The sequence below is a fragment of the Aquarana catesbeiana genome, linkage group LG08 (genome assembly GCF_042186555.1).
Source record: "Aquarana catesbeiana isolate 2022-GZ linkage group LG08, ASM4218655v1, whole genome shotgun sequence".
Taxonomy (NCBI): Eukaryota; Metazoa; Chordata; class Amphibia; order Anura; family Ranidae; genus Aquarana; species Aquarana catesbeiana.
In genome coordinates, this window is record NC_133331.1 from 54,734,761 (window position 1) to 54,806,849 (window position 72,089).

The 72,089-nt window shown below is 45.8% G+C and overlaps 2 protein-coding genes across 2 annotated transcripts in view; one reads left to right on the forward strand and one right to left on the reverse strand.

The window, feature by feature from the left end:
* The window catches only part of NRAP (nebulin related anchoring protein), a 140,772-nt gene extending 124,091 nt beyond the window's left edge, over positions 1-16,681 (forward strand). Inside the window, exons 40-42 of the mRNA XM_073595871.1 lie at positions 2,217-2,528; positions 13,494-13,628; positions 15,486-16,681. Of these exons, the coding sequence (XP_073451972.1) occupies positions 2,217-2,528; positions 13,494-13,628; positions 15,486-15,587 (549 nt within the window). The 3' untranslated portion in view covers positions 15,588-16,681. The remainder of the gene's footprint in view (positions 1-2,216; positions 2,529-13,493; positions 13,629-15,485) is intronic.
* Positions 16,682-19,941: 3,260 nt separating this feature from the next.
* On the reverse strand, positions 19,942-56,675 carry HABP2 (hyaluronan binding protein 2). The gene is made up of 13 exons (XM_073595872.1): positions 56,619-56,675; positions 53,359-53,392; positions 52,657-52,734; positions 49,405-49,512; positions 48,401-48,517; positions 46,785-46,901; positions 44,318-44,489; positions 42,354-42,448; positions 34,369-34,672; positions 31,732-31,874; positions 26,390-26,524; positions 25,125-25,264; positions 19,942-20,279 (listed from the first exon to the last, which is right to left on the reverse strand). Exons 1-13 carry the CDS (start codon positions 56,673-56,675, stop codon positions 20,115-20,117), a joined length of 1,665 nt encoding a protein of 554 aa, XP_073451973.1. The 3' UTR covers positions 19,942-20,114.
* Between the last annotated feature and the right edge of the window lie 15,414 nt (positions 56,676-72,089).

Genomic DNA, 72,089 nt, shown 5'->3' on the forward strand with positions numbered 1-72,089 from the left:
ACATGACCTTTTGGACAGATTTGTGGTCACCGAGCTTCACACAGTAGCAGAGTTAATTAACACAAACAACAATGGGTGAAAAGACTCTTAAAGTGGGAGTCCGGCGACCAATCTTTTTTTTTTTTTTTTTTTAGGTCATTGAGACACTTTGCTAACCTCAAAATAATACTCACAGTTTGGGTGTAATATTTCCGCCTCTGTCTGTTTTTGTACTAAAGAATAACTTAAAAAATGTGATGCTGGCTGTTTCCATCTTGCTTGTGGGCATGTGAAGCCCACAAGCATTGATTTCCGGTAAATGCTGTTCATTCACAGCTTGTTCACACACATGATCATTGTTTCTGCACTGAATCTTGGGAAGCCTGACACTAAGCTCCCAGGAGACAGTGCTGCGCCGGGGAAAGGCAATAAACACGCCTACTCCCATGGGAGGAGAGACAGGAAGTGCCACAATAAAGTACAATATAAAGGTAATTACTGCGATAAAAAAATTTTTGTGCGGCATTTGAACATCTATGCAATTAACTGAAGGGGGTAAGATTAAGTTAAGAATTTGAGTGGAACCACACTTTAAGAGCGCACATTAGACTTATTTACAATAAACACATTATAGAAGACAACAGACAGATAGCTGGAGTTGATGACATTAGCATCTAACAGTATGAGTCTTAACGGTATGAATTAGTCACTATTTATAATATGGTATATAAAGGGTTCCCAGAGTCTGTGTCTCTTGGGGGGATATGGACCTGAATCCAAAGTAACACCACCTCCAGGGTCTCCAGGCATACAGCTCACAGAGAGCACCATTCCCCCAAATGCCAGGGCCCATAATCGGTGGGCAGGAGGCTTGCATTCAGTCTCCTCCAAAAGCATCTGTCCTGGCTAGGTCTGTCACAAGTAGGATATGCTTTGTTCCTTTTAAGTATGTAAACAGTAAAAAAGGGAGGACAGACCATAGAATTAGAATTAGACTTAGGAAACTTAACATTAATAAATCACCGGGACCAGATGACTTGCATCCGAGGGTACTTTGGGAACTCAGTCAAGTAATTGCCAGACCATTGTTCCTAATTTTTACTGACAGTCTACTGACTGGAATGGTACTAGGTGATTGGAGAAAAGCCACTGTAGCACCAGTATTAAAAAAGGGCTCAAAATACATCCCTGGGAATTACAGACCAGTTAGCCTAACATCAATAGTATGCTCTTGGAGGGGATGATAAGGGACTATATACAATATTTTAGTAATAAGAATGCTATCATTAGCAGTAATCAGCATGGATTCATGAAGAATCTTTCTTGCCAAACCAATCTATTAACCTTCTATGAGGAGGTGAGTTGCCATCTAGATAAAGGAAGGCCCGTAGACGTGATGTATCTGGATTTTGCAAAGGCATTTCACACAGTTCCCCATAAACGTTTACTGTACAAAATAAGGTCCGTTGGCATGGACCATAGGGTGAGTACATGGATTGAAAACTGGCTACAAGGGCGAGTTAAGAGGGTGGTGATAAATGGGGAGTACTCGGAATGGTCAGGGGTGTGTAATAGGGTCCCCCAGGTTTCTGTGCTGGGACCAATCCTATTTATTTTGTTCATAAACGACCTGGAGGATGGGGTAAAAAGTTCAATCTCTGTATTTGCAGACGATACTAAGCTAAGCAGGGCAATAACTTCTCAGCAGGATGTGGAAACCTTGCAAAAAGATCTGAACAAATGAATGGGGTGGGCAACTACATGGCAAATGAGGTTTAATGTAGAAAAATGTAAAATAATGCATTTGGGTGGCAAAAATATGAATGCAATCTACTCACTGGTGGGGAGAACCTCTGAATATGAATTCAATTTATAAATACCGTACTGGTGACCCCCACAATAGGGATAAAACTTTTCTGCGGAAGGGAGTTTAACAAGACTCGTGGCCACTTATTAAAATTAGAAGAAAAGAGGTTAACCTTAAACTACGTAGAGAGCGGCCAGGATGAGGAATTCCCTTCCACAGGCGGTGGTCTCAGCAGGGGGGCATTGATAGTTTCAAGAAACTATTAGATATTATAGATAAGCACCTGAACGACCGCAACATAGAGGGATATACAATGTAATACTGACACATAATCACACACATAGGTTGGACTTGATGGACTTGTGTCTTTTTTCAACTTCACCTACTATGTAATACTATGTCTGACTTGAAATTGTTGTGTTCTCTGCAGTTCCGTTACAAAGAAGCCTTTGTCAAGGAGAGGGGACATCAAATCGGTTTCCGCAGCATTACTGACGACCCCAAGACGCAGCATGTGATGAAGGTCAGCAAACTTCAGAGCGACCGCGAGTACAAGAAGCACTCAGAGGAAACCAGGTCGCAGGTCCACACACACCTGAACCAACCAGGATTCATCCAAGCCAAAAGGAGCCAGCAGCAAGCCAGCAACGTCAACTACCGCCAGCACCTTCACCAGTACACGAGTGATCCGCAGCAGCTCGCGTTAAAACACGCCAGGCAAGCGCACAGTCTGCAGAGCGACGTACGTACCATCAACTGCCATTTATTATGAGGGGTCTATTTAATGTCACAATTGTCCTTTGGGTTTTTTTTTTTTTTTTTTTGGCAACAAATTTCGATTTAGTTTTAGTCTTAGTCTTTTGATTAAAATGCCGTTTCTTTCTCGAACATCACGGGACACAGAGCCACAGTAATTACTGATGGGTTATATAGGTATCACTGGTGATTGGACACTGGCACACCCTATCAGGAAGTTCAACCCCCTATATAATCCCTCCCCCTTGCAGGGATACCTCAGTTTTTACGCCAGTGTCTTAGGTGATGGACGTGTAAAGATGTCCTGTGCTGAGCTCCAAAGGGAATATCCTAAGATCCTATACTGGGGCAAGCCAGGCGAACCGGATCCATTCAAGGTGTCTTTTCATGGCCGAATTGAATGGTACCCGGGCCTCGTGTCCGAAGAAACGAGGTTTTACCCGTAATGCTTCTCTTTTTAGAGAGCTGGACCCCGCAGATCAGAAAATGGCTTTAAACTTCCTAATTTCTGGCGAGGTGCTTTACGGTCCCAGAACTGTTGGATCCCCCTACTGATGGGGGCCCCAGTCTCTGACGGTTTTTTCAAACGGAGCCCACCGTGAGAGGTGAAGATTGGGTCTGTGTAAACAGTACCCTGCGGCTGGATAAGGTAAGAGGAGATTCCACAGAATTTTTGAGTTCTAGTGGCTTTTCTCCTTTAAGGTAAATGCATGCTATGCCTATTGTGACCACCGGGGGCTGCCAAGAGCACAAACCTGCACATGCTGACTCTGTCTCAGGTGTTGTAATCGCTGTTTATGTCCCAGCGTCTCAAGCAGGCTGCAAACAGGTAAGGTGTAAAGGGGGATTTCTCATGTTTGAATGTTCCCCCCCAGGCTAGAGAGGGGCCACAGGGGTCTAGAAAGTGGTTATACCACCCGGGCTCTGCAGCCTAATGGCCACCATCTCTCAAGATAGCCGTTCAGGCAGATCTTGTTACCAGCCTCCCTCCCTCCCCCCCCCCCCATCCCCAGCCTTTCTCCGGAAGCATGACAGGAGAGTCGGCAGCGCGGGAAGCGCTCGTTTTTTTCAAAACTCGAGGGGGGGGGGCGGTAGAGGAGGGGGCGGGACGTCAGCACAGGTGCTTAGACTCCCACTCAGGCCAGCTGCAGGCTATTAAAGGCACTCTGTACAGGTGCACACAGCCTTCTGAGAGACACAGAGCTGACGGTGGCATGTAAGGTGGGACACAGGCATTCTCCTAGGCAGCATTTACTGAAGTAACACCAGACTGAGCATTGGGTAGCAAGGCTTTTAGCCAGACTACATCGCTCAGCGGGCAGTGTTCATTTGTATACCTCACACCTTGTTGCTTTGCACTATGGGTAGAAGAGGTTCAAGCACCCCAGGAACCAGAGACACTAGGGGATCTCGTTCAGGTTCTGAGGGCCCCCTGTCGGCAGCATCCTCCCCCCCTAAAGATGGGCCAGGGACGGCTAGCCAGGGAGAGCCATCGGGGTCAGGGGCTACACCTGCCTCTGGCACTTCAGCCCCTGTATATATTACACAAGAGGTTTTTTCCTCAACCATTAATGGTCTAGAGGAAAGATTAATGGCCGTGATTACGTCTTCACTCAGTGGAAGAAAACGCACTAGGCTTTCCTCTGTTCCCCAAGACCCTCAGACAGAGGAGCTCTGGGATAAAGGAGATGAATCCCTTTCAGAGGATCGGGATGGGATGGATGATTCCTCTTCGGAGGATTCAGGTGGAGAGGGACCCTCTGCGACTTCCCAAGAGGAGAAAGTCTTAGTGCAGATCCTCACTGGATTGGTCCGCTCCACATTTAAGTTGCCCATACCTGAAACTGCTAAAGAATCCTCTTCTGCTTTGGGGTCACTGAAACCTTTCCAAGCAGCACATGATTTTCCTGTTCATACTTTACTTGAAAAGCTTATTTATTCTGAGTGGGATCACCCAGACAAACGTTTTTTTCCGCCGAGAAAGTTTTCAACACTTTATCCGATGGAAGAAAAGTTTATTAAAATGTGGGGAATACCGGCTATTGATGCCGCCATTTCCTCCGTAAATAATAGCCTGACTTGTCCTGTAGACAATGCTCAGATGCTCAGGGATCCTGTAGATAAAAGGATGGAATCCCTATTGAAGGATGTTTTCTCCTTAGCAGGATCAGTGGCCCAACCTGCAGTAGCAGCAATTGGAGTCTGTCAATACTTAGGAGACCATGTTAAGCAGGTCATCAAAGTATTACCTGAACAGCAGGCCCAGGGGTTTGCTAACCTTCCAGCGGCCTTATGCTTTGTGGTTGACGCCATTAGAGATTCTATCGTGCAAACCTCCCGTCTTTCACTGGGGTTGGTGCATATACGTAGAATCCTATGGTTGAAAAATTGGTCAGCCGAAGCACCATGTAAGAAGCTACTGGCTGGGTTTCCATTTCGTGGTGCAAGGTTGTTTGGAGAGGACTTGGATAACTATATCAAGAGAATCTCTTGTGGGAAAAGCACTCTCTTACCTGTCAAGAAGAAGAGTAAGCGTCCCTCTTTCAAACGGACTCTTTCCCCAGCGCCGGGGGCTTCAGCCTCCAGGCAGTCTCGACGGCCGCCTCCATCGGGGTCCAGAGACAAGAGTCAACCCCAGGGACAAAAGAAGTCCTGGGGAAAGAAGCCTACTAGGCAAAACACTAAGACCTCTGCATGAGGGGGCGCCCCCGCTCACTCGAGTGGGGGGAAGACTGCGACAGTTCTCAGAGCTCTGGCAGGAGGACTTCCAGGACAGATGGGTAGTCTCCACGGTAACCTTAGGGTACAAGCTGGAGTTTCAGGAATTCCCTTCTCCTCGGTTCCTCAGATCAAAGGTTCCCAGAGACCCAGAGAAGAAGCAGTCGCTCCTTCTAGCGTTAGAGCGACTTTTGTCGCAGGAGGTCATTATGATAGTTCCCGCAAAGGACCAGGGATTGGGCTTCTATTCCAACCTTTTTAGGGTCCAAAAGCCAAATGGGGATGTCAGGCCCATTTTGGACTTAAGGGATCTGAACCGATTCCTAAGGATTCAATCCTTCCGCATGGAATCAATTCGAACAGTAGTTCCCACCCTGCAGGGAGGAGAATTTCTGGCATCAATAGACATCAGAGATGCATATCTGCATGTGCCCATTTTTCCTGCTCATCAGAAGTTTCTGCGCTTCGAGGTAGGAGGGCGCCATTTCCAGTTTGTGGCTCTGCCTTTCGGGATAGCCACTGCACCTCGAGTGTTCACAAAGATCTTGGCTCCTCCTCTGGCCAGATTAAGGGCTCAGGGTATAGCTGTCATAGCATACCTAGACGACCTGCTCTTGATAGACCGGTCGGTAGCCTCTTTGAATGGAAACTTGAGGACCACGGTCGGGTATCTAGAACACCTGGGTTGGATCCTCAACTTAGAAAAGTCTTTCCTAAAACCAGTAAGAAGACTGGAGTATTTAGGTCTGATTATAGATACAAGCCAGGAGAAAATATTTCTACCCCAGGCAAAGATCACTGCTTTGAGAGAGCTGATTCTGACAGCAAGGACCAAGAAGGGTCCCTCAGTCCGCCTTTGTATGAGGCTACTAGGGAAGATGGTGTCTTCATTCGAAGCAGTTCCCTATGCTCAGTTTCACTCAAGAATGCTGCAACACAGTATTCTGTCGACCTGGAACAAGAAGGTTCAGGCATTAGACTTTCCGATGCACCGGTCGCATGCGGTGCGTCAGAGCCTCAATTGGTGGCTCATACCCGAAAACCTGCAGAAGGGGAAATCCTTTCTACCGGTTACCTGGACGGTGGTAACAACAGATGCCAGTCTGTCAGGTTGGGGAGCAGTTCTGGAACAGGCTGCGGTCCAAGGGGTATGGTCCAAGACAGAGAGGACCTTACCCATCAACATTCTGGAGATCCGGGCAATACATCTAGCTCTAAAAGCCTGGACTATCAGGCTACAGGGTTGTCCGGTCAGGATGCAGTCCGACAATGCCACAGCAGTGGCTTATGTCAATCATCAGGGAGGCACCCGGAGCCGAGCTGCTCAAAAAGAGGTGAACCAGATCTTAGTCTGGGCAGAGATGCATGTGCCATGCATATCGGCAGTTTTCATCCCGGGAATAGAAAATTGGCAGGCGGACTATCTAAGTCGCCAGCAGTTACTTCCAGGGGAATGGTCTCTGCATCCCGACGTCTTTTGGGCCATATGCCAAAGATGGGGGTTCCAGATGTAGATCTCTTTGCATCCCGATTCAACAAAAAGATAGACAGATTTGTGGCAAGGACAAAAGATCCTCTTGCATGCGGGACGGATGCGTTGGTGATTCCGTGGCATCGGTTCTCACTGATTTACGCATTCCCGCCTATTCTGCTACTACCACGACTCCTTCGCAGGATCAGGCAGGAAAGGAAGTCGGTACTTCTGGTGGCCCCCGCTTGGCCCAGAAGGACTTGGTATGCAGAAATAGTAAGGATGACAGTGGGTTCCCCGTGGACCCTACCGGTACGCCCAGACCTGTTATCTCAAGGTCCAGTGTTCCATCCTGCCTTACAAACGCTAAATTTGACGGTTTGGCTATTGAGACCCACGTTCTGAAGAGTCGTGGGCTCTCAGGTCCTGTCATATCTACCTTGATTAATGCAAGGAAGCCTGCTTCCAGGATGATTTATCATAGAGTCTGGAAGGCTTATATAACCTGGTGTGAATCCAGAGGTTGGCATCCCAGGAAATATGTCATAGGTAGAATCCTTGGTTTTCTACAGATGGGATTAGAGATGAAGCTGGCCTTGAGTACCATCAAGGGCCAGGTTTCTGCTTTATCAGTATTATTTCAGCGGCCACTTGCTTCGCATTCTTTGGTTCGAAACTTTATGCAGGGGGTGATGCGTCTTAATCCTCCGGTTAAAGCGCCCCTAAACCCCTGGGACTTGAATTTGGTCCTGGCTGTGTTACAAAAACAGCCTTTTGAACCAATAAGTCAGATTCCTTTGGTCTTGTTGACAAGGAAATTAATTTTTCTGGTGGCCATCTCTTCTGCTAGAAGAGTATCAGAATTACAGTAGCAGCTCTTTCCTGTAAGGAGCCTTATTTGATTATACACAAGGATAGAGTGGTACTACGCCCTCATCCTAGTTTTTTACCGAAGGTGGTTTCTGATTTTCATTTAAACCAAGACATTGTTCTACCTTCCTTTTTTCCAGATCCCTGTTCTCCGGAAGAGAGATCTCTACATTCGTTGGATGTAGTAAGAGCAGTTAAGGCCTATCTAGGGGCAACTACTCAGATCCGCAAGACGGATGTTTTGTTTGTGCTGCCAGAGGGTCCCAATAGAGGACAGGCAGCGTCAAAAGCTACCATTTCTAAATGGATTCGACAGTTGATCATTCAAGCTTACGGTTTGAAACAGAAGATTCCTCCGTTTCAGATCAGGGCACATTCCACAAGGGCTATTGGTGCTTCTTGGGCAGTGCATCACCGGGCCTCTATGGCTCAAATCTGCAAGGCCGCAACCTGGTCTTCAGTTCATACATTCACCAGATTCTATCAGGTGGATGTGAGAAGGCATGAGGATATCGCCTTTGGGCGTAGTGTGCTGCAGGCAGCGGTACAGGGTCCTCAGGTCTGATTGCACCCTACTTGGTCGTGGTTCCCCCCCCTCAGGTATCATTGCTCTGGGACATCCCATCAGTAATTACTGTGGCTCTGTGTCCCGTGATGTTCGAGAAAGAAAATAGGATTTTTTAAAACAGCTTACCTGTAAAATCCTTTTCTTTCGAAGGACATCACGGGACACAGAGGTCCCGCCCCTCTTCTAATACACTATATTGCTTGGCTACAAAACTGAGGTATCCCTGCAAGGGGGAGGGATTATATAGGGGGTTGAACTTCCTGATAGGGTGTGCCAGTGTCCAATCACCAGTGATACCCTATATAACCCATCAGTAATTACTGTGGCTCTGTGTCCCGTGATGTCCTTCGAAAGAAAAGGATTTTACAGGTAAGCTGTTTTAAAAAATCCTATTTTTAGTCCCATTTTAGTCTTCTGCAATTGTTTTAGTTTTAGTCAACTAAATCTGCAGTACACTTTAGTGGACTGAAATAATTTTAGTTAACTATAATCGAATGGGTTTAGTTCAGTGATGGTGAACCTTGGCACCCCAGATGTTTTGGAGCTACATTTCCAATGATTCTCATGCACTCTGCACTGTAGGTGAGCATCATGGGAAATGTAGCCTCAAAACATCTGGGGTGCCAAAGTTCGCCATCACTGGTTTAGTTAAATTGTAATGCATTATTTAAGCATTTCTCTAGAATTTCCAAACTTATTATATGCTCTTGAATTAAAAAATTCTAATATGTTATTATTTATGGTATTAGGGTTTGAACAATGGTTTGAACAGTGGTGGTGTACTTGCAGTAGACATGTGCCTTTCGCTTCATTCCGAATTTGTTATTTAAGTAATTTCGATAAATTTGTTAATTTGGAAATATCTGAATTATTGAAAGCCCTTTTAACAAATTTTTCCGAATATCCGTAAATTTGTATATTTTGTAAATTTGAAAATTTGAAAATCGAAAATCGAGAATCCGAAAACCCGAAAATGTGAAAATCTGAAATAATAACTAACTAATAATAACTTAACTATTACTAACTATTAAATTATAGGAATTGGCTTAGTGAACGTAACGAATATGAATTTATCCGAAGTTACGAATTATCCGAAATAACAAATACCTTATCTAGACGAATGGAATGTAACAAATTAATAATAATAAATAACAATAAAAATAATAAAAACATTTTATTATTATTATTATTATTATTATTAATTGTTTAGATGCGGCATTCGTTATTTTGGATAATTCGTAACTTCAGATAAATTCTTATTCGTTACGTTCACTAACAGCCAAATTTGAAAGGAAATTCCAATACCTATAATTTAGTAGTTATTACTTCGAAATTTCTTTCTTATTTTCGAATTTAGGAATTTTCGAATGTACAAATATTCTAATTTACAAATTTATGAATTGCGATCATAACAAATGACCCGAAAAATGAAAAAAAAAAAAAAAAACAAATGAAATGAAAACAATAACGAACAAATTTTTTGGCAGTGCACATGTCTAACTCGCAGTTTTCCTGAATGTTACTCCTGGTTATAGCCGCAGTCCCATAGACTACTATTAGGTTGCATGTTTTTGTAGGGTTTTCTGAAAACGCACCAAAGATGCAGCATGCAGGACTTTTGGTGCGCTTTCAGAAAATGTGGCAAAAATATAATACTAGTCTATGGGACCGCGGCTATAACCAGGAGTAACATTCAGGAAAACTGCGAGTACACCACCACTGTGGCCAAACCACAGCATACCAGTGTGAACCCAAAGGGTTGGTCACACTTGCAAAAGGCACTGTCACTCCACTGAAAAGTGATCCATGCTCGGGTCACTTTTCAGAGGCATTTGGCAGGCACTGAGGAGGGGATATCACATTTCCTCACTGCCTGTTTTAACCTCCTAAATGCCAAACCCTCAAGTTATTGCTAAGGTGAGCCCACTTAAATGCAGATAGAACCAAGTACAATTATAGCCTGAAGAAAGAAAGCTCTGTGCTTGCAGTTAGACCCCTTTCACACTGTGCCGCTACCGGCGCCAGCGGTAAAGCAACACTATTTTTAGCGCTGCTTTACTATTGTTTTAGCAGGGCTATACGGCCGCTAGCAGGGCGGTTTTAACCCCCCATTAGCGGCCAAAGAGGGGTTAAATCCGCCCGCAAAACGCCGCCGGAGCGGCGTTTTGCCGGCAGTATCGCAGCGCTGCCCCATTGAGTTCAATGGGGAGCAGCGGTGAGTTCACTGCTCCAAAGAAGCTGCTGGCAGGACTTTTTCTGATGCCCCGCCAGCGCACTGCTTCAGTGTGAAAGCCCTCGGGCTTTCACACTGGATTGAATGGAGCAGCTGTTTTAGGGCGTTTTGCAGGCGCTATTTTTAATGCTATAGCGCCTGCAAAATGCTTCAGTGTAAAAGGGGTCTTAAAGAAAGGTTCTGCTGGGGGACAACATAAGAAAGAGGAGGAGGGAGAGAGATTCAGGAGAGAGATGGCAGGAAGGGATTGAAGGAGAAGTGGGAGTGTACAGTCACAGCGCTGAACTGCTCACTGACTCAGTACTACCTGGAGGCTCAGTCAGCGGCTTCATATTTGGGCTGCTTGATTAAAACTTTCCCACCCACACATCCTCTTCACATACACAGCACAGAGGAATGGGCAGGCACAGAGGGAGGTGGCGAGCACAGAGGGAGGGGCTGCACAGAGGGAAGCGTGGGCACAGGGAGGGGTGGGCACAGAGGGATGGGCTGCACAGAGGGAGGTGGTGGGCACAGAGGGAGTGGCTGCACAGAGGGAGGCGCGGGCACAGAGGGATGGGCTGCACAGAGGGAGGGGCTGCACAGAGGGAAGCCAGGCACAGGGAGGGGCAGGCACAGAGGGAGTGGCTGCACAGAGGGAGGGGTGGGCACAGGGAGGGAGAACAGATCCAGGGGAATGTGCTATCCAGACGCTCGTAGCCCAGGCTCAGTGAGAACAGAAAGCAGACACTCGTGTGGTGTGAGAGAAACTGGAAATTCATGAAGGTAAACGTTCCTCCTTCACATTTCCGTTCCGTTTTCGTCAGTGGACTAAAGCGTGGTGTACTTTTCGTTTTGTTTTCATCACTGTAAAAATGTTGCTGACAAAAACCTTGACGAAAATGTTTTAGTTGACGAAATTAACACTAGTTCAGAGCACTACAAGAGTCGGCATCAGCTTCTGAGATTGATCAGAATTCATACAGTTGTGGTTGACCCAGTGGCGGCCGGTGGTAATTTTTTTTTTTTTTTGGGGGGAGGGGGGCGGCAAACAGTACCACCCCCCTCCCCGTCGGTTGGGTCTGAAGCACTTAGCCCATCTATGATGGGCAGCGCTTCTCCAGGACTTCACTCGCAGCTTCCCTTGCTCGGCAGTGACGGCTTTCCCTTCCCCCGCTCTCCAAGGGCATCGCGGGCGCTTCCGTTTCCTCCCTTCTCTTCGGCGGCCAATTGGGACTCTTCTCTTTTTGGCCACTTGGAAAATGGGTCTCAGACCTGCTTCTGATTGGCCAGATTGAGGATCAGCGTTTCAATAGCGAATATTCATTTGCTGTTGTAATACCTGGGTGGGCTCATGGCACAATGCTCTGCACCACGAGCCCACCCTATTTTGAAGCCTATTAGAGCCTATGGCTCGAATCAGGTGCTTAAAAAAAACACCTCCGTTGATGTAATTCACGCACGCGGCGTCCTGAAAGGGGCTGGATGCATGAATAGTGGGTGGCCACATCGGCCGTGGATAGATTCATTCATAGCATGAACGCTATCTATTCATATATGGGGTAGTGTGGATAGAGGGGGCGGTGCCCGGGCTCCCCTAATGGACGGGCCGCCACTGGGTTGACCTGCAGTTGACCACCTTCTGACCTACTTCAAAGTTGGCTTTGCAATTGTAAGGTTGCATGCAAGGCATTTTCATCTTTGCATAACTCCGCCCAAGAGCCATCCCACTGCTCCAGGACTGAGGGCTCTTGAGAGGAGTACTGAGGCCAGGTGCTGTGATGTTTTCAGGAAGTTATGTACAACACCCTGCCAGCCCCTCCCACCAGCCATGATCTGCCTGCATTACATAGAGAAGCACATAGGCTAGTTACCCAGTTTCAGTACAGGAGAGGAGGAGCCTGTACCAGTGTTAAAGAAATAATGCATTAAAATTGAACTAAACTTATCAGATTTTAGTCGACTAACGTGTACTGGGAATTTTAGTCGACTAAAATATGACTAAAACTAAAACAACTCAGATGACTAAAATACGACTAAAACTAAAATGGTATTTTAGTGAAAAGACTATAACTAAAACTGAATCGAAATTGAATGTCAAAATTAACACTGGCCTGTACCGGATAGAAAGTGAGGTATGTAATGAAAACAGAAAAGTTTTATTTACAGAATGTCATTAACATGTTGATGAGGGGTGAAAGGAGGAACCAAAGAAGGTACAATATAAGCAGATTAAACTTAAAGTGATTATAAAGTCTTGTTTTTTTTCCTATAAAAATAACAAACATGTTATACTTACCTGCTCTGTTGCAGTTGATTTGCACAGAGCAGCCCAGATCCTCCTCTTCTCGGGTCCCTCTTTGGTGCTCCTGGCCCCTCCCTCCTGTTGCGTGCCCCCACAGCAAGCAGCTTGCCATATGGGCACCCGAGCCGAGTCACAGCTCCCTGTGTCCACTCAGACATGGAGCCCCCACCCGGCTCCGCCCCCTCTCCACCCTGATTGACTTGCTGATTGACAGTACTTTGATTGACAGCAGCAAAAACCAATGGCGCCGCTGCTGTGTCCCAGCCAATCAGGAGGGAGAATCTCGGACGGCTAAGACACTCGTGGACATCGCTGGACAGAGAGGCACCTCAGGTAAATATTAGGGGGGCTGAGGGGGGATGCTGCACGCAAAAGGCTTTTTATCTTAACGCATAGTAATAATGTCCTCACAGACAGTTCACGTTTCTTCAATCTCCTCACAAGAGCACAAGGAAGCATAGCCAAGAGTGTTGGGAAATATGGATGTAGACGACTTATCAATAACTTCTTGAGGTGCAAAATGATCCTAAATTAGGACACTGGGGACACCTCAGACCTGTAGACTTTCGACAGATTATATTAGGTTCAATTCACTTTAACACAGGGATAAGGATTTTTATTTTCAGCCATGTGACTGTCAATTTGAAATCTCATTGGCTTCAGCTAAAAATAACTCATAAGTCACAAATTAAAAGGATCAAATTAAGGATCCTTATCCTGGCGTGTGAAATTTGTGAATTGAGCCTATTGTGTGAGCAAAAGGGAAGTTTTTGATTCATAAATGATATATTTTCTGCTTTTTTGCAGGTAAAATACAAGGCCGACCTGAACTGGATGAAGGGTGTGGGCTGGACCCCTCCCGGGTATTACAAGGTGGAACTTGCCCGTCGGGCAGCAGAATTAGCAAATGCTCAGGACGGGGAGGCACAATTCGCTTCAGAGGTAATAAACCCAAAATACATTTTTAGATAATTTGGCTAAATCATGACCCGTGGAGAAGGGTAGTTTCTAAAATGTCAGTATACGTACCTTTCCTATGCCACGGTGATGGAGTTAGTAAGAAGTCTTAGCGAAGAGAAACTAAATATAAAAGGTGCTGGCAAATTGGTTTTCCATGCTTTATAGTATATCTGTCATGCTTACCTCTTTGGAGATCCAACACTGGGTCTCCTCTCTGACACACGGTTGTCGACACTTCTGGGTTTTAACTGAAGTGCTGGCACAGCAACCAGTCAAGAGACAGATCTTCTGATTGGTGCTGAAATGCAACGCATGACTTAGTGATCAGGCAATGCATCACCACACTTTAACTGAGCCCCGTGCTTCAGCCTCACCTGAGTCCTTGTGCCTACTTGGTCCTCTGTTCCAGCCTCTGGGTACCTTGTGTCTTATAGTGTGCCGTGTTGTGCCTCCCACCAACTCTTGAGCCTCCAGTGTCATCTAGTGACTCCTGTGCTCCCCTCTCCCCTGTGCACTTCCATGACCCGAAGTGTACTCCAGAGTATCCTGTGCCATCTAGTGAACCCCCGTGACTACAGTGCACCCCAGTGCATTCTGTGTCATCTAGTGACCCCTGTGACTCCAGTGCAATCCAGAGTATCCAGTGTAACCTGTGCCTCTGATGAACTCCTGAGCATGATCCAGTGTCATTTAGTGGCTCCTATGACTCCAATGGAGCCCAGAGTATCCAGTGTCATCTTTTGACCCCAGTGTGCTCCTATGCATATGTGACTCCAGGACACCCCATAGCATTCTGTGTCATCTAATGACCCCTGTGGGCCATGGGATTCCAGTGTAACCCAGAGTAACCCGTGTCATCTAGTGACCCCAATGTGCCCTTGTGCACCTGAGACACCAGTTCACCCCAGAGCTTCCTGTGTCATCTAGTGATCCCAATGTGCCCCCATACACTTGCGACTCCAGTGCACCCCAGAGCATCCTGTGCCATTTAGTGAATCCTATGACTCCAGTGCAGCCTTGAGTATATGGTCACCCAGTGACTTCTGTGTGGGCCTTGTGGCTTCAGTACAGCCCAGGGTACCCAGTGTAATCTAGTGACCCCAGTGATCCCCTATGACTCTAGTGCACTCCAGAGCATCCTGTGCCATCTACTTACTCCTGTGACTCCAGTTCAGCCCCGAGTATCCATTCATCTAATGACCCCAGTGTGTTGCTATGCACCCATAACTCCAGTGTACCCCAGAGCATATTGTGTCATCTAATGAACCCTGTGGCTCCAGTGCAAACCAGAGTATCCAGTGTCATCTAGTGACCCCAGTGTTCCCCTCTGCACTTGTGACTCCAGTGGACCCCAGAGCTTCCTGTGCCATCTAGTGACTCCTGTGACTCCAGTGCAGCCCTGAATATCCAGTCATCTAGTGACCCCGGTGTGTTGTTATGCACCGGTAACTCTGGTGTACCCCAGAACATTCTGTGTCATATAATGACCCCTGTATATATTTAATTAAAGTATGACCACTACTGGACAACCTTCGAAGCCTCCGTGGGGCCAGTGTCTTACTACAGCTTGGGAGTCAGTCATAGAGATCAGTGGGCTGATCTAACTTCTCAAGTTGAATTTGATGGCCAGGCAGCTCATTCATGTCTATGGCTGACCTTGTGCCACTACAAGAAGCCAACGCCATTGAGGTCTCCAAGGAGGTCCGGGTGGGGGAAAGATTGATAGCTTTTGTACTCGGTATTGCTGTACAGAATTCATCTTTGCTATATTAGAAAAAGAATAATTCAGAAAGTCATTCATCAGAGCATCTAATTTTCCATTTCCCTCACTGTCTTCAGGATGAACGGGATTTGCAGTCTCCCCAGCAGGGCGGTGTAAACCCTGACGCATCAGAAATCCTACACGTGAAGCGGCGGAAGGCTGTAGCAATAAGGAAATAAGTGGATTCCGTCTCTGACATGTCACAGTTGGGATGTAGATCACGTGGACTCTTGTGCCTTACACAATTAGCCCTGCTTACTCTTCTCTGCACTATGGAATTGGTTGTTATATTGAACTGGCCACAGATGTTACAATCTGATCCTACAGTCTCCTTCACATTTACCACCAGGGCCTCCCCAACTGGAAAAAAAATGAAATAGATTATTAAGGCAGCCCTTGTACTCCATAGGTGGTCAACCTAAAAGAGATTGTACACTCAGATAGTAATATGTCTAGTTGGAATGTACTGGTACAATCTGTATTAAGTGTAAACTTTGTTTTATTGGGTAGAAGGTAACACTTTCTTCATTGACCCATACCCATCAAGCACACAATGCACCAGCTACCAACTTCTGCTATGGAGGCCTTAAGTGTCTTATCATCCCTCATTCAGACCTCCAACAGCAAGTTCCAGGATCAGGGGGCACTCGGCATACAATTTCCTATTATTCATATCAAGTGTTTTCTCTTAAGGTAGACCTATCAATAACTTTTCAAGCCTCCATTAATAAATTCCTGACAACAAAAATATAATTTATTTTCAGAAAAGATCCAACTTTTATCATTAAAAAGCCCTCCCTGACCAGGCAGTGATTTCGCCTAGACTGAGATGATGTCATCAGTCTGCTGAGAAGAAGGAAGGAAAAGCAAATGAAGGCATTGGTACAGGAATACCTGCAGGAGTTATACAGACACATTAATTAGCGTGCATTAGCTTAACATGATATATAAATAAAATGACAGGTCCGCTTTAGGTAGTACTTCGGAATGTTGACAGGTTCACTTTATATTGTATGCAGAGGTGCAATAAACCCAACCTAAATGAGGTCACTGATTTTTTGGGGGGTGAAGCGTATTAAAGGGGTGATAATTTCTCGAAAGGCATTTATGCTGATATGAAATCTCAGGTGGTTCACCTCTAAAAACCAGTCTTAGCTTTCTGCTATGATGGCGTTCGTCTCAAGCCTGGTGCACCGTTCGGCTTTTCATTATCATAGGACTGGCGGGATCAGTTGTAAACTACAAGCAATGGAACTGATAAAAGTCATTTGTAGAATTTTGATTTGTTTGTACTGAATAAATTTGATCAATACAGACGGTTTCTGTCCTGTTTGACTGTTGATATGAAGAGGCATGTGGTTGGTTAACAGATTTCAGTGATTGCCATCATTAAGCACCAAAAGCATAATGTATAAATTCCAGATTCCACATTTTTGTGTCATTGGCTCTAAAATGATTTTTTCTTAGCCTTGTTTCACATTTATGCATGCATGGGTGTGCGCCATGTGCAGGGCAGCCTATACATTTCACTGGGCTGCCTTACCCAGGAGAAACATGCAGAAAAAAGTTTCCCAACCGTTTTGTAAAATTGTGCCGCACCAAACCGCCTGATGTGTTTTGGAGCATGCAAACAAATTTTGGTTGCCAATCATAGGTGTGCACAGCCTATTGCATTAGGGTGTGCACCCCAAAGCTCAAACCCATATGTGTGTGTGCATGTGTATATATTCTGACAGTGTAGAGCAGTAGGCAGTGTCAGTAGGGCAGTGGGCAGTGGACTGTGTCTGTATTTTTTGTTTTTGATTATTATTATTTTTTATTTTTTTACAGTTTTATTTTTTTACAATATTTTTTAGGAGCTCCTTTAGGGGGGCTTTGGTGAAATATCAGGGGTCTAAACAGGGAGAATCTGCGCCACATAGGGAGTTTAGGGTGTGCCCAGGCGCACCTGGCACACCCTGTGTGCACGCCTGTGTTGCCAATGAATGGGGGTGGCGCCCATGCATGTCTGCTAAAGAGCAGTGTGTTTCTGTGCATACTCTCTTTCTAATAGAGTAAATACCTAGTTGATCCTATCATTTCCCTCTATTCAGGCTGGCAATGATTTCAGGCCTTCCCCTACCTTCAGCTTTGCTACGTTTGCTCTGCACACTCCAGTTTTCCCCTTGGAGGAAACCTTGCTCTGAACCCAAGCATTATGAAAGAACACATCCTCAGCATCCCTGTAGATGTGTATGTTCCTGCCTTCTGGCTACTAAGAGCTGCAGATGTTAACTGTGCAATCTGTTCCAGAAGTAGGTCTGATAGAGTGGAATCAAGCAGCTGATCAGCAGATTGCACAACTAAAGCCTGCACCACCAGGGGGGCAGAAGGGAGGCACCTGCAATTCTATAGGGTTGCTGAGAATGTGTTCTTTCATTGAAGGCTCAGAGCTTGGTCACATGCTGAAACAAAGCTCTCCCACGCTAACGAACAGTGAGGTACGGAGGTGTACGAACTACATCAAGTGACCGCAAAATAAAAGAGGCAAAAAAAGGATTGGAACTTAGTGTAATTATGCAATTTATGGACTATTAGGGTTTTTTTCAATGCTCATATGCTATAAGTAGTTGAAATGGATATGCAAGGAGAAGTTTGGGGTGCATAAAAAAACAAACATGCTTGCTCATCTATCAAAATGAAGGGGGAAACTATGGTGCTATCTTCATAAATGTAACAAAATAGGACTTTGGTGGGAAGTTAGTAGAGGTCTCTTTAAAAACACACTGTAGATATTTGAAGATACTCTAATAGGGTCTTGAGAAACCTATCGCACATATAAAAAAATAAACAGAAGAGTGCGCCAGCATCTAAGGGTAGAGGATTAGTTTAAAAAAAAAAGAATAAGAAAGGGGTTAAATGCACTCACAGAATGGAAAGGGTTAAGTATCATGTCATCCAACTCGGGAGTGAAGTCATCTGGGGAGCCATGGGATGTTGAGGTCAGCAGGGAGGCAGCTGAAAAGATGCAGAGCTGTGTCAGGAAGCTGTTAGCATATGGACGCTGTCATCCACTCTGGAACGCAAGCATGTGGCAGTGTAGTACAGATGCTTCTGAGATGTCTCCGCCGGCCATGTCGGGCTTGGCTCTCCTCGTCTGTATTCTGATTAATTCAGCTGTGACATCACGTGTTACGTGTGATGGGTGTGGTTACGCGTTTCGGGGCTGTTCTGGTTATTTTTTGATACTTACTCACCTCCCTTTTACAGCTTTGGTCTGATGCTGCAGCTGTCCACCGCTGGCTCCAAGCCTGAGAATTAAGCGATCACATAAGCGCTGATCACTCAGTTCTTCATCAGCTCTGAGCGGAGAGTAGTGACTGTCAGCGACCGCTCTCTGCTATGCCCCTTCAGTGCTCAGTGGAGCACTGGGCTGGAGGGAGGGCGGGTGTAGCTGGCTCCCGCTCTCAGCTGAGCTTTGAGAGCTAAAGCCAGCTGTCAATCAGGCAGCTGGGTGGATCCCAACAATATGGTCAGGATCCTTCCAGAGACTGAAGCGGCTCTGTGACGTCAGCCAACTGCAGGCTTTTATTCTGGGTCACAGGAGCGCACAAGTAAAGGTGGCAATAGATGGATTGAAATTTGGCTTCCCCTGCATCTCCTCCTCCTCGGCGGCCAATACAGTTGCTTCTCCTCTTGGTCGCCTCCTGATTGGCCGGGAGGAGAAGCAGGAAGACAATAGCGATTATCGATTAGCTATTGTCACACAATCTGCGCCCCAAGCCCACCCTTTTTTTAAGTCAATTAAAGCCTCAGGCTGTAATCATATGCTTCAAAAAAGAAAAAAAAAAAAACAATAAAATTCATGCGTCCGGTGCACTTCATGTAGTTAGGGGCCGGGCGCATGGATCAGGGGGGCGGCCGCTCCATTAGGTCGTTAGAGGTCTGTTAGACCTTTTTATAGAGACTACAGCTTTTAACACAGCATTAGAGTTCCAGCATGCCTCCTGCCAGCATCAGCATGCTGCAGAGAAGGACCCTCGCACGCTGTGTGGAAGCAGTGGTCTCTGTGCAGAGGTCTGACATGCCTCTTGCTGAATCAGAGCTTTCAAATCAGGAGAGTGAGATTTGTAGATTGTAGAAAACCAGCTCTGACTCAACTTGGGGGTGTGTTAGACCTCTTCAGAGACCATTGCAAGGGTCTCTTTCTGAAGCATGCTGGCAGGGGCTTTTCTACTCAGGCTGTGACTCCTTTCTAAGGAAAATGAACCATAAGACTTTGAACACCTTTTGTTCCAAAGCACCTGGAATCCTCTTAGCTAATTTAAACTGTTCATTTGGGCTTTTAAATGACATATTTACATAGTTTTAGCCATTTTAAGTCCTTAAAAAAACATGTGTGTTGTGTGTAACCAGTGACAAATAAAGTTTTGTATTTATCTTTAGAATTGGCTATTGCATGCTGACTGCAGAATATTGTTGTTTTTCCTGTTTTTTAATTGTGTTTTATACAATTACAATGATAAGAATACAATACCTTTCTATGGTGCTTCCCAATATACATAAAATTACATAACAAGTGTGGCCCTTCAGAGGCCTAAAACTGACATTGTCCAGTACATTATTTCCTGTGTCCACTGATGGCTATGAATCTTCCAGGTAAAGTCCCAGTGTGCCCACAAGGGTGGCGCTTTAGTATAATAAGTATCATACTCATAATTGCAGTTCTATGGATTTGCTTCGATCTTCTCTTTGATCCAAGGGATGAATCTGTAGACATGAGAGTAGACCCCTGGCTTGTCTTTCTTGCCGCACTTATCTCCCCAGCTAACCACGCCAGCGACTTGAACCACTCCGTTCCGTTCACAGGCAAGGGGTCCACCGGAGTCACCCTGGAGGGGACACAAGAGGGAGTTAGAGGGTTGTGTGTCATTGTTAATGGTGTATTCTGAAGAGTTTGGGAAGAAAAGCGCAATTGTTGTCCATTGCGAGCAAACAGGTTACATGGACAGTAAAGCCCCGTACACACGATCGGATTTTCCGACGGGAAATGTTGGATGTGAGCTTGTTGGCGGTAAGTCCGACCGTGTGTATGCTCCATCGGACAATTGTTGTGGGACTTTCTGCCAACAAATGTTGGCTAGCATGTTCTCAAATTTCCGCCAACAAATGTGTGTTGTCGGATTTTCCAATTGTGTGTACACAAGTCCATTGGACAAAAGTCCAAAGTACAAACACGCATGCTCGGAATCAAGGACGAGTCGGAAGCGGTCGGTCTTGTAAAACTAGCATTCGTAATGGAGATATCACGCACGTCTTGTACGTCACTACGTTTGTAATTGTTGGCCAATATTTGTGTGACCGTGTGTATGCAAGACAAGTTGGAGCCAACATCCTTCGAACAAAATTCCACAGTTTTGTTGTCAGAAACTCTGATCGTGTGTACGAGGCTTAAGAGGTACAAATATGCTCTAGCAAAACTTTTATTTTTCTTTGCTTGGGGAGCCATAGTTGGTGTGAGGGATGAGGCCCTTGTCCTCATAAAAATTAGAGCAGAGACTGTGAGCCAGGCCTTCTCATCCAACATCAGTGCCTGATCTCACAAATACACTTATGATAGAATGGTCAAACATTCCCATAGACACACTCCTAAACATTGTGGACAGCCTTCCCAGAAGAGTTGAAGCTGTTAAAGCTGCAAAGGGTGGGCCAACTCAATATTGAACCCTACAGACTAATGCCCCATACACACGGTCGGATTTTCCCATGGAAAATGTCCGATCGGAGCATGTTGTCGGAAATTCCGACCGTGTGTGGGCTCCATCGGACATTTTCCATCGGATTTTCCGACACACAAAGTTGGAGAGCAGGAGATAAAATTTTCTGACAACAAAATCCGTTGTCGGAAATTCCGATCGTGTGTACACAAATCCGACGGACAAAGTGCCACACATGCTCAGAATAAATAAAGAGATGAAAGCTATTGGCTACTGCCCTGTTTATAGTCCCGACGTACGTGTTTTACGTCACCGCGTTCAGAACGATCGGATTTTCCGACAACTTTGTGTGACCGTGTGTGTATGCAAGACAAGTTTGAGCCAACATCCGTCGGAAAAAATCCTAGGATTTTGTTGTCGGAATGTCCGATCAATGTCCGATCGTGTGTACGCCCTATTAGACTGGGATGTCATTAAAGTTCATGTGTGTAAGGGCAGGCGTCCCAATACTTTTGACAATATAGTGTAACTATGTCATCTCTTCACAGTGCAGGGATTTAAATGTTTCCCCAACTACAGGAAGAATTTGGCTTTTCTTCGAATTACTTGTTTTAATATTACCAGCTTCGTTATGCTGTAAAGACACATTTTGGGTCACTAGTGATCTCTCTGATGATCACCCCTCTTGAGAAATTGCTGAGATGCCCTAAAGCAACAAAACTTATCTCTGAATATTATTCTGCCCTAATGGTAGAATCCAATCCTAGGTCTTCCATTGCTCAGGCCAACTGGTCTTCTCTGGACATTTTGAGGAGTCCGATTGGTCCGAATTCAGTGATGTTTATAAGACCCCTGTGATTTCCTCCAAAGATAGAATCATTCAAATTTCATTTCATCATACTCATCTGACCCTTGCCTGGTTGCATAGAATGGGCCTTCCTTCGTATCACGGCTGAGTGTTTTAGAGGCTGTGGGCATACTGGTGATTTCTTATGCCGCGTACACACGGTCGGATTTTCCGATGGGAAATGTTGGATGTGAGCTTTTTGTTGGAAAGTCCAACCGTGTGTATGCTCCATTGAGCATTTGCTGTCAGACTTTCCGCCAACAAATGTTTGATAGCAGGTTCTCAAATTTTCCACCAACAAAACTTTGTTGTCGGAAAGTCAGATCATGTGTACACAAGTCCGTCGTCCAAAAGTTTACGCATGCTTGGAATCAAGCAGAAGGAGCCGCACTGGCTATTGAACTTCCTTTTTCTCGACTCGTCGTACGTCTTGTATATCACCACATTCCCACGTTCGTAATTGTTGGCCAACATTTGTGTGACCGTGTGTACGCAAGACGAGTTTGAGCCAACAACCTTCGTACAAAAATCCACGGTTTTGTTGTCGGAAAGTCCGATCGTGTGTACGGGGAATAACACTGTTTTTGGTCTTGCTCTGTAGTCCAAACATTTTGGAGAGATGTTGGTTCATTTATTTCATTGCTATTGGTCCTTCCTAATATTTTGCATCTGAAAAATTGGTTCCTGTGAATATCAGGTGATCTGGTGATTTCTAAATATGCTAAACCATTGTTACGCATTTTTTATTTCTTTGCTAAAAAAATCAATTTTATTGTCCTGGAAAACTCCTATGTTAAACTCCTGGCTAAGACTAATTATTGATAAAATACTTTTGTATAGACTAACTTTTGAACTCAGAAAAGAGGAACTGGCTCCTAAATGACACAACCACGGTGGTCCGGATGGGACAGTGACTTGGTCCGGATCTGCCATTTAGTGATGTCTGATTTACAGTTACATTGATGGGTGCAAGCTTAACTCGAACTCAGGCATCCGAACTTGTCTGAAGTTTGTTGAACTGTACTCAAACCGAACCCAAGGCAGTTCAGCTCATCATTAAGAGTAACTGTAAATCAGACTTCACTAAATGGTGGTTCCGGACCAAATCACTGTCCCATCCAAAACTCTGTGGTTGCATCATTAAGGGGCCAGTTCTTTTCCCCAGTCATTTTCACTACAGAGCCAAGAGCGGAGGGCACAGCAGCACTGGGTAAGGTAGGAGAGTGGGGGGCTGGGACGATGTGAAGAGGGGGAGAGGAGGGCACTGCTGTGGAGAAAGGGGGGATGATGTGATGGGGGACAGAGGAGGGCACTGCTTTGGGGGAGATAAGATGAAGGGAGGGCAGAGGAGGGCACTGCTTTGGGGGACATGAGATGAAGGGAAGGCAGAGGAGGGCACTGCTTTGGGGAGATGAGTTGAAGGGGGGCAGAGAAGGGCACTGCTGTGGGAGGGAGATGAGGTTAAGGGGGGACAGAGAAGGGAGCTGCTTTGGGGAGATGAGTTGAAGGGGGAATAGAGGAGGGCACTGTTTTGGGGCTACGATGATGTGAAGGGGGGGGCAGAGGAGGACATTGCTGTGGAGGGAGGGGGAACTGATGTAAAGGGGGACAAAGGAGGCAACTGCTGTGTAGGCGATGATGTGTAGGGGGACAGAGGAGGATACTGCTGTGGAGGAAAAGGGGGGGTGGATGATGTGAAGAGGGACAGAGAAGGGTGTTGCTTTTGGGGAGATGCGATGAAGGGAGGGCAGAGGAGGGCACTGCTTTGGGAGGATTATGTGAAGGGAGGCAGAGGAGGATTTGTAGACATGTGCACCGTCAATAAATTAGTTTCGCTCCATTCCATTTCGTATTAAAATTAATTCGTAATTCGTGTCCGAAATTCAATTCGGATTCATACAAAATACGAATTTATTAAGTTTGTAAACTTTTAATAACAATAACAAAAGTTTCTTATGATAAATATATCATTATGAGGGGCTTCCACCATCCCTGTGCTGTGCTGACTTCCTGGGGTTTTTAACTTTTAGGTTTGTTAACGTTTCGTAACAATAATGAAAGTTTGTTATGATAAATTTATCCGAAGTTCGTAAACGAAATTTCGTACAAATTTGGTATGCATAAAAATTCATATTTCGGTTCCTCACGAATGTACGAATTTACGGAAATTCTTATGAATTTCCGATTTGTACGAAACTAATCGCACATGTCTAGTGCTTTGGGAAGGATGATGTAAAGGGGGGGGGGCAGAGGAGGGCACTGCTTTGGGGGATAATGTTAAGGGGGACAGAGCAGGATACTGCTTTAGGGCGGAGGAGGACACTGCTGTGGGGGGGGGGGGGCTGATGTAAAGGGGGGCAAAGGAGGATACTGTGATGTGAAGTGGAAGGCTGTGAAGGGAGACGAAGGACACTGCTGTAAGAATGGGGTTGTGATATAAGAGGAGGAGATTGTGATGTGAATTATCTGAGTTATAGCGCAAACATGCATTTTGGACCCCTGCTGGAAGAAAATTGCTCTGACCAGACCTCCATGAATTTTAATTCAGTGTCCCTGCTGTAAATCACTGGCCTATATGGGGTTCTGTTAGTTGTCTCATATTGCTCTGAAAATCCACATATCAAAGTGCTTAGTGTACAATTCTTCTTATGGATTTTATAGAATAGTTTAAATAGATAATACGATGAATAATACATTTTATACATTCTTTGTATTATGCAGTAGGGATGGGGGAGACTCATTTTAGTAAAGAGACAATTGCCACCATTTTGGCGGTGGGCACCTCATTGTAAGGCCAGATTCACACCTGAATGTTCTGTAAATGAGTGCAAAATTGTGCGTTTTTCATGGATGTTTTACGCTACATGCATAGGGCAGCACATTCATTCTAAATGGGTGCGATACACATAACAAATGCACCAAAGTAGCTCAAGTAGCCTTTAAAGTGGTTAGCTTTGTGCATTTTTTAACTGCACTTCGTCAATTTTTTTCCCGTGCGGAATAACATGCGTCTGCTTCCTGTGTTTGGGGTGCCATTAACAATCAATGGGACTGCAAATGCAACCACTTTTATTCTGCGCATTTCATAAACGCGCAGTTTTGCGTGCGTTCACAAAACACTCAGGTGTGAAGGGGCCTGAAGGTACTTGAGACACAGTAATGGTGAGACTGACCTGACAAGCATCAACTCCCCCTTCAGGTACTCCGGCACACAGCATACTCTTGTCGATAAATTTCCCGTACATTGCGGGGTTGGTGCAGTTGGCTTCAGAGATGACCTGGACGGTGGCTTCAAGCAAGTGGTTGATGAAACCTGCATCAGAACAGAGTGAGGAAATATTAATCCTGGAATTGGGTTTGAACACATGAGCCATTGTATTGGCCTCCATGGGCTCTGATTTGTGTCCATCAACCTAATTGGCAGATCCCATTATGAGGATGAGCAAATATCTGTGGGAAATACCTTCTTCAAGTAGTTGTAAACCCTTACATATACCCAGTGAAGTGACTGGCATCAAGTGATACAGAGATAAAAAAAAATCCTCCTGCATAAGTTGTGCCTGTTTATCTACAGCCATCTTACCCCTACTTTTATTCAAAGTGCAGAATTTACACAGGACCTCTCAGCTCTGAAAAGCAGGGGGTGGAGAGCTCAAGTTACATCAGTGGGTGGAGCTCTGAGAGCTGATTGGATGGAAGGGACATACCTCCCCTTCACACAGCACACAGGAACAGAGCTTAGGCTGTCACTCCCTCCTCCCCTGACACCTTTTTTCTCTTGGTGTCAAGAAAATTTGTCAGAAGGGATTCATGCTGATAGTGCTTATACTTAGTGCTCTGGACTGAGACAAGTCCACACTATAAAGGATGTGCTTTGTTCATATTTCATATGTGAGCTTTACAACTACTTTAAGTATGGTCATGTGCTTATATAGCACCATCTTTGTTCACCCATCATCCAGGGTCACCATCTACTGCCTGGACTGAGACTGCACAGTAAATCATGGCATCTATGCAGTTCTCAGCTGTGTTCACAAATGCCTGATTCAGGTCAGCCCCTGCTGCTGACTCTCACCTTGTGGCTTGCTACAAAGTTACAACGTTGCAGTCTGATCACCGGGGGAGAGGAGACTGAGGAAATGCTCCCTCATGCCTGCAGTAGACTGATGACATCATCTCTGCCTAGGCAATATCACTAAATTGTAGTTAAAGGATAGCTTTTTAATGATATTGTATTGGAGAAATTATACCATTGCTGTATATTGTAACATGGCAGGAATTCATCCCTGCAGGCTAGTGAAGTTACTGACAGGTCAACCTTAAGAAAAACAAGAAATGTAAAATGTAAAAAATAAAAAAAAAATGCAGCCAAACATTCAGTTTGCCGTGTAATATTGCAACTTTTTTTCTGCTCTGGTTACTTGAGATGTTAACTCACCTCTCTCTGTCCTTCCCCACCCAGAGATGGCACACATCTTTCCAGGGGGAAATTCCCAGTCTGGTAAACATGCCGTCTTCACAAAGCGCGTCTCCCTGGCGCATTTCCCGTTCACTTTCTTCAGTTTCATAAGAGCTGTATTTAGAAAAAAAACAAAATCGAATCAGAGGTGAAGTTTTAATCTACTTATATTTTCCCTTCCGTGGTTCTCTTCTCCCGCTTTCATTGCATACCCTATTTTAGACCCAGTAATATCATCACTGGGTCTCTCTGCTTCTCCCTTTGCAATGCAGGCTGATCTTTTTTTTTAATACTTTATTAATCCCAAAGGGAAATTGGGAAATTGTAATCATATCTGGTAGGAGAGGCCAGCAGGGTGCTGTAAAAAGCCTGAAAAAAACACAGCACCCTTGATGGGGGAATTGTATATTTTATATTTCCTTGTGTTTGTCGGCTCAAACTGTGGTTCACTAATGAATTCTGAGCCTCCAAAATCTTGGTTAGGGGGCCATACAAGGACGGGGAGGGGGGTTATTTACTAAAGGCTGTACACTACAAGTGCACTTGGAAGTGCAGTCACTGTAGACCTGAGGGGGACATGCAAGGAAAATAAGAAACAGCTTTTTGATTGCACATGATTGGATGATAGAAATCAGCAGAGCTTCCCCTCATTTCAGATCTTCCCCACAGATCATCTACATCAGAGATATGTAATTAGCGGACCTCCAGCTGTTGCAAAACTACAAGTCCTATCATGCCTCTGCCTCTGGGTGTCATGCTTGTCGCTGTCAGATTCTTGCTATGCCTCATGGGACTTGTAGTTCTGCAACAGCTGGAGGTCCACTAATTGCATATCCCTGATCTACATGATTGCATTTCAAAGTGCACTTGCAGTGCATTTGTATTGCACAGTGGATTTGCCTTTAGTAAATCAACCCCAAAGTCTGCTTACTTATACCAAAGGAATGTGTGACTGTAAACTGACCAAGTCCTTGAAGGGTCATATTGCAACGAGAGCTGACTTGGGGGTTTTGTCTATTCCTTTTACACAGTCTAAATACTACAGTTTCCACTTGGAACATTTAGTCTCGTATCCAGAGCTGCATCATGTAACATGCATGCGTCTGATCTGATTACTGGCCATGCCATTATAGGGGGACTCCGTGGTGAAGCAGCATCTTTAGTTAAAGGAGTTGTAAAGGGAGAAGGTTTTTTATCTTAATGCATTCTATGCATTAGGATAAAAATCCTTCTGTGTGTAGCAGCCCCCCCCCCAGCACCCCCAATTACCTACCTGAGCTCCTTGTCTCTCCAGCGATGTCCACAATCCCCTCAGCCATCCAGTACACTCCTCTTGTTTGGCTGAGACAGAGCAGCGGTGCTATTGGCTCCCACGGCTGTCAAAGTCAGTCAGCAAATCAGGGGAGAGAGGGGGTGGGGCCAGGTCGGGGCTCAGTGTCTGAATGGATACACGGAGCTCTGACTCGGCTTGGGTGCCCCCTGTAGTAAGGTGCTGGCTGATGGGGCACTCAAAGGATGGAGGGGCTAGGAGCAGCAAAGAGGGACCTGAGAAGAGGAGGATCTGGGCTGCTCTGTGCAAAACCAACTGTACAAAGGAGGTAAGTATAACATGTTTGTTATTAAAAAAAAAAAAAAAAAACGAGACTTTACAATCACTTCAAGTATTCTTGTATTCTCGTCATATTTTCTTTCTGTCATATCTGTATCTATCATTACTTTTAATAAATTATATCCTATATATATATATATATATATATATATATATATATATATATATATATATATATATATATATATACCGTATTTATCTGTGTATAACACGCACTTTTTTTCCCTTAAAATCAGGGGAAAATCGCGGGTGCGTGTTATACGCCGATCCCCTGCGATCCGGAGCAGCCAGATCTTCAAAATCGCCGACCGCGATTTGAAAATGGCGCCGAAATACACAGAGCCGTCCTCGGCTCTTCTCGGCCACTTTCGTCTTCACTCGAGCGCCGCTTGGCTAGGTTCGGATAGCTCCGCTCATAGTCACGCCCATCCCGGGCGGGACTACGAGTGGAGCCGAAAGTGAACGAGAGCCGCCGAGAAGAGCAGAGGACCGGCTCTGTGTCTTTCGGCGCCGGCGGCGCCATTTTCAAATCGCGGTCGGCGATTTTGAAGGACAGGATGGCAGGGGTCCGGGATCACAGGATGCAAGGCTGCACTGGGGAAGGCTGCACTGACAAGGCTGCACTGGGGAAGGCTGCACTGGGGAAGGCTGCACTGACAAGGCTGCACTGACAATGCTGCACTGGGGAAGGCTGCACTGACAAGGCTGCACTGGGGAAGGCTGCACTGACAAGGCTGCACTGACAATGCTGCACTGGGGAAGGCTGCATTGACAAGGCTGCACTGACATGGCTGCACTGGGGAAGGCTGCACTGACAAGGCTGCACTGACATGGCTGCACTGACATGGCTGCACTGGGGCAAGGCTGGACTGAGAAGGCTGCAATGATGGGCATTTAAATGTAAGTTTTTTTTCCTTCAGCTTCCCTCCTAAAAGTTTTTTTTTCCTTAAAATTCCCTCCTAAATTGGGGTGCGTGTTATATGCCTGTCTACACACCCCTGTTAAAATGTCAGGTTTCTGTGATGTAAAAAAATGAGAAAAAGATAAATCATTTCAGAACTTTTTCCACCTTTAATGTGACCTATAAACTGTACAACTCAGTTGAACAACAAACTGAAGTCTTTTAGGTGGAAGGAAGTAAAAATAAAAAAATAAAATAATATGATTGTATAAGTGTGCACACCCTTAAACTAATACTTTGCTGAAGCACCTTTTGATTTTATTACAGCACTCAGTCTTTTTGGGTATGAGTATCTCAGCATGGCACATCTTGACTTGGCAATATTTGCCCACTCTTCTTTGCAAGCATACTCCAAATCTGTCAGATTGCGAGGGCATCTCCACACCATAGGTAAGGCCCACATCCGATGCTGAGCCTCTATGAAAGAGCTGAAACCCAATTAAAGCAGCGGGCCAGGGACAGTTAGACTGGAGAGGAAAAAAGTTAGATGATGTTGGACGTCCTCCAGCCACTAAAAAGGACAGGCTCTGTCTGACTTTCTGCAGCTTCTAATGCACAGTGTGAGAAGCTCACAGTGTGCAATGAAATCAGAGTAATGCCGCGTACACACGGTCGGACTTTCCGGCATACTTGGTCCGGCGGACCAGAGTGTGCCGGACAATCCGCCCGTGTGTAGGCGCCGGCGGACTTTTCCGGCGGACTTTTTCCCAAAAGCCCGCCGGACCTAGATTTGAAACAAGTTTTAAATCTTTCCGTCGGACTCAGTTTCTGGCGGACAGTCCGCTCGTCTGTGTGCTGGTCCGACGGAAAGCCCGCTCGTGTGTATGCTGGTCGCGAGGGCAGGGTATTGCATCTCGCGCTTGCTGCAATAGGAAAAACAAATTTTCCTATTGCGGCGAGCGCGGGGCATACCAGGCCCTTAGGTCTGGTATGGATTATAAAGGGGAACCCCCTACGCCAAAAAAACGGCGTGGGGTCCCCCCTAAAATCCATACCAGACCCAATCCAAACACGCAGCCTGGCCGGTCAGGAAAGGGGGTGGGGACGAGCGAGCGCCCCCCCCCCCCCTCCTGAACCGTACCAGGCCGCATGCCCTCAACATTGGGGGTGGGTGCTTTGGGGGAGGGGACGCCCTGCGGGCCCCCCCACCCCAAAGCACCTTGTCCCCATGTTGATGAGGATAAGGGCCTCTTCCCGACAACCCTGGCCGTTGGTTGTCGGGGTCTACGGGCGGGGGGCTTATCGGAATCCGGGAGCCCCCTATAATAAGAGGGCCCCCCACCCTATGTGAATGAGTATGGGGTACATGGTACCCCTACCCATTCACCTAGGGAAAAAGTGTAAATAATAAAACACTACACAGGTTTTTAAAATATTTTATTAAACAGCTCCGGGGGGGGTCTTCCTCCGTCTTCGGGGGTCTTCTTCCGGCTTCGGGGGTCCCTCCGGTTCATCTTTTCCCGGCGTCCGGTTGGTTGCCAGCATGCCCAGGGACTGTGACATCATAAGGGGGCGGGGTCTCCGCCTATATAAGTCACAACGCAGCCCTCAGAGAGCAGTCCAGCCAGAGAGAGCGTCGTGTCAACATCTGGAGAAGAGAAGAGAAGACAAGAAGCCCAGAAGTCCGGACCTCTGCTGGCAAGAGAGCTACCTGAAGACAGCGGAGGAGCCGGCCGAAGAACTGGAACACCGGGAGAAGAGAGAGGAGAAGAACCAACCAGATGCCGGGAGAAGATGAACCGGAAGAAGACCCCCGAAGACGGAGGAAGACCACCCTGGAGCTGTTTAATAAAATATTTTAAAAACCTGTGTAGTGTTTTATTATTTACACTTTTTCCCTAGGTGAATGGGTAGGGGTACCATGTACCCCATACTCATTCACATAGGGTGGGGGGCCAGGATCTGGGGGCCCTCTTATTATAGGGGGCTCCCGGATTCCGATAAGCCCCCCGCCCGCAGACCCCGACAACCAACGGCCAGGGATGTCGGGAAGAGGCCCTTGTCCTCATCAACATGGGGACAAGGTGCTTTGGGGTGGGGCCCCGGATCGGGGTCTGGTATGGATTTTAGGGGGGACCCCACGCCGTTTTTTCGGCATAGGGGGGTTCCCCTTTATAATCCATACCAGACCTAAGGGCCTGGTATGGCCCGCGACGGGGCTCGCAAGGTGTCAATCTCGCCAATAAAAGCGGCAAGATTGACATCCTTTTCTAGTCCCGTCGCACCTGAGTCACGTTCAAAATGAACGGGCTTGGCCGTGTGTGGGCAAGTCCGTTCATTCTGAAAGTCCGCCGTAACTCCGGCGAAAGTCCGTCAGAAAAACGGGCGGACTTAGCCCGCTGCAAAGTCCGGTCGTGTGTGGGCAAGTCCGTCCGTTTTAAAGTCCGGCGCACCTGGCGGACAAAGTCCGTCAGAAAGTGTGCCGGACCAAGTAGCACAGAAAGTCCGACCGTGTGTACGCGGCATAAGTCATTTCAGTACAGGAGAAGAACCTGTACAACTGTGCAAGACAGAAGGGAAGGCTGGAGCTCAGATTTGAATAATTGTAAACAATTTATCAAATTAAAACAATCATACAAACCTTAACCCCAAAAACAATTAAAAAAGGTAATCTCCATACATTTCATTAGGTCAACAATAGTCAGGCAGAAAGATCTTGCTCACACAATTTGTACATTTCATTTCAAAGCAGACAAATTCTAGAGCCTAAACTAAGCACAGCTCGATTATATCTCCAGAAGGGTCACCCACCGAGATCGTAGTGCAGGCTGTAGGATCCCTCCAAAAAGTTTTCATGCATGATAATCTTCTCCACCTCCAGCGCCTGCTCTGAGCTCTCATTCTTCTTTAAATCTGATTTTCCCAGGAACACTTTCCAGAGACTCGGCAGTGGTCTGCGTGAAAGAGAAATACGTCTAATTGTACACGGGGGGGACAGCTTTATTGGTTCATTACATATGCAGGCATTGCTTCCTTCTAAGTGACTGTGTGATATTCCTCTATCCCAGGAAAGCCTAAATCTGACTGCAGATGGTGTGATTTTCTTTCCTGCATTCACAATTCCCCCATAAACACAGCTAGAGTTAATGAATCTCTTCCACTGAGCTATTGTGTTCTTTTAGCGGGGAGGGGCACGGAGAGTCGTCCCTGCAGGGAGAACACAGTGATTATTGTTAGCAATTATAGCCACTGGCAATAATCACATGAAAAATCCAACATGCTGCTTGTACCCAAGTCGATTGATGAATCAAATTGGGTGCAATCAGACTGCTCATACATGGTTCTAATCTCAGCTGGTTTAGCAGTCTATGGTCGGCTTAAGGCTGGGTTCACCCCATTGCGAATTAGATGCGGGTTCCCTGCATCCAATTCACAATAGCAGGAGATTTTGATCGGCTCTCTACGGAGCCGGTTCGCATATCTCCACAGCAGGTCCGGTGCGTTTTGCACAAAAACGCTGTGCGTCTTTTGGTCCGCGTCAGTTTCGAATCCAGCCCAACATTTGGGTTAAAATCGGACCTGAAACAGTGAACCAGGACGCACCGGACTCCTGCTGAGAGCCGGATGCAGCTTATATGTGAACCCAGCCTAAAGTGATTGTAAAGGCAGATTTTTTTTTTTATCTTAATGCATTCTATGCATTAAAGGGGTTGTAAATCTACGTGTTTTTTACCTTAATGCATTCTATGCATTAAGGTGAAAAAACACCTGGCAGTGACCGGCTCCCCAGCTCCCCCCATTTTACTTACCCGAGCCTTGGAACTTGATTCACAGGGACGTGCTGTCTCTCTGCCCGGGGTTCTCGGCTCTTGATTGGATAGATTGATAGCAGCGCAGCCATTTGCTCCAGCTGCTGTCAATCAAATCCGATGATGCGGGTGCTGGGGGGCGGGGCCGAGTGCTGCATTCAGCCTCTATAGAGGCCGAAAGCTGAACTCGGGAGCGTGCCCGTAAGGTAACCCCCCGGGAGAGAGCTTCTCCTAGGGGGTTATCTGATGCAGGGAGGAGCCGCGAGAGCCACCGAGGGACCCCAGAAGACCAGGTTCGGGGCGACTCTGTGCAAAACGAGCTGCACAGTGGAGGTAAGTATGATATGTTTGTTTTTTTTTTTTTTAAACGAACCCTTACAATCACTTTAAGATAAAAAGCCTTCTGTATGCAGCAGCCCCCCTAATACTTACCTGAGCTCCATCTAAATCCAGCGATGTTGCAGGAGTGTCTCGGCTGCCCGGGACTCCCCTCCGCATTGGCTGAGACAGCAGTGCGGCACCATGGGCTCCCACTGCTGCCAATAAAAGTATGGCAGCCAATGAGTAGAGAAAGGGGGCAGGGCCTGGCAGCAGCTGCATTTCTGACTGGACACACATAGCTGTGACTCGGCTTGGGTGCCCCATAGCAAGCTGTTTGCTGAGGGGGCACTCAAAAGGAGGGAGGGGCCAGGAGTCCCAGCATGGGCCCCCGAGAAGAGAAGGATCTGGGCTGCTCTGTGCAAAACCATTACACAGAGCAGGTAAGTATGACAGGTTTATTATTTTTAGCTTTAAAAAAAACGAGACTTTAGTATCACTTTAAGGGTATGTTCACACCACATGAGGTGGGACTGCATTGGCTGGTTACTCCAGCACAATCCTATTGCATTGGCAAGGCAAAATTCCTTGTCTGCTATGTGCCCAGTCCACACCACTGCATTGCATTGCAGGCATGGTGCACTAAAAGAAAAAGTACTGTATGAAGGACTTTTTTTAGCACAGTGCAGTGCAAGGCAATCCGCTGCCTTGCACCGGGCAGCCAGCAGTTGAACTTTATGAAATTTCTGTGTGACATCTCGATAAAGTTTATTTAAAAAAAAAAAAAGGAAATATTTTCCAAGCTCAGAACATTATCACTGCGCTGATCTCAGCCCCACGGCACTGCACACCAGCCGCAGCATTGCAATACAGTGGCTAGTGTGAAGAAGCCTTAAAACTTTAAAGCCTAAGTTTAGTTAAGATATTTTTAACCTTTTTCCACCCACATGACACATATGTGTGGTGCAAGGAAGGTGCACTTTAACGCTTGCACAATGCACATATTTGTTGGGTGGCCGAGGTTTCTGTACTGAGAATGTGCTCCCAGCACAGTCACTGAGTTGTCATAGACAGCACCCGGTCTCTGGTAATGATCAGGAGGCAGTGCCCGATCATGAGACCACTGTGACAGGCATGGGGTAATAGCCCAGTTAAGGGGATGCTAGTGTGGGGGGCAGGAAGGGGTTAAAAAAAAATCAGCACAAGGAGCAGTACCAGTGTATACCCAGCTTTAGGCTTTGAGACTCAACTGGATGGGAGTGTCTTCACCTAACCTGTACTACCAAAAGAGAGTGAGAACAATGTAGTTGCTGGTACTCACAATGGTTTCACACAGTGGGCAGACGTCAGAATCCAGCAGTCGGCTATCAGAGTGCCACCGCACAAATGGCCCGGGTGATACTCGCCGCAAGGCACCTTTAGCTGCAGCGATGCCAACCAAGGGTGGTTTCCCGGTTGTGTCCTCTTCCCCCCGATGATCCTGCCACGGCTAAGTAAAGGCAGCTCTCTCATTCCACATGTGGAGAACGAAGCATTCACCTTAGCTGTTGTGCTGGGGATGGTCGTGGTTTTAGGTGGCTTTGCAATCACAGTGATATTAGGGCGCAAAACTGGAATCTTCTTTTCTTTTCATTAAAACAAGATTTGAAAATCGTTAAACTGAATTTCGGAATGCTCTAATTAGTAACTAAAGAACTTTTGAATCTGTGAAGAACTTATCTGTTACATTCCTCTCTGGATGTGGCAGTAAGTAATACAGACATTTTTTAAAGGTCAGAATTGTAACAACAAGCGTGGTAAATGATGTGTATTTACATTGAAAGTGTGGTGGAGGCTACTGTGTGTGCTGGTGGTTAGGCCCCTTTCACAAGGGTGTTCCATCAGGTTTTTTTGTTAGAAAAATGGATGAAGAATTTTTTTTGCCCCTTGTGATGTCATTGACCCAGCATGCCCGTGGTTGATGACATCATCCAAGGGTGTCATCGGGGGGCCCCACCCCTTACTTACAACTGTCAGATGGTTGGGAGTGCAGCATTTTTTTCCTCCTTATTTTCAGGTCAGCGGTGGGCATCATGATTGATGGTGGATATACACCGGGGACATTTTTTTTTTGTTTGTTTTTTTAATAAAGGAAGTGTCAAAAACTGTCTCTGTGTTTTTATTTTTACACTTTTTATGGTGAATGAGTAAGGGTACTATGTACACATACTCTTTCACATGGGTGGGTCGGGATCTGGGAACTCCCTTATTAAAGGGGGCTTCCAGATTCTGATAAGCCCCCCGCCCGCAGACCCACACAACCACTGGCCAGGGTTGTGGGGAAGAGGCCCTTATCCCTATTAACATGGGAACAAGGTGCTTTGGGGGGGCAGAGCACCCCCTGCCCCAAAGCACCTGCCCATGTTGAGGGCATTTGGCCTGGTATGGTCCAGAAGGGGGAGGTGCTCACTCATCCCCCCTTCCCTTCCTGACCTGCCAGGCTGCATGCTCGGATAATAGTCTCGTATGGATTTTGGGGGGCCCCACGCTGTTTTTCTTTTACATTTCCGCGTGGGGTTCCCCTTAAAATCGATGCTAGAACTGAAGGGCCTGGTATGGATTGGGGGGAACCCCCATGCTGTTTTTTCACAATTTTTTATTGCTGGCAATTGTTTTTACATTCAGCTGTCAGCAGGGAACCCCGCTTACAGTTGATAAATCATCGATTCTTGGGACACCGGCGTGTGCTAGCTCCTAACAATGGATGCAAAAAAGACCATTTGTCCGTTGATCCATTTTGGTCCGCTTCCCGTTTTTAAATAGGGCTTTCTTTCGTTACAAATAACACATGTTAACGAAGGCAGATGTCAGCGGATGTCAAAGGATGATCATCCTCCAACATCCGCTTGCCGATAGGAATACATGGGTGTCTGTTTTTCATCCATCAACAGACAGAGGAAAAATGGACAAATGGAACTCTGTGCGAAATCGGCCTTAGATTGTTGTTTTAAGAGTTGGAAAATCTCTTCGTAGGGTGAGGCTGCTGTGCTGGGGATGGTCATGGATTTAGGCGGCTTCACAGTTGCAGTGATGTCAGGGAACAAAACTGCAATCTTCTTTTCATTTAATTAAAACAATATTTAAAAATCGTTAAGCTGAATTTCTGAATTCTTTAATTAGAAATGAAAGAACTTTTGCCTCTCTGAAGAAGTTCTCTGTTACATTCCTGTCTGGATGTGGCAGCGAGTAATACAGACATTTATTTTTAAAGGCCAGAATTACAACACCGAGTGCTGTGAGTGATGTGTATTTACATTAAAATGTGTGGTGGAGGCTTGTGTGTGTGCTGGTGCTTAGATTGCTGTTTCAAGCCGAAAAATCTATGTGCAGGGTAAAGCTGAGAGTGTAGTCTTCAAAAGTACTAACCCTTGTCCACTCTATCCAAAAAAAGCTTTGGCATTAGATATATTCTTGAACGGAAAGTGAGGCCCGGAACGACAGATAAAAGAGATGCATAGTGCAGGGCCGGGCATGACAGTGTGTCTAGTGACACACATAGGGTTAAAGTTTTGGTGTTAGTGGTGGGAGGCGTCAGCAGGAAAGTTGGTGGGAGTGGCCACATAAAAGGAGGGGGAGGAGCTGGGGACGGGACAGTGTGCGAGGAAGAGACATGAGGAGGCAGATTTTCTCTGCTCCTCTACAACGATGGCCGACATAGATCTACTAATGGCGCGGTTATGGCAGGCGGCGGCTTCAAAGGGACCTGAATGGCTTCACAGCCAGGTAGCGGCTCTTCTAGAGGACGAGGCCAGATATTCGGCGGCAGACGTTGAGGGGACAGCACGTGCACGGAGGTCGTGGCCTCCGGCGCGGTACTCGCCAGGGCCTGATGGAAGACTGGGTCGCATGGCACGGAGCCCGGGAGGTGAGCAATCCACGCCGCCAGCAAAACGAAGGCATCAACCGGCCGCAGCGGAGCCCGGGCGGATAACACGCCGCGGTCCTAGCTTGGGGGGCGGGGCCATGGGCCAAAATGGCGCCGCTTCCCCAATCACAGGGCACAGGTGTGAGGATCAGACGAACCGCCCGGCAGCTCTGCACGAGCCGAGTGGGGGAGGACAGACGGGGAGAACAACAGCTGCGGCCACCAGGTCAGGGAGAAGAGTAGCTGTATACACCACGGGGGGTGGCGGTCGCCCGGGGTGGGGAGAGAGTCAGAATGGCGGACGGAGTAGTGCTTGGGCCGGCCCAGGTATAGCCACTTCAGGGCGGCAGGGATTTCATTCGGGAGGCGGAGCCCTGGGAACAGGACAGGTTTCACAACAGCAGGTGCATACGGCCTCCAGGAGGAATTTGCCTGGGGGGCTACCAACGCCGGCCGCCACAGCACCAGGGGACCGGTCAGAAGATGAGGTGTCAGAAGAGGAGGAGGAGCCATGCCAGCAGGAACCGGTGATGGAGAGCAGCACGGCGGCTGTTGAGAAGTCTCCTGGTCAGCCCGGTAAGTCCAGTGATAATCTATCGTTTAGCAATGCTTTACAAGATTTGTTGGGGGTTGTTATGACAGGGGCGGCGGGGGCGGTTGCCCCTTTGCCGTGGTTGACGGGGCAGGCTCCTGACCAACAACTGGCGGACAAGGGGTCCGTCGGTTCAGGGTCAGGGGGGCAACTACAGGAATTGCTGGAGGGTCTGCGGGTTCTGGTAGGACGTTTTGGGGGGGGAACCAGGGCAAACTGTGCAGGCGGTCGAGGGGGTAGCCCCCCAGGGAGCGCAAGGGGATGGCGGAGATGTTACCCCGGGGGTGGGGGTTCAGGTCACAACGGCCCCTGTTGTGCCAGCTGCTGCGACAACTGAGTCTGGGGCTGGTAAAGAAAAGTCGGGTGAAAAAGGGACATCGGAGGCTACAGGACGGACAGACATAGTTAGGATTGCAGATGCGGCGAAATGCGAGGTATATGTCTGTTTTGAAGGCCCACTGGGAGCGCACTTGAAACAGGAGGTTCGGGAAAAAATTTACAAAGGGGAATACGTGGAAATCTTTTCCTTGTTGTCGCTGGAAAAGTTTAACTTGGATAGAGTTAAACCTGATGGCTCCAAGAAGGATGATGAGGAGAAGAGGAGATATAGGTTGATCCCACGGACGTTTTTGAACTGACTGCAAGCGTTCGCTATCTTGGCCAGCGTCATTGGCGAGAAAAACCCCGAACACTGTTCGGGGTTGTTTTGTTATATGGACGCTATTGGGGAGGCACACAGGGTTTATGGGGGAACTGCTTGGCTGCGTTATGACGAGCAGTTCCGACAACGCAGGGCGGTTTGTCTGGCTCTGCGTTGGGACCATAAGGAAATTAGCCTGTGGATGAGACTGATGTCCTCAGCTAGGACCTCGCCTCAGTTATTTCAGGGGGGGCCGGGGGTACGCACTCCTCAGGACTACCGTCCGGCAAGAAATGGGGAGTGTGTTGGCAGTTTAATGAGGGTACCTGTAAGTTCGGGGGATCGTGCAAAATCAAACACGAGTGTTCAGGGTGCGGGGGAGCCCACACAATGGCCCGGTGCTTCAGGAAAGGAAAGCGTACCGGGGAACCTGCTCACAAGAGGGATGACGCCTGTGAAGGTGGAAAGGATGCAGCCTTTCCTAAGTAAGTATCCGGATAGGGAATCGGCGTCTCTGCTTGCCTCAGGGTTTCAGGAGGAGTTCAAAATACCGTGTTCATTGGAGGTAGTTCCCCCCATGGCTCGGAGTTTGAAATCAGCATTGCAACACCCGGGGGTGGTGGGTGAAAAATTGGCTAAAGAGGTGGCATTGGGCCACATGGGGGGGCCGTTCGAGTCAAAGCCTTTACAGGATCTGGTGGTATCTCCACTGGGCGTGGTGCCAAAAAAGGAGCCGAATAAGTTTCGGTTGATTCACCACTTATCATTTCCAAAAGGGGGCTCTGTTAATGATTTCATTGATCCGGATCAATGAATGTTTGATGCGGCAGTGAGGTGGGTCAGGCGTTATGGAAAGGGGGCGCTGATGGCAAAATCTGACATAGAAGCAGCATTTCGGCTACTTCCGGTCCATCCGGATAGCTTTCGGCTGCTGGGTTGCTACTGGGAGGACCAATTTTATGTAGATAAATGCTTGCCCATGGGTTGCTCCATTTCCTGCGCCATGTTTGAGGCGTTCAGTTCCTTTTTTGAATGGGTGGTTAGGGAAGTGTCCGGTTTGGATTCGGTCATACATTACTTGGATGACTTCCTCTGTATAGGTCCCCCTTCTTCAGTTGTGTGTGCGATTTTAATGTCAACGTTGCAACACATTGCGGAAAGGTTCGGAGTGCCACTGGCAGCCGAAAAAATGGAAGGTCCAACGACTGAGCTTAGTTTTTTAGGCATTGTAATTGACTCCATTGCAATGGAATGCAGGTTGCCGCAGGCGAAGTTAGAGGATTTGCAGAAAGAAATCCAGGAAATCTATGGAATGCGGAAAGTACAACTGCGGACGCTTCAATCATTGCTGGGAAAATTACATTTTGCTGGTAGGATCATACCCATGGGTAGGGTGTTTTGCCCGCGGCTGTCGGTGGCTACAGCGGGGGCAAAACCCAGGCTCATTTCATTAGGCTTAAGCAGGATCACCGGGAGGACCTGAAGGTATGGTATCAGTTTCTGATGGAGTACAACGGGAGGTCGGTGTGGATGTCAGGTCCGGTAAGTAATTTCGATGTGGAATTGTTAACGCACGCGGCGGGCTCTACTGGGTACGGGGCGTTCTTCCAAGGGCAGTGGAATGCGGAACCTTGGCCACAATTGTGGGTGGATGCGGGATTGCTTCGCAGCCTGGTACTGTTGGAACTGTTTCCAGTGGTGCTGGCTATGGAGTTATGGGGGTGGTCTTGCCGGAATTTAAAGTTGAGATTGAACTGTGACAATATGGGAGTGGTGCAGGTGGTCAATCGCATGTCAGCATCTTCCCAACCTGTCATAAGGCTGATGCGACAGTTGGTATTGCGGTGCTTACAATTGAATATCTTTATCTATGCTGTGGGATAGACAACACGCTGGCTGATTCGTTGTCTCGCTTTCAGTGGGACAAGTTCAGGGAGCTAGCTCCGGCTGCAGAGAAGGAAGGGGTTCATTGCCCGAGTTGGATCTGGGAGCTGGCCTTGGAGTCGCCGCGGGATGGATCCAGCAGTCAGTGAGTGAGTCCACCTGGATGGCCTATGTGAAGGTATGGAGAGAATGGTTGGATCTAATTCAGGAAGCTAGGGTGGGTAAGAACGGGTCTGAGGTGAGATTGTTAGTTCTGTATTTTGTGTCCAGAAACATGGAGAATGGGGTTGCGGTATCGTCTATTGGAAAGAAGATGGCGGCTTTGTCATTCCTTTTTAAGTTACAAGGGGGGGAGGATTGGACCAAAGAGTTTTGGGTTAGACAGGCCCTCAAGGGGTACCGAAAAGGACAAAAAAGTAGGGATGCGCGAAGGCCTGTCACTTTTGCGAACCTATTGTCTATTTGTGGGCAGTTGGGGTCGGTGTGTACCTCGAGTTATGAGTGTTTGCTGTTTTTAGCCGCTTTTTCGCTGGCATTTTTTGGGGCTTTCAGGATTGGGGAACTGGTTGGCCCGTCACGGCAGGTTGCGGGGGGGGAATTTTGGAGCAGGATGTTCGGGCATATAAGGATAAAGTGTGTCTACGGCTGAGAAGGTCAAAAACGGATCAGACGGGAAAGGGTGTGGATGTGTGGTTGTTCGCTTTGCCAGGTTCCGAAGTATGTCCGGTGGGAACTGTCGGGGACTTTGTCAGGGTTAGACCGGTTGGAAGAGGGCCATTCTTGTGTCATGAGGATAGGTCTTACCTATCAAAATTTCAATTTGTGACAGTGTTTAGAAGATGTTTATCTAAGATGGGATTGGACGGGATGGCATACGCCTCACACTCCTTCCGCATAGGTGCAGCTACTGAAGCTGCCAGATGTGGGTTGGATGAGGCAGCTGTGCGGAGGATTGGTAGATGGGAATCGAAAAGATTTCGCACTTACATTCGACCTCACCTGGTAGTAAAATCATATATAAATTAAAAAAAAAGGAGGGGGGGGTGTAAGAGGTTGGATGTTTTGACAGCTGTAGTTGGGAGGTTTTGTTAATCTTAGTGATGTCACCTTGGCCTTGTTATTTTTCATTTCAGATGGAGGGTCTACACGCCTCGTCTGGATACTAGGGCACTCCTATGTTTGTTGGGGATCCCGGAGAGGTGATGCGAGACCGGATGCGCGGCAGTTGGGCATATCGAGGAGAGAAGCCTATATAAGGTGGTTAGGGAGACCGGGAATGATGTGGGGTAGGGTGGTTACGGATGTGGAGCGTTATGCGTGGTTAGACAGACCGCCAGATGTGTTGGACATTCACGCTGGAGGTAATGATTTGGGAGTGGAACTGATAGCAGATGTCAAGGCGGATCTGCAATATATCTGCACAGTTTTCCCTAATACCCAGCTGTTATGGTCTGAAATTGTGGCACGAACAACCTGGCGCAAGGCAAGGTCTGTGGTGCGGATCAACAAGGCGCGTATACGTGTCCATAAGTTGGTGGGGAGGTTTTTGGTTCAGCAAGGGGGCATGGTGATTCGGCATAGGGAATTGGAGTTAAATGTGGGCCTATACTTGCGTAAGGATGGTGTTCACCTCACGGACGTGGGGATTGATCTATGGGCCATGGGACTGCAGGAAGGGATCCAACGGGCCCTGAGGGTGTGGAGGGGCCCTTAAGGATAAGGTTTCATTCTTTCGGGCTGTGGCTGTGTTTTTCTGTTGGTCATTGACGGTAGCGGTACACAAATGTGGAAAAAGGGGTGGGGGTCATCGATAATATGGCCCCTCCGGTTTATTCCCGAAAATGATTGACGGAATACCGGTATGATTGCACTGTGGGTAGGGGGTTGTCTCCGAGCGGTACAGCTGGGGCCTATATGGTTGAAAATGGTTCCCGCAGTGTACTGGTGTTATATGTGATGGAAGGGGGTGGCTCCGTCATTGACCAACAGATTGGGGTTAACATGTTGTTTTTCACTGAGGTTATACGTTATGTATATGTTATTTATATATTTAAGTTGATATTGGAGATTTTATACAGATGGTTTAATAAAAAAAGCTGTTATGGCCATTTATACTCCAATAGTATGGTGTGGTCTCGTTAATTAAAGAAGGAGAGGAAAAGGGGGTTTGGAGTAAAATGGTATAGCAGTAAGAGGTAAGATGGGGGTACATCTGGACTACATTTGTCATGGGTTTTCCTAAACCAAGTAGCCAATCAGGGAGCAAGCTATAACATCTATACATACCAATGGGGCATATGGGAACTTCGCATGCGTCCCATCTCAATTTCTTCTTCTCATCCAGGTAATAGCACCAAGGTTTTTCCGCTGCATCAGGATTCCTGTGTGGATGTGACAGAAGTAAGACTTGGAGGTATATAAAGTACATCAACCAGCTAAGCATGACCCAATAAATACAAGCTAGCTACTAAGGGTAGCACCACCAAAGCCTGATAATTCCAGACTGGAACCAAACTTCCAAAAAAAAAAAAACACACATAACTGCACAACTGTAAAAAATTATAGCTAATGTACTAAAGCTAAAAGTTTAATCTGTATATCTTTTGCCTTCCCTGGTTCCTCCATCCCCCTCATCTAATTCATTTTTTAAAATAAAACCATTTTCTTTGCATACTTTATTTTAGACATATCACTGGGTCTCTGTGATTTTCTAAGCAATGCAGGCAGGGTGCTGTACATAACTTACTGAAAACACTGCTGCACCCTCAGTACTCCTCTAAAGGAGCCCTCATTCCTGGTGTAATCAGTAGGCTGGCTCTTGGGAGGAGTTATGAGACCTTGATGGGTGGATGTCAGTCTGGAGGAGTGGGTGTTCATAGGCAGGCTGTATTTGTATGCAGGTTACCTACCTTAAGTAATGCTCGCAAGTGATTTTGAGCCTCCGTGACTGAAAGAACTGAAATCCAGTAAACAAAAGGGGTGGATAAGGGACAGCCAGGCTGGCAAGGAAAGAGCTAGATGGTCCTGCAAATCCTCCAGCCAGGAAATGTGGCAGGCTGTATCTGACTTACTGCAGCTTCTAATGCACATTATGAGAAGCTCACAGTGTGCAGTGAAATCAGAGTAAGCAATTTCAGTACAGGAGAAGAGCCTGTACAACTGTGCAAGACAGAAGAGAAGGCTGGGTGTCAGATTTGAATAATTGTAAACAATTTATCAAACTAAAACAATCATACAAACCCTAACCCAAAACACAATTAAAAAGTATGAACTTCATACATTTCACAAAGATGTATATTCCTCTTCAAAAACAGATTTACAGCAAAAATATATCATCCTGTATGCGTTTCAAAATGGCCACTGAACAGGGAAAAATCTGGGCCCCAACAGTGCTATAATGTATCCAACATATCACAAAATTTAATGTGATCATTAAGTTCCAAGGATGCAAACAACAAGTGATGAGCAAAATGAAGAACTTTCATTTTCTTATATTTTTTGGCAATAATTGGGAGATTTTGGCTAAATGCCCCCATTGTGGTCACAATGCTTTTGAGCCAATGAAATTTGGTGGTCTTTAAGGACTTTAATTGGTGGTTTATGGTGGTGTATGTTAGATAAAGCACATTCATTCCAAAATTGAATGTTAAAAGCAAACAAAATTGGCAGGTTAAATGGGAATTTGTACAGTTTCTATGGGTGGATTGGCGGACACCTTATACATGCTTAAACAATTTGGGCTTCCCAGACCTGGTGCGCTACTATTATGCATCCCCCCTGGTCAGGGTGTTAGTCTGACGTAAACACATCACTTAAAGCACTGTGTTTCCCTGGAACAGGCCCTGTCTCCCATTCCCTTGAAGGTGCTTCAATGGTTATGGGACACCATTTTGAGACCTTAGCAGCAAGTTATCACCTCCATAGTTCCTGGCTTAATTCCCAGGCATCTTGGAGTTCAGAGTGTTTCCACCCACCATGATGTGATGCCATTCCGATTACTGCATTCTCCGTATTATAAAGTTATTCCAGCAAGGATTGAGGGAACTTCTCATAATGGCCACAACAGGTGTAAAGAGACAGAATCTAAGGACAAAGATGTCACCACTGGAGTTCCTGAAAAACCATGAGGTGGATTTTCTCTCTGTCATCTACTAAAAAGTGAAGCATTAGTTTTAGGAGGACAGATCCTTTCATTTCTAGAGTGTAAGAAGAAGTACTGATAGCAGTCAGCCATTAATGAGTAAACCTACCGGCAAAAGTTGTGCTCCCCAATCCCGTGCTGCCAGATGTCTGGAATGAAGGCGTTGATATACTCTCCACTCAAATGGTAAGAATCCCAGGGCAGGCAGTTGTGTCCAGTCTCTGTACGACTGACTTGGCCACGGTATCGAAATCCATTGTTTCGGAAGCAGTCATGTGACTCTAGAGAACATTTTGATATGTTGTGTCAAACATAAAAGGAGAAGAATACTTTCCTAAATGAATACAACCTTGGCCGTGTATAACCCTGTCCAAAATAGCAGCCAGATCCAATCTAATCTTGACCATTCAAGCAAAACTCAAGCAATGGTCTTTTGTATTGGGTAGAATTAAGAAGAGTTTAATACCCTGAGAAATGTTAGTGTTGTCTCTGACCCTATTGGCGAGTTCTTTAGCTTACTTTTAGTTCAGATGTGACAGCAAGGAGTCTGCTTGCGTTCAATGTTCCAGTTGCCAACTCAATTTTCAATTTGTTATATTTCTATAGAAATTGCACTAGGGGAAATCTCTGTTGTGCTCACCCCCATAAGGGCTGCTGATTCGCCTCAGGTTCCCTTCCCAGATCAGTACAACAGCAGCCAGGCACACAGCAACAGTCACTCCCTCTAAGAACAATCTGGGGGTTGAGAATAACTGGGTAGGGCATAGGGAGCTGTGGGATACTCCATGAACGCCAAACAGTACAGCATAGCTGGGACCTCGATGAGTTCAGGTAAAACTAGGCTGCATAGAAGGGTAGTAGAAACACTTCATGCTGGGATCTTTTCCTCCTGGACAAGAACAGGACTGCTCCAGACCCCAGACTATTTATATGCTCTACAGCCACCTACTGGGCGCACCTCCCCAGGGATTGGCTGAGACTCCATAAATATTCAGACTGCTTTTTTGACCCGCTCCACTGCTATGTTCTGGAGCTTTCCAAAAGACAGGGAGAAGCAATCAAACCTGCAGCAAGTAAGACACTGATCAGTCCAAAACAATCAGAAACTGCTACACTGATTATAGAGAAGCCAAAAAAACTACATTTACCTTGTCTATTCAGTAATCTACCTGGAAGGGTGCTACATATCTATAGGAATTTATAGAGAATCTTTATAGCCGACAGGGCCTAGGTGTTTAGCTCACAGTCAAGATTTGACTGTGAGGTGAGAAGACAGCTGAAGATGTTCCATGTAGGATCATGGACACCAGCAAAAAAAGACAAGAAGGGTCAAACTCTTCCTCATTCAACCGATTTGGTGAAACTATACTTTAAATTGGATAATCCTGGCCATAAATCATTAGACAAAATAACTATTAGACCAACCTAATCTATTTGAATCTTGGCTACATATTAAGCAAAGTCCAACCTTCATCAAATGTTTCTAATCCTTTTCCATTCTTTTTACAGTTCCATTAAACACATGTAGTCTAATCTAACCCAGAAGATAAATGGTACCTAAACCAACTCTGGCCTTCAGACAGTTCAAAGATAAAAGATAAAATATATTGTCAGCTCTATCAACAATCAATGAATACCTTTGGACACTCCCATACAATCCTCCCAGGTCAGTTATCTCTGCTGACTTTTCCTGGACAATCACCATTGTTTTCAACAAGATAAGACCAGTCATTGAGGTGAAAGATATAAAGCTAGACTGGACTGTTGCCACAATTTTGCTTGTCATCTGATCTATTCTAAATTTGACTATCAACCACAAAGGACATTACAGATCTTAAGCTGGCCATACATGGATCCAAATTTGGCTGGCTCTGCAGCTGGTTCAGGACCAGTCAAGTTTCGATTCATGTACTGATGGACTTCTGTACAACCAGTTGGAAGATTTTCACACAATCAGCGCCTCTGGCTATAGCTGGCAGTGCTGATCAATGTATTCTGATGGTGGGGAAGTCTCCTCACTGTCAGAATACAACTTAGCAGGAGATATTCCCCATTCGCATCAAGTGTGTGGATGGAGGAATTAAGTCATTTTTTTGTTCAACTTGTCGGTTGAACGAAAAAAAAAAAAGAAAGAATCATGAATGGGTTGTTTTAGTTTATGGTTGGATACAAAGATACAATTAATTTGTCAAAAGCAGTTTTTTGCCTGACATTTGCACAAACCTTACTATGGTCACCATAACAGCAGGTAGATGCTACAGAATGGGGGATGAGGCACATCATCATCATACTATCATGGAGAAAACAGTAGTGGTTGGTTGGATAAGGTTTTCTAACCTGTTTCATTGCTTTTCTTCTCTGCTAAGATCATTCAGTTAAGGAATGCCTGCTGCCAGCACAGATAAGGAATTGAAAACCAATGGGAATAGAGATTAGGTGATGAACATTTCATGTTATGGCCACCTTAATCATGGAATCTCCAGACACTCATTACCTTTTTATACCAATTAGAGAAATACAAATATAATGAAAATAAAGAACCATTTGTATTATAATAATAATTAGTACATACACACCTATTTCACAAAACTTCCCTTTGTGACTCTTTGTACAGACACAGGCAAACTTGTTGAGCCCCTTCGCCACACAGGTTCCTCCGTTCTTACATGGGTTCTGCTTGCAGACTTCTTCCACTGATACAAAAAAAGAGGAGTATTAACATACAAAAGGTAGACACTACATATCCCAGAAATAACTTCAATATGTTGAATTTCCACAATACTTGAAAAGAAATTTTTCCAAGGTGAAGGGAAATTTCCTCTTAGAAAGTTGTCACTGGAACACGTGTCCCCATTGGGATCTTTCTAGTGGTCTCCAGGACTAGTAAGGGCAAACATAACCCTGCCCTACACTAAAACAAAAGCTAATTAGCTAAATCACACTGGGTAGCCACATCACAACACCTTCACTATCCTGTATGGTTGTGCTAATTAGACATATGCACGCTGGAAATTTTTGTTTAGTTTCGGATGCAATCATACATTGAAGAATTTTGTTTCGTCATATTCGTTATGTTGAACTGATTAGTTTTCAGAATTTGTTTCGTATCTTCATTGGTCCGGGTGGATTCAAAAATGTTTTCACAGTTTTTCCAGAAGATTGCTACAGTATATATTCATGTATTATCAATTATAACGGATTCACTATTTTCAGACTAGTCCAACCCACCAAGAGAAATGGCATGAGCTGATTGGACAATATCAACTGGCATCATGTGCATCTGAATTAACGAATTGAACGAAGTTCAGATCCATATGTTATCTGAATCCGAATTATCGAACAAATTCAAAGCTTTTATTCATTATCACACCACGTGATGTCATCTGAATGAAACAAATGCATTTGTTAATTTTGTTATAACTTGTTGATATTCCTTACTATGTCCATTCGAAGATTCGTATACATTCGGATCTCCAAAAATCATATTTTTGTGCAAAAATTGATTTATTAAAGCGGAGGTCCGCCCACCCCTGCAAAAATCAATTAATTAAATATTCTTCAATAATAGGACACGTACCTGTCCTGGAGTCCAGCAATGTCGGCACCGCAGCTGATGTTTCCATCAGCTGTCGGGTGCTGCCGCCACCATTGCTGGTAAGGGAATCCAGTAGTGAAGCATTACGGCTTCACGCCAGGTCCCTACTGCGCATGCGCAAGGCACCGCTGCGCTCTCCTACTGGCCTGGCGCCGGGTGAAGGAGGAGGGAGCCGAGCTGCTGACGTAATGACCCGTGGCCTGGTCTCCCAGGAGTGGGGAAGAGTACCTGTCACAGACAGGTATCCGCTCCCCCCCGAAAGGTGCAAAATGTGGCATCGGAGGGGGGGGGGAAACAAATGAGCGTAAGTTCTACTTTTGGGTGGAACTCCGCTTTAAGAAACAAAACGCACATGTCTAGTCCTAATGGTGGTGGGCCTAGGGTGGGGAGGAAGCAGCTGTCATTTATCTACTCTTCCCAAGCTTAGACACTTTTTGTGCAAAAATTTTAAGCTCCATCAAAATCAGTATGGGAGGGGAAGGTCGTATTTTGGCATCTTTGCTTTGGGTGCCAAAGGAACTTGTCCCAGAACTGTCTTCTGTATGTTACATGAGGTTAACAATTTGCACAATTTTAAAAGTCATAAACACATCATACCTAGGTTGCAGGACAGTCCGTGGTATGGGTAATGGCATCGACACTTGTAGTAAGGAGCCAGTTTCTTTAGGACACACTCTCCATTGGGGCATGTGGTATTTTTACATGGGCGAATGACTACAATCAAATATAAATGAAATTCAATTTTCAACACAATGAAGAGCAGATATTTTCTGTGGGACATCAAGATTTCAACACCAAGTCCTCCACTGATGAAATTTTTTAGGAACAAATATGAAGAAGTTTATCAGATAGCCACACATTTATATTAAAACTCAGCCCACCTTTCAGTTTAAATAGTTACATAAATTTGGGGTGCTTCAAAACAAAAGGTGTCAAATATCTAAAACATTTATTCTCAACCATGGTTCCATGGAACCCTAGGATTCCTCCAGAGGTTGCTAGGGGTTCCATGAGCTGTGGCTGAGTGGCTCCCATATGATGGTGCCTGCTTAATCCTGGGGCCAACACCATTTGGCAGTGTCAGCAGTATTACACCAATTATCTTTTTTGCTGTCTGTAAAGCCGCGTACACATGAGCGGAATGTCTGGACTTTGGTCGGACTTTGGATTGACCGTGTGTAGGCAAGACCGCTTGAATGGAATTCCATCCATCGTAGTTCCATCGGAGAAACCTTCGGAGTTTATTCCGACGTCAAAACCGGTCGTGTGTAAGCGGCATAAGGGTGTCATTCTAACCAACCGAAACACTGCTCCATTAACCCAGGAAACTATAAAAAAAAGTGCTTGCCCTTGACTTCCTCTCCAGGCTGGGGTACCACTTAGATCCAACGCAACCTACAGTGGAGACAACAGACTGCAGCTGCCTACAAGCTCGTCATCTCAGCCTAGGCAAAGTCACCGGACTGGAGCTCAAGGATGGCTTTTTAACAATAAAAGGTGGGGCTTTTCTGAGAAATAATACTATTGTTGTATATTGTGACAAGGAACATAGTCATGCAACCTTGTAAAGTCACTGAAAATTTAGATTCTTCTTCTCTCACCTTTCTCACAGTTTAATCCGATAAAGAATTCGGTGCAGCGGCATATGTATCCCCGTTCGGTAGCCACGCATGTCCCATGGTTAAAACACGGCTGCGATAGGCAGGGATCTATGGAAAATTGAATGGCACAAAACACAGATTTTCTACACTGAATTTCTATCACAACAATTTTTATCAGTCTGATGTTTGATGGAAACGCTGAGCGCAGAGATGTCACTGTGGGGTTAGCAAGCTGCTCATGTACTAGAAGGTAATATAAGGTAAAAGCAGTATTAAACCCAAAACCAAAAATGTAATGTATCGGCCTCCCGGACCTCTATAGGCCTGATGGTGACCTCCAGAGTCAGGGAGAGCTGACATCCAGCGTCGTAGACTGGGTTACCAGCTCTTCTGGGAAGGCTGTCCACAAGGTTTAGGAGTGTGCCTATGGGAATGTTTGACCATTCTTTCAGAAGTGCATTTGTGAGGTCAGGCACTGATGTGGACGAGAAGGCCTGGCTCACAGTCTCCGCTCTAATTCATCCCAAAGGTCTTCTATCGGGTTGAGGTCAGGACTCTGTGCAGGCCAGGCAAGTTCCTCCACCCTAAACTCGCTCATCATGTCTTTATGGACCTTGCTTTGTGCACTGGTCCAAATCATTTGTTGGAGGGGTGGGATTATGGTGTGGGGTTGTTTTACAGGGGTTGGGCTTGGTCCCATATCAGAGTGAAGGGAACTCTTAAGGCATCAGCATTCCAAGACATGTGAGACAATTTCATGTTCCCAACTTTGTGGGAACAGTTTGGGGATGACCCCTTCCTGTTCCAACATGACTGTACACCAGTTTGGGGTAGAGGAACTTGACCGGCCTGCAGAGAGTCCTGACCTCAACCAGATAGAACACCATTGGGATGCATTAGAGCAGAGACTGCGAGTCAGGCCTTCTTGTCCACCATCAGTGCCTGACCTAACAAATGCGCTTATGGAAGAATGGTCAAACATTCCCATAGACACACTCCTAAACCTTGTGGACAGCCTTCCCAAAACAGTTGAAGCTGTTATAGCTGCAAAGGGTGGGCCAACTCAATACTGAACCCTACAGACGAAGACTGGGATGCCATTAAACTTCATGTGCGTGTAAAGGCAGGCGTTACAATACTTTTGGCAATATAGTGTATGTTTATAGGCAAAAAATATAATTTTTATTAGGTTTTTTTTTTCTGTCTGTGACTCCATTGGGAAGATTTTTCCAGACGTCTTATCCCTGTGATACCCATTTAAAAACAAAAACATTGCAGGAAATTCTATTTTAGCAATATACAGTGCCTTGAAAAAGTATTCATACCCCTTGAAATTTTCCACATTTTGTCATGTTACAACCAAAAACAGAAATATATTTTATTGGGATTTTATGTGATAGACCAACACAAAGTGGCACATAATTGTGAAGTGGAAGATAAATGATAAATGTTTTTCAACATTTTTTACAAATAAATATCTGAAAAGTGTGGCGTACATTTGTATTCAGCCCCCTTTACTCTGATACCCCTAACTAAAATCTAGTGGAACCAATTGCCTTCAGAAGTCACCTAATTAGTAAATAGAGTCCACCTGTGTGTAATTTAATCTCAGTATAAATACAGCTGTTTTGTGAAGCCCTCAGAGGTTTGTTAGAGAACCTTATTGAACAAACAGCATCATGAAGGCCAAGGAACACACCAGACCGGTCAGGGATAAAGTTGTGGAGAAGTTTAAAGCAGGGTTAGGTTATAAAAAAATATCTCAAGCTTTGAACATCTCACAGAGCTCTGTTCAATCCATCATCCGAAAATGGAGAGAGTATGGCACAACTGCAAACCTACCAAGACATGGCCGTCCACCTAAACTGACAGGCCGGGCAAGGAGAACATTAATCAGAGAAGCAGCCAAGAGGCCCATGGTAACTCTGGAGGAGCTGCAGAGATCCACAGCTCAGGTGGGAGAATCTGTCCACAGGACAACTATTAGTCGTGCACTCCACAAATCTGGCCTTTATGGAAGTGTGGCAAGAAGAAAGCCATAAGAAGTTGCGTTTGCAGTTTGCGAGAAGCCACTTGTGGACACAGCAAACATGTGGAAGAAGTTGCTCTGGTCAGATGAGACCAAAATTGAACTTTTTGGCCTAAAAGCAAAATGCTATGTGTGGCAGAAAACTAACACTGAACATCACCCTGAACACACCATCCCCACCGTGAAACATGGTGGTGGCAGCGTCATGTTATGGGGATTCTTTTCTTCAGCAGGGACAGGGAAGCTGGTCAGAGTTGATGGGAAGATGGATGGAGCCAAATACAGGGCAATCTTAGAATAAAATCTGTTAGAGTCTACAAAAAACTTGAGACTGGAGCGGAGGTTCACCTTCCAGCAGGGCAACGACCCTAAACATACAGTCAGAGCTACAATGGAATGGTTTACATCAAAGCATATTCATGTGTTAGAATGGTCCAGTCAAATTCCAGACCTAAATCCAATTGAGAATCTGTGGCAAGACTTGAAAATTGCTGTTCACAGACACTCTCCATCTTTGTGTTGGTCTATCACATAAAATCCCAATAAAATACATTTACACTTTTGGTTGTAACATGAAAAAATGTGGAGAATTTCAAGGCACTGTAGTTTATTTTTGCTGGCGGTCTATTATTGCTGGTTAGGGGGATTTTATGTTGTTGTTGGGGGGGGGGGGGTCAATTATTGCTTGAAGGGATCTACTATTGGGGGAGGGCTTCTCAGAGATGTGTTGTTGCTGATGGTGGTCTGTTGTTGATGGGGTGGATATATTATTGCTGGGGGGGGGGGGGGTCTGTTGTTGATGGGGTGGATATATTATTGCTGGAGGGGGTCTGTTGTTGCTGGGGTGGATATATTATTGCTGGAGGGGGTCTATTGCTGCTGGGGTGCATCGGCTATTGATGGGGGGGCTATTGTTGCTGGCTGCATGGAGTCTTTTTTACTGCCTTTCTTGTTATCATTGACAAATTCCATACAAACTACTTAGCATCACAAAATAGTACTTGGTTCTGTATTCTCTAAAAGGGGCAATACTAAGAGGTGGGCAGAGGGTGGAACCAAGGGACAGTGCTCAGAGGTGGATGAGGGGCGGAGACAAGGGCTCAATCGGAATGGAGAGTACCTGCACCTACTCTGTGAGAAAAAAACAGCCCTGAATATATATATATTGGCATTGTATAAGACAGAATATTCATCGTTCTGATATTATGGAATATATTTGGTACCCTCTATTCCATCATAGTAATATTGGCTCAGGGCGTACAAATTCGCTGCAATGCGTTCCTCCAGTTCTTTCAAAATACCTGCAGAAGATAAAGAGCAACATGTCAGGACCAAAACTTTGGTATGCGACCTACAAATACTGGCTCTTTATTATCTGCAGACAAATAGTAAATTCTCCCTATGGAGTCCAGTCACAGCATTTATAATCCCTGATGAAGGAGGAGAGTCTAAATCCCCGAAATGTGTTGGATGTTCTATGTGGTCTTGTTACAAGCAAATTCTAATAATAAACCCTTCCGCCTGCCCTGGTGTCCCGTTAAAAGGTTCTGAACGCCCGGGGGGGGGGGGCAATCATGTGGGCACTGTGATTGGCTATCACAATGGTCACATGATTGGGAGCCTAACCCCACCATCTACTGATCGTTTGTGGGGACCAAGAGCTGTCTCTGACATCAGACACACAGCGACACATAAGTGCATTAAAGTCCACCCATTTGCTGCTCTACATATGTGATAAGCCATTGGTAAGAGATTAAAAGACTTTGGACTTTTATATCTTTGGTCTTATGCTCTCATCAGACTCTACAGTTCACTGTCAGTGGCATGGCTTCGTTAAGCAACAAAGACTTGTGATCACCATGCTGGCACTGACACTGAATAAGCCATGAAATCCTGCTATAGAGTTATAAAAGAGGGTTATTTACTGTGATGGCGATGATGACTGGTTCGATGAAGATGCTGTGGAGAGAAAAAAACAAAAGTGTGATTGTTTAAAAGTATTTTTAAGGAGTGCCATTTTGAGCCATTAAGAAGTAATTTTTCCCTTTTACTTGTTCTATAAACTTTTCGCATGGAGTTTGCGTGTTCTCCTTGCTCTTGCGTATGTTTCAGACGGGTACCCTTGTAAGAGGGGCATCGTGGTTGGTTGAATTTGTCCCTACCCCCACTCCAGCCCTGTCAAGAACACTGTCCCTCCTGCTGAGGCCGAACCTTCTGCCATCTTGTGCCCTGCTCTTTGCCATAGGCCTTCACATGACATTCCCTGCCATAGACGTTTGCATCTCCAAGGACGGAGTGGCTGCTGGTGTTTTTTTTTGGGTGGGGCAGCAAACAATCCACCCACCGACAACCCCCCCGGTCAAGGATGGCAGCCCCCCAATCCCCCCTCAACGGTCAGTCGACTGCCGCACTTGCCCCATCTCGAAGCCAGCGTGTGGGCGGCGGCGGCTTCTTTCCGGGCTGCTTGTTTGCTGCTCGGTTCCCCTGCGTCTTCTCCCTCCTCTCCTCTGTGCGTCTCCTTCTGGCCAATCCGATCGGATCTCCTTTCAGCCAATCGGGTGACGGGTCTCAGGACCCTCTTCCTGATTGGCCAGTAGGAGATTCAGTGTTACAATAGCTAATATTCATTAGCTATTGTAACACAACTAGGTGGGCTCAGAGCGCAGGGCTCTGCGCCCCGAGACCACCCTTTTTTGAAGCCCATTAGAGCCTCTGGCTCTAATCAAGTGCTTCAAAAAAAAATTTTTTTTTAAGTCCATACCAGGCCCTTATCCGAGTATGCAGTCTGACAGGTCAGGAAGGGGGGGCTATGTGCCCCTACTCATTCACATGGGGCGGGCTGGGATCTGGGGGCCCCCTTGTTAAAGGGGCTTCCAGATTCCGATAAGCCCCCTATCCGCAGACCTCCACAACCACTGGCCAGGGTTGTGGGGATGAGGCCTTTGTCCCCATCAACATGGGGACAAGGTGCTTTAGGGCGGGGGAGGCAGAGCCCCCCACCCCGCCCCAAAACACCCCCCCCATGTTGAGGGCATGTGGTCTGGCATGGTTCAGGAGGGGGGGCTCGCTCGCCCCCCCTCCTTTCTTGACCTCTCAGGCTGCATGCCCAGATAAGGGTATGGTATATATTTTGGGGGACCCCATGCTTTTTTTTTTTTTTTAATTGGCATGGGGTTTTCCTTAAAATTTATACCAGACCCAAAGGGGAAGCCCATTGGCAGCTGATGCCTAATCGTTTATTAGGGACGCCACAGCCGGCTTTCCGGCCCCGCTCCTTAACAACCAGCTTTTACTGCACCCTGATTGGGGAAAGCTTTTCCCCAATTAGAGCGCAGAATGCACTGTGCAGCGCGCAGTGCATTATAGCAGTGCATTGTAGGGCATTCGGCAGGGCGTACACCCGCCGAACATCCAGGGAAAGGAGTGACAGATTCCATCGTCAGCTCGTCATTAGGGTGGCTGTGTCAGTTTTATTCCGGGTACACTGTATTGTCCCGGAATGAAGGTGCCCGGACCCGGGACAGAACAGCAAAATGCAGGACTGTCCCGGGCAATCCGAGACAAGTAGTCACCCTAAACCAGGGTCATTAGTACTCACAGGACTGTGCTCTCTGCAGTCACCTCCTTGCTAGGTATATCTCTCCCAGGAACCTTCAATGGAAGCAGTCTCCCATAGCCTAAAAAGCCTTATGCAACCTGCCCTAGCCCCCACCTCCGCAAGGGACAGAATGACTACAGCTGGCTCCTCCTATGTACAGGTCCACTCCACCCAGCCTCCTACCCTGTCTATGGCCTACATGTCCTGATTAAATCATCAAAGGTCCACGGTGCTTGGCTCCCATGCCCCAAGGGACACAGTGACCCTCCCTGTTTGGCTTATAGCAGGGCAGTGACTTACCCATGACATCACTGCAGGATAGCTCTACATAAATGGGGTCTAACACCTGAAGACCTCCCCTACTGGAACCAGACACTATACTGGTACAGAGCCACCTAATGGCAAAGTAGCTAACTGCACCTGCCTACACCCTGGTTTTCTTCCACACTCCACAGGCATGATGGTAGGTTAATTAGTTCATGTCTTAACTGGTCCTAGTATATGTATGTGAGTCAGATAGGGACCTTAGATTGTAAGCTCGTTGAGGGCAGGGACTAATGTCAGTGTACAGTATGTAAAGCGCTGCATTAATCGGCGCTATATAAATATCTCTATATCAAGCAGTGCAGTCAGCATCACTGATTGACAGCCAATGCAATAAGATCATTCTATATACTGAAGCTGGCCAACAATTTGATGAAACGTTCAGGCTTTGTTCACACCACTGTGGGAACACGTGCAAAATTATGCATTGTGGGGAAAAAAGGAAGTCAATTTTGTTTGGGTACTGCGTCGCACGACGGCGCAATTGTCAGTTAAAGCAACGCAGTGTCGTATCGAAAAAAAATGTTCTGGTCATTAAAGGGGCAAAAAGTGTTTAAAAAAGTGAATAATAAAAAAGTTGTTTAGAATTGCGGAAGGTGGGAGGCTTGTAAGGATTAAAAGAGCTGAGCTTAAATGAAAGTCCACTTTAAACTAAAATTCAAAGCCACTTATCTCTTCTAATCGTAGGCATCAGAGAGCATTTGGTGAACAATAGAAACACATACAGAGGCCAATTGGACAAAATCCGTATGGAGCTGGAGTGACGCTGAGCCTCACACCCGTGGGGGGGGTTCAATAATAACCATCCAAACTATCCAATTGTATTAGCCAAATGTTTCGAAAATAGCAGCAATCCATGAAGACCAAAACCATCACCACTTCTGATATTAGCAACAAAACAATCGGTGAAATAAGAAAAACATTTCAAAATGTTCTCCCCACCGATGGTGGTATTTTGTACAAATTCCCAACATACTTTTTCTATAAATTGAAGTGAAATGTGGTGCTGGTAAGTTAGTTAACATTAAAAATTGAAAAAAAGTTAGTATTGAACAAAATAATGGACCTTAGTGAAAAATATATGATGAGAATTTGATGGACCTTGATGAGAATTTGATAGTCCCTGGTGAAGATTAGTTTTCTCACCTGGTTTTGTTCACCCCCCCCCCCAACATATATACATTGTACAATAAAGACATTTGGATAGTGATACCCTCAACCAGATTCCTCAAACCCCAGTTCCAATGGATCCCCAATACTTACAGAGGATGACACAATGGTCAGAAGGGAAAGGATCCCGATGAGCTGGGTTGGTCTCATGGCTGGTCAGGTCCTTCTTCTCCAATGCACACAGTACAGAGTCTATGTTGACCTGGACGGTTTACACTCCCCTTGTGTCCAACCTCCTTTACATTAGTAAACAATGGATCCAATGGAGGGGGTGGTCAGTCCGACCTGAATGTCAACATGTACGTATAAGTCCTGGGATAGGGCAGATCCCCCATTCCTTGCTGTGAGAGCTCTTTAGAAAAATTAGCACAATAATTGATACTGTTTTGCTGCACTCCGTCCTATGTTGTTGCTATTTTTTCCCTCCCTTCTATCAGCTTTCACAATAGTGCACTGCAGCAATGTAATTAAAAAATCAACACTGCCCTCAGGAAAGTTCACTCTTTAGGGAAGATAATCAGCTATTTCATTAAGCCCCCATTTACATTGACTGTGGCTTTGAAATTGTGCGACTTCATCTAAAATTGCACAATCTCAAAGCCGCATGTTGGTGCCACTTTGGGTGTGACTTGGAAGACATTTGTGCAGCTTCATGCACAGATGTCTATTGAAGTCGCACCTAAAAATCACCAAAAGTAGTGCAGGAACACCTTTTGCAAACCGGTGCAACACCACAAAGTCGGCGTCGCACCGATTTGAACAGTGCCTTTGACCAGTCAAATCGCATGACAAGTCGCTCCAATGTGAACAGGGACTAAGGGTGACGCAAATTCGGTAAATCGGCCTGCAATAAAACATGAAGTCATACAGCAGATGTAAGTGAACTCAATTACTAAAATCTCAAGGAAGCTTTAAGGTGGTTGTATACCCCCCAATGCGGAAGTTGTACCTATAGGTAAGCCTATAATAAGGCGTACCCATGGGTACTGTAAATATCTCCTAAACGTGCGCCGTTTAGGAGACATTTACCTTGTAGTGGGCGGATGATATTATCGGCTCATGCGCTGTGAAGAAACGCCTCCCCCCCCCCCCCCGTGCCATTTCTTCACTAGCAAGTGGCGAGACTGACGGCTCCCACGCTCATGTACAGGAGTGACATCACGCAAGTCCGGGCAGTCACAGAGCCGGAGTCCACGGCCCCGGAGGGAAGAGGGGCGAACATGGATGCGGCCACCAGCGGGGACATTGCGGGCTTCCATTGCAGGTAAGTGGCACATAATGGGCTAGTATGCGATGCATACTAGCCCATTATGCTTTTACTTTGCAGGGGAAAAAAGAGGAAGTAAAGCCCAAGCAGGGTTTACTTCTTCTTTAACATGTCATTTTTAATAGTTGTTAATATGCAGCATTTATTCAAATACATGCAGGTGATCCTGCCAGAAAGGTCCTTGGTTAAACACTTCCTTTTCTAGGGTGACAATGCTCTGTCCCTGTTGCCAATTGTGCTCCTGCGTTGTCACTCTGTGTTTTGGTTTTTCAGTGGAGACTACATTATAAATTATGCAGACGTGGTTCACTGTTGTCACCATCAGGAGACTCATCCTGAAATATACTAGGCAGCCACTGGCATGCAAGGAGTTGCAAAGTGGTTGCTGGAGATCAGCAGCACGGAGATGCAACAACTGATAAAAAGGCAGTCATTGTTAATCTGCAGCTTTCATAAAAATATGTGCAGGTGATCCTGCCATGAAGGTCCTTGATTAACCGCTTCAGCCCCAGAAGATTTTACCCCCTTCCTGACCAAAGCACTTTTTTTACAATTTGGCACTGTGTCGCTTTAACTGCCAATTGCGCAGTCGTTAGACGCTGTACGCGAACAAAATTTGCGTCCTTTTTTCCCACAAATAGAGCTTTCTTTTGGTGGTATTTGATCACCTCTGCGGTTTTTATTTTTTGCGCTATAAACAAAAAAACAGTGACAATTTTGAAAAAAAAAAAAAACAATATTTTTTACTTTTTGCTATAATAAATATCCACAAAAGTTTAAAAAAAAAAAAAACATATTTCTTCATCAGTTTAGTCCAATATATATTCTTCTACATATTTTTGGTTAAAAAAAAAAAAAAAATCGCAATAAGCGTATATTGATTTGCACAAAAGTTATAGCGTCTGCAAACTATGGGAAAGATTTATGGCATTTTTGTATATATATATATATATATATATATATATATATATATATGTTTTTTTTTTTTTTGCTAGTAATGGCGGTGATCTGTGATTTTCAGCGGTACTGCGACAGACAGATCGGAGACTTTTGACACTTTTTTGGGACCACTGTCATTTATAAAGCGATCAGTGCTATAAAAATGCACTGATTACTGTGTAAATGTCACTGGCAGGGAAGAGGTTAACACTAGGGGGCGATCAAGGGGTGAAATGTGTGTTCCCTCAGCGTGTTCTAACTGTGTGGAGATGGGAGTGAAGAGGAGAGGAGCCATATAATTTTTCATACTTCGTAGGAAGAAACGATATGGCTCCTCTCCTCTGACAGCACAAGGATTTGTTTGTTTACACACACTAATCCCCATGCTGGCGCTCGTGCACACGATCGCACCCGCTGGCCACGAGCATTGGGTCCACCGCCGTGCAGTGGGTGCACGCACGCGCCCTCTGGTGGCCAAAAAATGGGTAGGATGTACTCGTACGGGATTTTGCCCAGGTGAGCCATAGTGCCGCAGTATATCTGCGTGAAACGGTCGGCAAGTGGTTAAGCACTTCCTGTTTTAGGGTGACACCACTCTGTCCTTGTTTCCCAATTGTGCTCCTGCGTTGTCTAAGGCTACAGGCACCCATTCTAATGTACAAAACACAGGCATGGCCCAGTGCCAAACCCACCCTGGGAAAAGCAACAAAGACTTTACTGGAGTGCATGTAGACAGGGAGTGGCTGTGAAGAGGCAGCAGGAGACCAGCAGCGCTGCGGCATAGAACGAAAAAACGGGTGAAAACAGGATTGTGTTACTAATTGTATAAGCATGGTTAAATCTACAGCTTTCATCCCTCTTGACCCTGCCATGAGGTTCAGGGTCCAGATATTTCCTTATATAGCATGACAACACTCTGTCTGTCTACCATTTGTGGTCCTATGTTGTCACCCTCAGGCTAGAGGCAGCCATTTTATCGCACATTACACAGGCATATTCCACCGTTGTCCCCATCAGGAAACCCGTCCTGAGACATGCCATGCAGCCATCGCTGGAGTGCATGTAAACAGGAAGTGGCTGAAAAGAGGCTGCAGGAGATCAGCAGTACCGAGATATAACAAAGAGATAATACAAGATGAAAATAAGGATTTTAAGATAAGTTGTGTCAGTGTTTTTACAGCTTGTTTCTAAGTATCTATCTTATAATTATATACAGTACATTCACAAGCTCAACTATATTGCCATATATATATTACATTTGCAGGTTCTGCCTCCTGAATTGCAGCACTACAAAATGGTTTTGCTTTACTGCTCCTTCTCATAATGTAATTTTATGTGCTGCCGCTGGCCATCTTACTAAAGACAATCTCAATCCTTGTATGGTTGATATTTTATTTCAATAGCAAGTATGTTAAATGACATGGCAGCGAAATGCACAGCCCCCTCTAGTGGCCTATCCCAGTATATATGATTTAGTACATGGAAACATGGAAGTACAAACAGGAAAGTCACATTGGCCTTTAAACCAGAGGACATATTTGGACAGTGATACCACTGCCCCTTTGCTTAAAGGGGTTGTAAAGTCTCATGATTTTTCACCTTAATAGGTCCATTAGGTGAAAAACTTTTGTGCTGCAGCTCCCCCCAGAACCCCCCCCCCTTTTTCTTACCTGAGCCCAATCCCATCCAGCGATATGCACGAGCGCAGCAATTCCAGCTGCCGTCTCTTTCCTCATTGGACAGATTGATAGCAGCAGGAGCCATTGTCTCCTTCTGCTGTCAATCAAATCCAGTGACATGGGAGTGGAGCGTGGCGCTGACTCCCGCTGTCCCAGAGGCGGGACTTGGGAGCGCGCCCGCACAGGTGCCCCCAGGGAAAGCGTCTTTCCTGTGGGGGAACCCGATGAAGAGGAGGGGCCAGAAGAAGAGGATTCTTCTTCTTTAAAACGATTGCACGGAGCAGGTAAGTATAGACATGTGCCCGCTATGGATTGGGGGGGGGACCCCCACACTGTTTTTTCTTTTACATTTTTGTATTGCCGACAATGTTGTTTATTACATTCAGCTGTCAGCGAGGATGCGGCAGCCGGCTTCCAGGCCCACTCCTTAAAGCAGAGTTCCAGCCACAAAAAAATGTTTTAACTACTTGCCGACCAGCTGCCGCAGTTGTACTGCGGCAGAATGGCTCGGCTGGGCGAAACAACATTATGTAACGTTGCTTCGCCCTGTGGCCACTAGGGGCGCACGCCCCCTGCTCGCCCACGGAGCCAATGTGAGTGCCCGGCGGTCGCCATCACCACCGGGCTCCCGCGGTCGCTCGGGGCACGTGGAGAACCAGGATCTGTGTGTGTAAACACACAGTTTCCGGTTCTCTGAGGGGGGAAGTGACAGATCGTCTATTCATACAGAGTATAAACAGCGATCTATCTCTTCCCCTACACAGTCCCCTCCCCCCTTCAGTTAGAACACTCACTAGGGAACACAGTTAAGCCCCTGATCGCTCCCCTAGTGTTAACCTCTTCCCTGCCAGTGACATTTTTACAGTAATCAATGCATTTTTATAGGACTGATTGCTGTAAAAATGCCAATGGTCCTAAAAATGTGTCAAAATTTTCCGACGTGTCCGCCATAATGTCGCAGTCCCGATAAAAAACGCAAATCGCCGCCATTACTAGTAAAAAAAAAAATAATAATAAAAATGCCATATCCCCTATTTTGTAGAAGCTATAACGTTTGCGCAAACCAATCAATATACGCTTATTGCGATTTTTTTTTTTTTTTTAGCAAAAATATGTAGAAGAATACTTATCGGCCTAAACTGAGGAAAAATATTTTTTTTTTATATATTTTTGGGGGATATTTATTATAGCAAAAAATAATGCGTTTTTTTTTTTTTCAAAATTGTCGCTCTTTTTTTTGTTTAAAGAGCAAAAAATAAAAAACCACAGAGGCGATCAAATACCACCAAAAGAAAGCTCTATTTGTGGGAAAAAAAGGACGTCAATTTTGTTTGGCTGCAACGTCGCACGACCGCGCAATTGTCAGTTAAAGCGACGCAGTGCCGAATCGCAAAAAGTGCTCTGGTCAGGAAAGGGGGTAAAATCTTCCGGGGCTGAAGCGGTTAAAAAAATCAGCAGCTACAAAACACTGCAGCTGCTGACTTTTAATAAGGTCACTTACCTGTCCAGGGAGCCCGCGATGTTGGCCCTCCCGAGGCCGATCCGTCCATCAGATCGGGTGCTGGCTCCGCCATTTTAACTAAGGGAAACCGGGAGTGGAGCCTTGCGGCTTCACTCCCGGTTTCCTACTGCGCATGCACGAGTCGCGCTGCGCTTTGTGAATGGCCAGCTTGTCTTCTGGGAAACACACAGGTCCCAGAGGACAGCGGGGGGGGGGCTCACCACGCAAGAGGAGATGACGTCCTGCGCCGCGGCCTGGCTGGAACGGAAGTTCGCTTAGTACTTTAGAAAAGGTGAGTTAAAATAAATAAATAAATAAAAATAGCCAAAAACCAGTGGTTGAGGAGTCGTCTTTCCTTTAAGACAAAGTTCTAAAGTGGGTGGAACTCCGCTTTAACAACTAGCTATTAACTGTTAAGGACACTGGAAGCCCTGCTCCCTAATGCTGCAGCTTCTAAATGTAGCTTACACACTAGGCTAACTCTGCTATTATTATTTCTACTAGTAATGGTGGCAAACTGCGACTTATAGCAGGACTGTGATATTGCGGCGGACAGTCGGGACACCAATACAGTGATCGGTGCTAAAAATATGCACTGTCACTGTACTAATGACACTGGCAGTGAAGGGGTTAACATCAGGGGCAATCAGAGGGTTAAATGTGTGCCTGACCAGTGATCTAATACTGTGGGGGAGGCGCTTGTACTAGGAGAAGGCATGGATCGTTGCCATTGCTTAGCAGAGACACAGGATCCATTTCTTCTGTAGTGACAGAACGGCAATCTGCCTTGTTTGCATAGACAGCCTCCCATCCTGCCTGTTTACCGAAGCATCAGCAGGTGCCAGCGGACATCGAGTCCGCCGGACCCGCCATTCAGCTCCTGCCGTGTCCAATCGCAGCGGGAGTGAGACGCCGACGGCGTGCGCGCCCCAGACCTGGAAGTGCAGGATCACGTATTAGGTACGTGATCCTGCGCAGGAGAGCTGCCTTGCCGCCGTATATATACAGTATACGGTCGGCAAGCAGTTAATATAGAGTGTTTACATTTATGACTTATTTCACTTGATTTTATATGTTTATTTACACATATTTTTGCTGCACGTATTTATTACAAACTGGTTATCACTTTTATTTCATTTAGCTGTATAGATTGATTTATGAGCAGTACATTTTGCCTGCAGCTGGCTGTGGGTGCGGGAACGCATGTGATTTACTCATATTAGTGTGAAGCCTAAAATATTATAAAATAATAATAAATATTAGCAATAATAATAATATCAACATGAATTGTGATATTGTGCCTTAATGAATAAGTGGCGTTGCTGTTAAAAAAGAATCTTCAAAAAGTGCTGTAATGAGGGTATAATGTGTATTGTATAAAATTTCACTCAGTTTTTATGTAACATAAACCTGCGAGTGTAGAATAAAGAATATATTGATCATTTAAGATATTTATAGTAAATGGTTCTTGTTAACTCAGGTAAATACAACCTTGGGAAAAGCTTCTCTTCAGGTTCAATAACTGACTTTGTTCTGGATGCTAATCACTGCTACATGAGAACATAAACATACAGTATCATGTACACGGTACATTTCGTTGCAATTTATTATACTTGTAATTTAGCAGAAAACTATAAAAAAAAAACAAAAAAAATTTGGGAACATCTTCTGCTTAAGGCCCTGTTGACACCAGACCGCAGTGCAGGAAACCCACGTTCTGTGTGTGTGTCCCGCACCGTGTTCACAACGCACTGCGGCAGTGATCTGTGGCGGGTGTCGAAGTTAAGTTAATGACACCCCAAGCGCAGGTCACCAACGCAGGGCATTTGCCTGCCCCGGATAGCATGGTACAGAAGTACTATGCGATCCGGTTGCAGTGCGATTTGAGTCCATTCAAAACGAATAGGCTCAAGTCGCACCGCACTGAACCGCATATGAATTGCGAAGGAACACACACTCCATTCCTCTGCACTTCCTAGTGTGCACCAGCCCTAAGGCTTGACTCCGTAATAATCAAATATTGTCTAAATCATCTTGTGTATTCTTCTTTGAATCCTGATGTGCTTTGTATATTTCTTCCAGATCTGTGCAGTAATCCAGTGTGAGACTTTTCCTGTAATGAAGACCGCTCACTGCTGTTCTCTCTCCTTGTGCAGGGTGACTGGTCTTGTCTCCGCCCCCTCCTGTAGTTTTCTGCAGATGGTCTTTAGGCAGGTGCAGTCTACTTTCTCCACTGTAGGTGGAGCCCTTCCGCAGCTGTACTGTTGTTGGAGAGGAAGTCAAGAGGAACAGAGTTCCTCTCTGGTTTCCTGGGTCACTGGAGAAACTATCCCATTGGATGCTGCCACCTCATGTGACTCTGGCAGCCATCTTGGGTCAGGCAGAACCTTTTTAATGCCCTGTCTCCCGATTTGGTGCACATTTTGGAAGTTGATAGAGTAGAGACAGGTCCCTGCCTGGTAGGGACAGAACTAGCGGCAGGGATGATGATGATGGAAAGCGTAGGGCTTGCACCTTCTTTGGACATCCGCCTGCTTGGCCCTGTCAGTTTAGCTGCATATTACTCTCTACACATTGTTGAACTGTGAGTGTTCCCAGCTAGGCTGCTTTCCCACCTGGTTATTTTTTATGGTCTCTGCATTTTTTCAATGCAAGTTCTTTCATTGTACCGGGACTGAGCGTATTCTTGCCTCCACACCCCACCTACACCTCTGTAGTGAGTGGGGTCTGATGGGCCCCTCCCACAGCTCTGCTCTCTGCACATGCTATGTACAGCACAATGATGACGTCACAGTTCATGGGAGCCTGAAAAATGTAGCAGCTGGATGGGGCTGGATGCTGTACTGAGTGTCACTGACATTTTGGGCCGTATGTGCCCGCAGACAAATTCCCAGAAAGCAGACTTCTTGCGTTCTGTGCATTCATTGATGCAACTGCAAAATGACAGCTCCCAGCCACTTGTAAAATGCTATTTGGAAAGTGATCCACTGTAGACCTTTATTCAGAGGGTGGCACAAGTATAAACAACTCCACTGAGTGACAACACTCTGTCGCTGCATTTTTTTGCAAACATGCTTAAAAAAAATCATTTTAGGCCTTGAGATTAGTTAAAACCTCCAAACAGTATATATATATTTCCTGAAAGCAGAGACCCTTGAGAATAAAGTGGTGGTAGTCCTAATTTTATATGTCACACAATATTTGCACAATGGTTTATCAAATGCAAATATCTGATAAAAATACAACGTTAATCTTAGGGCACACAATTCCAATATATTACCAAATGTTTGATAAAATATAAAAGACGAGGTTGCGACGGGTAAATGGATAGCCAAAATGTCAAACTTTAGAATTGTGCATACCCGTGAAATGGTGAACTTTGGTACACAAAATTTTCCATAGGTAACGCTCCTACAGGTCATCAGTTTAGAGTTAATTGTGAATAATGGACTTAGAAATATTCCTCTCACTCTGGCATGTTCTTATGTATGTTATGTGGAGCCTTTTTTTGTTAATGCCCTCCATTAATGGAGCACAGATCACAGGCCTTAAAGTTTTACTAAACCCACAGCAGTAAAATCAGTCTGTATATGTAGTAAAGCATGCTTGTTATACTCACTGTGCAACCTAAGGGGTTAATCCTCTGCATTGTGTAAAAAGGCTGTTTGATCCTGTCTTCTCTGATCCTCCCCTTCTTCCACAGTCTCCAATCTATCTGCTGATAGAACAGAGGCTCGGGGACAAGCATTACATGCTCAGTTTAGTTTGTATTGCTAGAGAGTTTTTTTTTTTCTTGGGAGGGGCATGTGATCAGCACAGGGCCAATCAGCACTGTCCAGACAGAGGGTCAGGGGTCATGCAGCCTCATAGGACAGTCAGAGTAGAATGAAAACTCCTCCTACAAGCTTTAAATAGACACTGATAGAAGTCACAAGACTGCTATATACTGCTGATGAGAAAAGGTATTTAGCAGTTTATATTTACTAAAATAATTGCATTTCCATGTTCTGTGTACTGTGGGAGACCAGATGCAGTGAAGCATGAACAAAGCACAGGTTGACTTTTAGTGTTGGTTCACACCACAAAAACGCACTCCAGATCCGCTCCTGGATGCATTTCTGCATGCAAACCCGTTCCAGTGCATTTTGTATCGTTTTTGATGCCTTTCCGGATGCATTCTGGATGCTTTTTCGTGTTTTTTTTTTTTCCCACTGTAATGGGGTCCGGTGCGTTTTTGATGCGTTCCAGTGCATTTTAGTGATTTTGATGCATTTTACTGCATTCCAGTACAGCCCAGTGCAGAAAAAATGCAGCATGTTCTATATTTTTTCTGGAACTAGAACGCCCTGGAACTGACCACACTGGTGTGAACTATGCCATTGGAAACCATATAACCTCTAAAACATGCACAGATCACTCCCATTCTTAAAAAGCCCTCACTGGACCCTACCGACCTGAACAACTTAAGACCCATCTCATTACTCCCATTCACCTCTAAACTTCTAGAACGCTTAGTCTACAACCGTCTTAGCTCCTACCTCAATGAAAATAACCTTCTTGACCCCTTACAGTCTGGCTTTCGCTCGCAGCACTCCACGGAAACTACCTTACTAAAACTCACTAACGATTTACTAACTGCTAAAACCAACAGCCAGTACTCCATACTCCTACTACTTGACCTCTCTGCGGCCTTTGATACTGTTGACCACCCGCTCCTTCTCAATAAACTACATTCCCTTGGCCTCCGAGATTCTGCTCTATCCTGGTTCTCTGGCTATTTATCACAGCGCTCCTTCAGTGTCACCTACAACTCTGTCTCCTCCTCTCCATTGCCCCTTTTTGTGGGGGTCCCCCAAGGCTCGGTTCTTGGACCCCTTCTCTTCTCTATCTACACCACCTCCCTTGGTCACCTAATAACTGCCCACGGCTTCCAATACCACTTATACGCTGATGACACCCAAATCTATCTGTCTACTCCTCACCTCACTCCTTCAGTCTCCTCTCGCATTACTAACTTACTAACTGACATATCAGCATGGATGTCGCACCACTTCCTTAAACTAAATCTCTCTAAAACTGAGCTATTAATATTCCCCCCCGCCCGTGCCCCCCTCCATGACTTTTCCATCAAAATCAACAATGCAACCATCAGTCCCTCCCCTCACGCCAGGGTACTAGGTGTAATCCTAGACTCCGACTTGTCATTTCAGCCTCAAATCCAATCATTGTCAAAAGTTTGTAGAATTCACCTCCGTAACATCTCTAAAATTCGCCCTTTTTTAACAAATGAAACCACCAAGCTCCTCATTCACTCCCTTGTTATCTCTCGCCTTGACTATTGCAACTCCCTTCTCATTGGCCTACCGCTCCATAGGCTATCCCCTCTTCAGTCTATCATGAATGCTGCTGCCAGACTTATCCACCTTACCAACCGCTCAGTGTCTGCCAACCCTCTACTTCAATCCCTACACTGGCTCCCAATCACCCAGCGAATTAAATTCAAAATTCTAACCACAACATACAAAGCCATTCACAACTCTGCTCCAAGCTACATCACTAATCTTGTCTCCAAATATCACCCAAATCGTCCTCTCCGCTCTTCTCAAGACCTCCTGCTTTCAAGCTCTCTCATCTCCTCCTCCCATGCTCGTCTCCAGGATTTCTCCAGAGCCTCTCCCATCCTCTGGAACTCGCTACCTCCATCTATCCGGCTATCCCCTACTCTTGCTACCTTCAGGCAATCCCTGAAAACTCATCTCTTCAGGAAAGCCTATCACGTCTCCAACTAATCTCCTACCACTTCCACCAGCTCATTCCCCACAGTTACAACCTTTTGTACCACCTGCCCCACCCTATTAGATTGTAAGCTCTTCTGAGCAGGGCCCTCTTAATCCTATTGTATTGTATTGTATTATATTATAACTGTATTGTCTCCCTTTTATATTGTAAAGCGCTGCGTAAACTGTTGGCGCTATATAAATCCTGAATAATAATAATAATAATAATAATAACCTACTTTCCATGCGTTTTTGATGCAGAAAAGAGACGCACTGCAAATCTGTTATCAAAACCCAGAAGATCAAGCACATAAAAATGTGATAGTGAAATCAAAACAGACTTTCAGGTAACGGTTACAATAATTCCTCATAAAGGTCCTAAACATAGGTCCCCTTTCAGAAGTACATGTAGCTGTATGACACCTTTGCTCCTTACATACATCAAAGCAAATCACACGTTAGCAAATATAACTATACCGTAGCACAGAATGTCCTTGGACTTTGTTGTGACATCAGCAGGAGTTTGTATAGCCAGCTAAACTCAGCTACAGCTGCCTGGGACTTGTCAGGGACATTTTACTGTTTAAAGAACTCATGTTCCATGACACCAAATTAAACAAAATTCAAAAATTCTGAAAAATGTACCTTATTTTCCTCCAAATTTTTTTGGGCTGCTGTTATCTGACTTCCTGTTAGATGGTGGCTACATTTGTTCTCCATGGTCCTACTGTATGCAGGAACATAGCCACTCTCCTTTACTCCCTCCCGAGATAGACTAGGGTCTAAAGACTATGGATTAGGGACTAGAGACTATGGACTAGATACTATGGACCAGGAACTAAGAACTGTGGACAATGGGCTATGGAATATGGACTAGAGACTAGAGACTATGGAATATGGACTAAAAATAGAGACAAAGGGACTATGGACTAGGAACTATGGAAAAGGGACTAGGAACTATTAATTAAAGACTATAGACTAAGAACTATGGACAAGGGACTAAGAACTATGGAAAAGGGACTAGGAACTATTAATTAAAGACTATAGACTAAGAACTATAGACAAGGGACTAGGAACTATTAATTAAAGACTATAGACTAAGAACTATGGAAAAGGGACTAGGAACTATTAATTAAAGACTATAGACTAAGAACTATGGAAAAGGGACTAGGAACTATTAATTAAAGACTATAGACTAAGAACTATGGACAAGGGACTAGGAACTATGGAAAAGGGACTAGGAACTATTAATTAAAGACTATAGACTAAGAACTATGGACAAGGGACTAAGAACTATGGAAAAGGGACTAGGAACTATTAACTAGAGACTATGGACTATGGACTAAGAGCTATGGTGAAGGAACTATGGACTAGGTTAGGCAAATTTTAGAGGTGAAGATTCAGCGCTCTTTTTTTTTTAACCACTTCAATACCAGGCACTTATACACCTTCCTGCTCAAGCCAATTTTTAGCTTTCAGCGCTGTCGCAATTTGAATGACAATTGCGCGGTCATGCTACACGGTACCCAAACAAGTTTTTTTATCATTTTGTTCCCACAAATAGAGCTTTCTTTTGGTGGTATTTGATCACCTCTGTGATTTTTATTTTTTGCGCAACAAATAAAAAAAGACCAAACATTTTGAAAAAAAAAAAGTTTTTCTTTGTTTCTGTTCATTTTTTTTGTAAATAAGTACATTTTCTTCTTCAATGATGGTCACTGATATGGCTGCACTGACGGGCACTGATAAGGCGGCACTGATGGGCACCGATGAGGTGGCACCAATGCACTGATGAGGTGGCACTGATGATGGGCACCGATGAGGTGGCACCAATGCACTGATGAGGTGGCACTGATGATGGGCACTGATAGGTGGCACTGATGGGCACTGATAGGAGGCACTGGTATGCGGCACTGATGGGCAATCATGGCGGCACTGATGGGCACTTGTAAGCGGCACTGATGGGTACTTATGGGTGGCACTGATGGGTGGCACGGATGGACACTGATAGGTGGGCACTGATGGGCACTGATAGGTGGCACTGGTGGACACTGATGGGTGGCACTGATGACACTGATGGGTAGCACTGCTGGGCATCACTGATTTTTATTGTGCCATAGAGGTGCCAGTCAGTGCCCATTTGTGGGCACTGATTGGCATATGTTTGGCATTCATTTTCACATGTGGATGGCCATGGGGGATATACCTGGCCATCCACATGTTAGGAGCTTCCCTGGTGGGCCTGGCGGCTTCCCTGGTGGTCCAGTGTGGGCATCCGAGGGGGGGCTGGGCTGATAAAAAATCAGCGCAGACTCCCCCTGTCAGAAGAGCCGCCGATCGGCTCTCCTCTAATCGCGTCTGTCAGACGCGAGTGAGGAAAAGTTGATCAACGGCTCCTCCTGTTTACATCGTGATCAGCTGTGATTGGACACCACTGATCACGTGGTAAAGAGCCTCCGCCGGAGGATCTTTACCGAGATCGGTGTAGCGGTGTGTTAGACTAACACACCGCACCACTGATCGCCGCGATGCGCACCCCCATGGGTGCGCGATGGCTGTTATCCTGCAGGACATCATATGTGATAGACCAACACAAAGTGGCACATAAGTGTGAAGTGGAAGGAAAATGAATGGATTTTAAATTTTTTTTACAAATAAATATCTGAAAAGTGTGGTGTACATTTGTATTCAGCCCCCCTTAATACTTTTAGAACCACCTTCACTGCAATTACAGCTGCAAGTCTTTTTGGGGATGTCTCTACCAGCTTTGGACATGTAGAGAGTGAAATGAGGCAAACACAGCGGCATTATGCACAGGATGTCATAGTGGCATTTGCCACTCTATTAGGGGCACCGCCCCCCTAATCCATGTGCCTGGCTCCTAATCTACATGCAGGGGGCCGGACACATGGATTTCAATGAGTTTTTTTTTTGTTTTTAAGCACATGATTAGAGCCTGAGGCTCTAGTTGGCTTCAAAAACGGTGGGCTCGGGGCGCAGAGCACTGCGTTCCCAAACCCACCCAAAAATACTATTTGCTATTGTCTTACTGCTTCTCTTCCCGGCCAATCAGGAAGTGGGTCTTAAGACCTGATTGGCTGAGAGGAGAAATGATCGTATTGGCCGACCTGGAGCAGAAGCTGGAGGGAAGCTGCAGAAAAGGAGATGCAGGGGGAAACCGCCATGACCTGGATGGGGTAAGTGCAGAGCTGGTGGGCGGATCGCAGAGCAAACGGGGGGGGGGGGGGGTGTGGTTGTTTGCCGAGCAATGAGTATGGGGGGTTTGATCAATCGATCGACCGACCGAACGGGGGGGGGGGGGGTTCAGGTGGTTTGTTTTCCGCTGTCAATATGACAAAGCCACCGGCTGGCCATCATTTTGCTATAGGCCGGGTGGGAAGGTGTTAATTCAGTGGGGGGGTCAACCTTCTTGACACAGGGGGCCTCAAATGTGGCCCTTGACATCACCAAAAGGCCACTAATACCATGCATTGAGTGTAATGCTACAGAAGGTTGCTGTTGGAGACTGGAGACAGACATAGACTGGAGATAAATTTCCTATTTTTACCCTGTAAATGCCTCATGCAGTTGTGGGAAGGTTGCGATGTGGTCCCGTTTACTTTACTGGGTTACGTTTGGCGTTAGTACTCTCACCAAACATGACAGAGGGGGATCATTTTTGTTATATTTCTCTTGGCAAGATATATTATAAAAGATCAGAAAAAGAAAAAAATGAAAATGTGAAATAAGAAGGGCAGAAGCCATTTAAAGGTATAGTCCACCTTTCATACCATAGTGACCAGAAACCAATAGATCAGTGCCGCTTAAGGCTCCAGCCGGGTCCTCTTCTGGGCTACACAGCTGGGTGGGCTGGCAAGGACAGAGATCACCCCAGCTAAAGTACTGCAAGGAAGAATAAAAAAAAAGTCCCATAGGCCGCACATTGCTGCAAGACCCTGTGAAAGTGAATGACAGCCTCAGCCCGGACTCCAGTCAAGCCACGCCCCCAATGCCTTTGAAAACGTGTTGGGGGCGTGGCTTGGCTGAAGCCTGAGCGGAGGCTGTCATTCACTTTCACAGGGTCTTGCAGTGATGTGGGGCGCATAGGACTTTTTCGTTTTTACTTGCACCTTTCATACCATGTTTCATGCATATGTATCCCAGTCTGCAGCTCTGGCATGAAAAGGAATCTACTTGTGCTGCACATGAGACTTTTATACAGGCACAGTTGCAGGAGAGACTTCCATTGCAGAACAAAGAGCAGCCAGTGTAAAGCCGCCCTCAATCCCCTAGGGTAGGGGGTGCACTGAGGATGTGAACTGCTATAGACTCTGGAGAGCAGTGTGGAGGATTGTGGGGGGTGTATTCTGTACACATTGAACTGGGTTTAGGTTCTAAAAG

Bases quoted from the DNA above. Each gene is read 5' to 3' on its own strand.
- HABP2 (XM_073595872.1), bottom strand. From the start codon at position 56,675: ATGAGACCAACCCAGCTCATCGGGATCCTTTCCCTTCTGACCATTGTG. The intron at 44,490-46,784 runs GTGTGTATGTAC...AATGTTCTCTAG, and splicing joins AGGGAAGTTTTGTGAAATAG to AGTCACATGACTGCTTCCGA. The intron at 42,449-44,317 runs GTAGGTTTACTC...ACATCCACACAG, and splicing joins GGGGAGCACAACTTTTGCCG to GAATCCTGATGCAGCGGAAA.